Consider the following 72,089-nt stretch of genomic DNA (forward strand, 5'->3'; position numbering starts at 1 on the left):
ACATCCATTACTGTGAGAGGGTTGTTTGGTGTTTTGGGAAGCAGTTAAGAAGGAACCAATTTCACATTGGTTGATGCTATGGTCAAGTAGCGGAATCCGGGAAGCTAGAAAAGAAATAGGTTCAACGCAACCTCGTTGGAGCAAGAAGCTTGGAGGGCTTAGGTACACTGGGTAGATTAGGCTTAGAGGGTCTATTACTGCTCATGTATCCCAACTACATTTTCTAGTGGATTACTTACCACTTGAAGGGCGGCGGAGAGGTTTTACGCCGAGGGCTTCGGTTTCCTCTTCGATAACACATTGTTGTGTTGTCATTGTGTTTGCATCTCTCTTCCCTTAATCTTTGCCTTTTATTTTCTGCTGTGGATGTGATTTTAATTGGCTTAGATTGTTTACCAATTCTGTTTATAGCTTGTGTTCATTTTCCGCACACTTATTGTTTGTCATAAAGCTTGAATTGGTAATTTTGTTATTGGGGGTCTAAACGTTCAAGGGTGTTTTATACACTATTTGAACTTTCAGTGTTTAATTTCACGTGGGTTTAGACTTTACAGACTTGGGTTCAGGTCTTAGTGGGCTGGTTTTCAAGAGTCTAATGTGTTGATTGGTGAAGGACCCAGATGGGTTGGGTTTAAATGCTTTGTGTTGTTTGATGTGGACTTGGGTTGAACTTTGCTTAATTTGAACTGGGCTTTAAATTTAAGTGCCATTTTTGGCTCAATATTTTTGGATGAGTTGTGTTTGTACATTGATAATTTTTGGGTGGCTAAGAATTAGGAACTTAAACTTATGATAAGAATCTCAACATTGTTATATAATTGAGCCTAATGCTCTGGCTCTCTTCAAGCCTTGGTACATGCTATACAAGATCATAAATTGAAGCCCGGTTGGGAAGTCAGTAAGCATGATTTTGTGTGTGATATTTAGTCTATCTTGAAGATCTTAAAGAGATAAAGCTATTTTGTTTAGAGTAAGTCCGGTACCACAATCATTTCCACAACTTTATCACAACTTGTTCACGTAGCGATTTGTGAGTGGTGGAATTGTGGACCCACATTGTCTTATTAAAGTTGTGAAAATTGTTATGGTAGTAGACTTACTCATTTGTTTAAGTTCTTAATAGATGTTATAATAAGACAACCCAACATTGCTGTAAATGGGCTCTTGTTTAATGTTTCTAATTCTTAAGGTCTCTTGCAGTTTTATTACTCCCTACCAACTTTCCTTGGGTATTTTCTCATTCTCTAATGTATGATATTAATTTTGCTGAATAATGAAAGTTCCATTTAAATAATTAAAAAAGAATAGGAACTTTTTTTTTTTTTTGCTATAAAAGACATAGGAACTTAAACTTAGATTGGGAACACTATCTAGATATTTGTAATTTCTGTAGGGTGTAGGTAGTATTTGAGGTGAAAAGGAAATTAAAAATATGCAGTGAGCCCAGAAATTTCAAGAGGACAAAAAGGCTCTCAATACAGGCAGGGTCCATATGTGAAATAAGAGGAAGGGCCAAAAATTAATTTGAATGGTATGTTATTCTTTATTTTAAAAATAGGTCCAATACCAATTCAACAAGCCCAATCTAAAGTCGAAAATGGGTTTACTTGAAAATCAGTAGGCCTAACATAGAAAAGCCCAACTTCAACTTCACGTGAATGAAGTGTATAAAGACAAATTCAACATAGTTGGCCTATCATATGGATAGTGTAAATTACTAATTCGATATTGAGTATTTATTGACAGATCAAATGTAGCCTAAACCACTTGTAAATGAATTCAGCAAAAAAAGAAAAGGAAAAAACCACTTGTAAATGAAGTGTATGTGTATGTGTATACACACACACATATTGTTGATGGGAATGAAGAATAATATTTTGGGTTTGGTTACTAACAAATTCTGATGACCTATGATTATCTATTTGTTTTTACGTCTAAGCTTGATATTTTCACTCTAACTAAAAACTATTTTTATAATTAAAACAGATTTCCCAGTTCTCCAAAACACTAACAGATACTATCAGCATCCTCTTGTTTTGTGCTTTGCAGGTTGGTAAAATTTTTAACAAAAAGTTTACAAATTGAAGTGGTAATTAATGTAATTAGTGTTATTTCAACAAATAATAAATTAGTATTTATATTAATTTTTGTAATTGATGATACATCAATTTATAAGACTTATGTAGTAAAATCTATATTATACCTAATATCACTCATTCAATTAGGAGAATGAATGAGAGTTGAGAGAGGGTAGAGACCTCTCGACTAAGATTAAAAACAAAAACTAAGTCAATTTCATACGATGATCATTTCAGTTTGGTTAAGGGAATAATGTGTTTGGGTATTAATCAAATACCATTTCGGGTTTATTTATAACAATAGTTTGGTATAAAGTTTTTTTTTTTTTTTTTTTTGGAACTATTATATAATTTGTAAGACTTTTAAGAATCTTTAAAAATGATATACCTTTATTATCAAAAAAAAAAAAAAAAAAGATATAACCAATAATAACAATTTTTTTAAAACCAATTTTTATATTATAATAACATGTTCATTTTAAACGTGAAAAAATTAGATGCAAAAAGATAAAGGTTAAAAGCAATGTTATTGATTCCGTTCCGTTCCGGCCGAAACGGCCGGAATTTCTCGTTTTAGGCCGGAATTTCTCGTACCGGATTGCAAACTGGAATGAAAACACCTTCTATTCCACCTCGGATGAAATTTCGGCCAATTCCGGTCTGTTTCGGGTGTTCCAGTCTGTTTTGAGTAATTTCGGCCGGTATGAATTTTGGTTTTCTTTTCCTTACTGAAGTAACTGAACCTACCTATTTTGTCTTCTTGCTGGGTCTAAACTCAAAGCCACACTGTTTCTCCTTCAGCTGGGTCTAAACTCTAAACTCAAAGCCACTATCTCTTCTTTAGCTTTATCCTTGTCTCGGAAAGTTCCTAGAAAAGAGATTAGCTCAAGCATTTTTTGAAGAGAATTCTGCACAAGTAGAGGCACTCTTTGGAGTTGACTATAACAGGAGAGAAGAGGCAGATAGAGACCAGTAGCAGATTACCATAAGGAAGAGGAGAGAAGTCTAGACTGTTTAGAGAACTATAGTCCTAAAAGCTAAAAAGAAGAAGAGAACTTCATAGAAACTTTTGAATACACGGCTGGGATGGGATTTGGGAATTGGGATGTGGGAATGTTGAGATTTGGTAGAGATAGGACTTTTTTTTTTTTTTTTTGAGAAGCGGTAGAGATAGGACTTAAGAGAAAAAGGAAGATAAGGGAATACGTAAGAAAGAGAAGATAGAGAAATACATAAGAGAGTTGGTAGGTGGGGCCGGTTTTAGAGTGGAATGACTAAAGGGAGAATAATATATATATATATATATATATATATATATATTTATATGATGAGGAGGAGGAGGGGTAATACTCTGTTAAGTCTGATGGACATTGTTATGAATAATGATTTGTTATAAATCTTTTTATGTAATGACTAAATACTTTGTATTATTTGATATTATTTATTTGAATTGATAATTTTATGTTGTATAAGAATATATATATATATATATATATTATTAATTTTTTTAGGAATTCTGAAACACCTTGAAATGGTACGCCGAAATAAGTCGGTATCGAAATATTCCGTTCCACTAAATAAACCGAAACGGTATTCATAACACTGGTTAAAAGCTTAGAACGTGTCCTGAAGGTGGTGGAATCAAAATTGTAAAAGACAATGTGTGACGGGTTACAAAAATTGCTTTCATCATTTATTACTCTCACGTGAGCTAAGTGGATAAAACAAGAAATGAAAATTAAGGGAACCAAACCAGAACTGTTGAACAAACAAAAAAAAGGACAGAGAAGAAGAAAGAAGACGATGATACAATGATAAAATAAAAAAATAACTAGACCAATCAGTCATAAAGCTTCCTGTTTTTATTAGCATAATGAAACGATGATAAAATATAAATAAATAACTAGAGCAATCAGGTAGCTGAGCCTCAGGAATAGTTTTTGCTACTTTGCGGAATCCTAGTCTAATTATATATACAAATAAATAAAGACACTTTAATAAAAAGAAATTGTAGAAGCTTTTGGTAGAAGAATTACAGGTTCTTTTTTTATGAAAAAATTGAATTTTCGTTAGAGTAGCATAATATGTTAGAAAAATAAAGTTTCATTTAGAGTTACTATAATGTTTGTTTAGAGTGTACCATATAACTTAAGGAGGAAAAAAACAGGGTAAATAATATTAAAAGTAGAGGACATCCACTTGGAGCAAATAGAGCATGCAACACAACTTAATATAGGATATGATTTGGACAGCATGCATGTATGAACTCAACCAACCAGTAGGACAACACACATGTACTCAATCAACAAATCCAATACCATGCGTAGCACCATCAAGTCAAGGAATTCACCACTCAACAACTCCTTGTGGCCAAACTTTAACATTGCTGGACTAGAAGAAGTGCTGTCAGCAGCATCATTCAAATCCTTAAGCATACCAAAGCACCATTGTTGAACCTCATTCACTGGTTTAATTAAGATCTCTTTTAAGAGTATCGTTGTCATTTTTAAGGAGTTTTGAGCTTTGTGAAAGCCACACCTTCTCATGTGACTCCCTTGAATACATATATTTAGACATGCTAAATATCACCTTCATCTGGACCTGAGCATATGATTGCTGCAGTTGATGATGCACGTTGAAATTGAATCACCTCTTTTAAGATCTTGAATCCTGAGGTGGAGTCCCCTCTCTTTAGCCGAATATGCATTGTCTTAAGCAAGGGTGATTTGACTAACAGAAGCTTGACAAACTCCATTTCAGGCTTTGAGTCATCGAAAGTTAGCATCTCCACTTCTCGAAGTTTCTTCAAAGAGATATCTGAGAAGTCTTGGGCTTCCAAAAACTCAACAACAGCATCATCAACAGTAGTACTGCAATACAGCTAAAAGGAAGACAATGAAAATTAGAAATCAAATCTCAACATCTTAAAATGTATATTTAAAGAGCACAAAAGATGATACTAATCTTCATACCGACCTCAACTTTAAGTTTTTGCAAGTTGGGGGAACTTCTAATCAATAAGCAAAGTGCACAGGAGACCTCTCTTAGGTTCCCAAAACATATTTCAGACAGTACAAGACTATTTAGGAATTCAAGAGTTGTTGGAAGCCTATCTGGTATATTGCCTGCAGCCAAAATCTAAAAGGAAACACCCCCCCCCCCAGAAAATCACTTATTAAAGAAGTATATTTTACTAACTAATGTGCTGTATGGCAACGAGGTGCCCAAATCCAATTGGGCCTTGGATTCAGGCCCAATAACACAGCTCGATTTTTCAATCCCTTTTTATTCTACCCTCATAAACTACAAGTCCAAATCTCGTCACCTAACCACTGCTCCGCGTAAAATGCCCGAATAATAAAAAAAGACTGAAATCCGAACATACCATAAAATGCACGGTAGTTTCCAAGAAACATCACTACCGGGGCATATTCGCTTGAGTTGGAACCAAGTTTTAAAGCCACAATCGCTGCATTCCACTCTTACCTAAACATCCACTTACAACAGATAATATTGAACCTTCAATTGTACTAACTATGGCAGTAATCATGATCTCCCCACTAACTTAGAGCTATAAATAGGAGAAGTTGGAGAAGAAAAGAGGGTTCACAAAAAGGAGAGAGAAAAGAGAGAAAAACAGCAATTCAGAAAGAGAGAGAATAAACTACGTTAAGTCTCTGTGTCGAGAACGACCCAAAGTAGGAAATCTTAAGCCCATCTTATAAGTAAGTTGTGAGCCCAAGTGAGGTTAAGCCCAGCAGCCTCATTTCCGGCGCGCACATGTACAAAACGAAGCCACAAAGTTATCTTACCATCAAAAGATTATATTCTGCAAAGAAATCCTCTATAACAGGTAGGCAACAAAAAAACTCGATCATATATATCAGCAATCTGAAGCTCTTCATAGTCTATATTTACACCCTCAGTAGCCTAAATCGTAACCGATACAAGAACTGGGGTATTTTTGAAATGTATAGACCTTCAAAGTATAAGAACTTAAGATTCATTGTCAAGCCTTTCAGTATTGGTGCAGTTTTCTAATGTCAATTGGGCATAAAATTTTCGAATATGTTAATGGCAATGTCAACTACCCGAAACTCAAGGATGACAAGCCTATTAAATCCGTCAAAAGTAGTTGGAGGACTAAAAGTCAGGTGCAATTGGCTAAAGTTGCAAACATGAAAAAAGAAGTGACGACAATTTGTGGTCTTCACCCCTTGAAACCCGGAAAGGAAAGATATTATTAAATGATTAATCCCAGGACAGCTTTGCAATACAGGAATAGTGAATTTAAGAATTGGTCCACTGCATGTGATAAATAGGTCTGTCCTCCTTGCTTGGTTTGCAGGATAACTGGGGCAGAAAGACAAGTTGTGGAAGAGTTACCCAGTTGCACCTCCATCTCGTACTCGTAGTGGCAATATGTTCTCTATTATGTTGCTCGGAAGATTACTACTGATAATGTCAGAAGTCGAAGGACTATTACGCGTCATGTTTTCTTTTGGACGCATATATGCGCGCAGATGATAATGATATCAATGCCTAAACATCAATATCACCAAAGGTAACAATATCATCAGAGCATTGGATCCACCTCATGATACTTTACTGGTAACTATTAAAGATTTCTCAATAATGCACTGTGATATAATCAACAAAATTCAGCAAGCAAGAAAAGAATCCCCGGCCCATAAATAGTGCTAGTAATTACATTTCAACTTCAACGTCTCTATACTCTATAGTGCAAAACCATGTCCATCATTATAACAAACATTTTATTGGTACAATCTGCATGCACAGTACAAATCAACGTTCTGTGAATTATCAAAAGTGTCTGATAAACTGGCCGGACATAAATTTTAATTAAGAAAAAAAAAAAAACCAGTAACACAATTGCCGAACACGTAACAGTGACTACTAGAAAGCCAATCGATGAGAAAACTAAAAACTTCATTGTATAAAAACAATGGAGGATTGCATTTTGATTGATTTGCAAAACCCTAATTCATATAGTCAATGATCACACAACAGAACCAATGGAAGGAAACGCAAAACATGAAGAAAAGAGAAGAGTCATCTTCTTTTTAGCTTAGCTTACCTGATTTCACAAAGCGGAAAAAGGCATTAGCCATAATGATGCCGAAAAATCAATAGTAAGTCACACGGCCTCACGTGTTCAAAACAATACCTGCACAACAAAAAGAGAAGACCTAATAAAGAGCACCGGTGTGGTGCCGGCCAAATACCCTCCGAAGGTCAAGTTAAAACTTCTCACAACTTTAAATTGCCAAAGCTGGGGTGAATTATGTGTACCTTGTTCTATGAGAGTCTTGGGTTTTTATAGTAGTAGAGGGTTAACATCTTTTCCTTAAACTAGTAGTTTTTTCCTTATAGGAGTCTCTATAAGCGTATTTTGCGAAGCCTTTCCTTGTAGAAGGCCTCTCGATTTGCACTAAACGTAAAGTGCAAGATATTTCCTTATATATGCAAACATGAAGACCAAGCTGATGTGAACCCCGTTAAGAATAATGAGACCCAACAACGAAAGGGAACCCAAGATCGTTCTATGGACAGATTCAAATGGGAGACTTTGACCCGTTGTTTATGACAAACAAGAACCTCAATATAAGGAAAACACCACAAACGGTGGTGGAAACTCCGTTTGAGAAGTCGAGATGAACGCCACGGGAATTCCCGATAAGTTCGAGTAGTTTTTCAAAGAACCAAAAAGAATAAACCTCACAAGTTTTATCAATAATAATCTGAAAAACGTTTACAGACTTAGATGACTATTTAAGAGTTCCTTAAAACTTGACAGACAAGAAAATATATTCTAAAATAACTCCTAATTGATACCTAACAATATTAGGAATAAAGTTGGACCTAAAAAGCATTAAATGCACCTAAAAACAAGGAAATAAATCACCTAAACCTAGAATAACGTTTTTTACATAGATCCAAAATATTTCATGTCAATTCTTAGCCTTGACCGGATCCTTCTAGAACTTGAATCAAGGTGATGATTTTTTGTTACCCACGTGGATCATGCTCAATGGGCCTCCACGAATTTGCTTGAGCCCATAACTCTTGAATGAGTCCGTTGAGTACATTCTTGAACTTCTTTGCTTGTGCTCTTGTAACTGGCCCAATTGGTACTTGAACAAGATCCTTCGAAGCGGTGCCTTGATCTCCATCATTCCCCTCCTCTTGAAAAAGATTTTCCCTCAAATCTTCACCTACATCAAAAGGACTCAAATCAGTAACATCAAAAGTGGCACTTACATCGTACTTACCAGGTAAATCTAGCTTGTAAGCATTGTCATTGATACGCTTGAGGACTTGGAAGGGACCATCTCCTCTTGGGAGCAATTTGGAACATCTTTTCGCCGAGAATTTTTCTTTTCTCATATGCAGCCAAACCCAATCTCCTGGTTCAAAAACCAGTTTGCGACATCCCTTGTTGGCTTGTGTGGCATATTGCTCCGTTCTTCGCTCAATGTTGAGTCTTGCTTTCTCATGAATCTGCTTCACAAAGTCAGTTTTCTTTTTGCCATCTAAATTAACGTACTCCGTCAAAGGTAAAGGAGATAAATCCAATGGAGTTAAAGAATTAAACCCATACACAATTTCAAACGGCGAAAATTTGGTAGCAAAATGAACAGCTCTATTATATGCAAACTCAACATGTGGTAAACATTCTTCCCATGTTTTGATGTTCTTTCTAATGATTGTCCTTAATAGAGTAGATGAAGTCCTATTTACTATTTCAGTTTGACCATCAGTTTATGGATGACAAGTAGTGGAAAACAATAGCTTAGTACCTAGCTTACACCACAAAGTCTTCCAAAAATAGCTCAAGAACTTAGCATCTCTATCCGAAACAATTGTCCTAGGCATGCCATGTAATCTCACAATCTCTCTAAAGAACAAATCAGCAACATGTGAAGCGTCATCCGTTTTGTGACATGAAATATAAAATGTGTCCTTTTAGAAAATCTATCCACAACCACAAAAATTGAATCTCTTCCACATTTAGTCCTAGGCAATCCTAACACAAAATCCATTGAAATATCAATCCAAGGCTCACTAGGAATTGGTAAAGGAGTATACAAACCGTTGGGCTGCACTTTGGATTTAGCATGCCTACATGTGACACATCTACCACAAATCCGTTCAACATATCGTTTCATCTGAGGCCAATAGAAGTGTTCCTGCAAAATAACTAAAGTCTTTGCAACTCCAAAATGTCCCATTAATCCCCCACCATGTGATTCCTGCACTAATAACTCCCTCATAGAACAATTAGGCACGCATAGCTTATTTTCTAGAAATAGGAATCCATCAAGCTTAAAGAACTTACCAGAGGCGATTTTCTCACAAGCTCGATATTCCTCACAAAATTCGTGGTCTTTAGCATATAATTCTTTAATGTGTTCAAAACCAAGTAATTTTGCATCAAGTGTGGAGAGTAAGGCATATCTGCGAGAAAGTGCATCGGCGACTACATTCTCCTTACCTTGCTTGTACCGAATGATGTATGGAAACGTCTCTATGAACTCCACCCATCGCGCATGCCTTTTGTTTAGCTTGTGTTGGCCCTTCAAGTGTTTCAAGGACTCATGATCGATGTGAATCACAAACTCCTTAGGCCATAGGTAGTGTTGCCACGTCTCTAAAACCCGAACCAATGCATACAACTCCTTGTCATAAGTTGGGTAGTTTAAGGTTGCCCCGTTGAGTTTCTCGCTAAAGTAAGCAATTGGTTGTCCTTCTTGCATAAGAACGGCTCCTATACCAATACCTAAAACATCACATTCAATTTCAAACGTTTTAGAAAAGTTGGGCAAAGACAACAAATGTGCGTTAGTCAGCTTCTCTTTGATTAATTGAAATGTCTTCTCTTGTTTTTCTCTCCACCGAAATCCAACGTTCTTCTTGATCACTTCGGTAAGCAGTGCAACTAAGCTACTGAAATCCTTCACGAACCGCCGGTAGAAACTAGCAAGTCCATGAAAACTACGAACATTACCTACACTTGTGGGACTTGGCCAATCTTGGATTACACGTACCTTCTCTTCATCAACCTGTATACCTTGTGCACTAACAACAAATTCCAAAAATACAAGCTTATAGGTGAAAAAAGTGCACTTCTTTAAATTAGCAAACAACTTTTATTTCCTTAACACATCTAAAACGGATTTCAAATGTACTACATGATCGTCTATGTTTTTTCTATAAATGAGTATATCATCAAAATAGACAACAACAAATTTGCCTATAAATGCACGCAAAACATGGTTTATGAGCCTCATAAAGGTGCTCGGAGCATTAGTCAAACCAAAAGGCATAACTAACCATTCATACAAACCATATTCTGTTTTAAAGGCGGTTTTCCATTCATCTCCTTCTTTTATCCTAATTTGATGATAACCACTTTTTAAATCAATCTTAGAAAATATGTAAGAACCATGCAGCTCATCTAACATATCATCTAAGTGTGGGATAGGATGACGATACTTTACCGTTATGTTGTTGATGGCTCGACAATCAACGCACATTCTCCACGTCCCATTCTTCTTAGGTACAAGTAAGACCGGAACAGCACATGGGCTCATGCTCTCCCTCACGTGCCCTTTATCCAACAATTCACTTACCTGCCATTGAAGCTCCTTTGTCTTCTCAGGATTGCTCCTATAAGCTGGTCGGTTTGGAATGGTTACACCGGGAACAAAATCAATTTGACGTTCAATCCCTCGGTTTAAAGGTAACCCATGTGGTGTTTCCTCGGGGAAGACATCCTCATACTCCTGCAAAAGAGAAACAATAGAACTAGGCAAAGTAAGGTCAAGTTCGTTAGTGTTTAAAAGTGCCTCTTTGTACAAAAGTACAATCATCGGCTTATTTGAAAATATTACTCGCTTGATCTCACTCATTTTTGCATAGAAATTCTTTTGTTTTCTCTCTGATTTTCTCTCAAGGGCCGAACTTTGATTTTCTTTTTCTCCCTCATTTTTCTTGGCCTCTCTCTGATTTTCACTCTTTTTCTTTTGCTCACTCTCTTTCTTTTGATCACTCTCCTTTTTTAATCTTACTTGATCCTCGTATACTTGCTGCGGTGTCAATAGTACAAGAGTGATTGATCGTTGATTAAGTACAAAAGAGTACTTGTTCGTAAAGCCATCATACTTCACTTGCGTATCGAACTGCCATGGACGCCCTAGCAATAAGTCTCCCGCTTGCATCGGTACTACATCACACAACACTTCATCTTCGTATTTACCGATTCGAAATGCAACTAACACTTGCTTGTTCACCCTGATCTCACCACTATCATTTAGCCATTGCAACTTGTACGGTCTAGGGTGCTTTACCATGGGCAATCCCAATTTCTCCACCATAATTGTGCTTGCAACATTAGTACAACTACCACCATCAATAATCACACTACATACCTTGTCTTTAACGTAGCACCTAGTGTGAAAGATGTTATCCCGCTGTTTTTCATCAACTCCTTTTACTTGCAAACTCAATGCTCTCCTCGCCACCAATGTTAATGCGCCAGGGGCTAAATACTCCTCCTCGGAAACATCCTCTAATGGCGGCATGTCGTCGGTGTCGGAATCTTCATCATCAGTCACAATTTCACCATTGGCTTGCAACACCATGACTTGCTTGTTTGGACATTGACTTGCTATGTGGCCCCTGCCTTGACATCTAAAACATTTAATATCATGATTCCTAGAGGTAGAGGCTTCGATTTTACCTTGAGGAACGTGGCTAGTGGTCGTGGACTTGGGCTCGAGTTTGGGCGTTTGTGACTTAGTTTGGGCGTTTGTGACTTGTCCAGCGGCTTAGCATGACTCGATTTCCAAGAGATAGAACTAGAGCTATGGCCTGCACGTGTCCCATTCCCTCTCTTGAGTTGTTGTTCCACTTTGATAGCCATATGCACCATATCTTTCAATTCCACATAATGTTGCATCTCTACCTTATCATGGATCTCCCGGTTTAAGCCAAGCAAAAATCTAGCCATTGTAGCCTCCTGATCCTCCTCTACATTAGCACGGATCATAGCAATCTCCATCTCCTGTAGTAGTCTTCTATGCTTCGACTCCCTTGTCTAAGACCTTGTAGCTTTTTGTACAACTCTCGGTAGTAGTAACTTGGAACGAATCGCTTTCTCATCACTACTTTCATCTCCTCCCATGTGTCTATTGGGTGTTCTCTATTCCGCCTCCTGTTTATCACAAGCTGATCCCACCAAGTAATAGCATATTCAGAAAATTCAATCACGGCTAATTTTACCTTCTTTGTCTCGGAGTAATTGTGGCAATCAAACACGAACTCCATCTTCTTCTCCTACTTAAGATATGCCTCAGGATCAGACCTACCTTGAAAGGACGGAATCTTCATCTTAATACCACCCAAGTTGTTATCTTTGCGATTCCTAGCTTCTCTAAATCTTCCTCCAGGTCTCCTATTACTAACAATGGAATCCCGATCTTCTTCTTCATCAAAACCAGACCCATAACGCTCTTTATCCTCCTCCCTCGGTGAAACTCTTTCCCTTCTACGCAAATTACGACCGTTTTGTGGTTGCTCCTCACATCTATTCTCCATTTGATTTATCCGTTCGTGAACCTGCGTCATCTCCATCTTCATCACACGCCTCATCTCACTCATCATGGCCTCCAAAAACGCTTTCGGATCAACCAAATTTGTATCATCTTCGGCAATGCTCTTACCACTATCGTGAGACATGATTGCTGCAAAACAAAGGTTAGAAAAAAAAAAAAAAAAAAAAAAAAAAAAAAAAAAAAAAAAAAAAAAAAAAAAAAAAAAAGAAAAGGAACCTCACAAATCACTCCCTTACGTGTTTACACTCAAGAATGTGGATCACTCTCCACTCATGTTTCACTAAAAATAATATGGCTTTTACCCTCTGATGTTCTCACCACTCTTGCCTTTCTCCACTCGATAATTCTCTTTCAATTCTTTTGAAACTAAACAAACAAACAACTCAAAATTTCCAGCAACAATTCACCAGAAACTAATCAAGGAATCTCAAATTTGAACGTAAGGAATATGGAAATTTTCAGATTAGAATTAGAAGGAATATGGTAGTTTTGGAATTTTGGAAGCACAGAATAGTGAAAATAATTTTTTTTTTTTTTTTAAATGATCAGCAACTAGCTTTTGAGAATAATAAAATAAGATTTTGAAATAACTAAGAAATGTGAGACCAGACCAATAGTTTAGACATCAACAAGACAAACAAAGATTGAACAAATAGGGTAAAGGAAATTCGGCTAAGAAGAGATAAATATGTTAAAGGATAGGCAAACCTGAACTAGAAACCTTGCTCTAATACCAAATGATGTGAACCCCATCAAAAATAACGAGACCCAACAACGAAAGGGAACCCAAGATCGTTCTATGGACAGATTCAAATGGGAGACCTCGACTCGTTGTTTATGACAAACAAGAACCTCGGTGTAAGGAAAACACCACAAACGGTGGTGGAAACTCCGTTTGATAAGTTGAGATGAACGCCACAGGAATTCCCGATAAGTTCGAGTAGTTCTTCAAAGAACCAAAGAGAATAAATCTCACAAATTTTATCAATAATAATCTGAAAAACGTTTACAGACTTAGATGACTATTTAAAGGCTCCTTAAAACTTGACAGACAAGAAAATATATTCTAAAATAACTCCTAATTGATACCTAATCATATTAGGAATAAAGTTTGACCTAAAAAGTATTAAATGCACCTAAAAAAAAGGAAATAAATCACCTAAACCTAGAATAACGTTTTTTGCATAGTCCCAAAATATTTCATGCCAATTCTTAGCCTTGACCAGATCCTTCTAGAACTTGAATCAAGGTGATGAATTTTTGTTGCCCACGTGGATCATGCTCAATAGGCCTCCACGAATTTGCTTGAGCCCATAACTCTTGGATGAGTCCGTTGAGTACATCCTTGAACTTCTTTGCTTGTGCTCTTGTAACCGGCCCAATTGGTACTTGAACAAGATCCTTCGAAGCGGTGCCTTGATCTCCATCACAAGCAATGCTCAAGGTCGTCAGCTTCACCTACTCCCTTCAACTTTATTGGTGTCAGCTACCCATCTTTGTGGCCTAAGGTCCTCCTGTTGGCTATGAGGTGCGTTTCATAGACTTCTTAACATCGTCACTTGCCAATGGATCCGACAGGTTTATTTGGAGCGTCACTTTGTACTTTCACAAGGGTAAGCATTACTGTTACAGTTTTACCCTCATCAGCTGCCCCCTACTCCATATCCTCGTCAGCTTATACTAACGGGTTATGGAGTTAAACTTTCATTGCTAATTTCCTTTTTGGCCAAGAAAGAGGGAAAATCACTTACAGGCAACTCCTCGAGCAGCCTTTATTAAATGCTCGAACGCGTGGGTATTTTGATTGGCTCTACTTCTGAATGGGGGCGTCCTTTCGTCTTCCGTGCATATTCCCCTTTATATATACTTCACCCCACCTCCCTCAGTTCTCTTATTTCATCCTTGCTAATTCTTAAGAGAGAGCTCGTCGCCTTTCTTCCGTCAACTTATTGATTCCGTTGCTTTCAAAGCCGTCACTTGTTCAAGAAGACATACTCGTAAGTTCTCTTTCCTCCTTGCTCTATATATATATATATATATAGCTGATTAACTCCATAGTGAGGCCGTCAACTTAGGTTCTTAGAATGAATCTGTCGCTTGTAGGTAGTCAGATGTCTAGTGAAGCGACGTGTGATCAATCGTCAGTCCGCGATGAAGCAGGCTACGATGAAGTCTATGGTTCAGGTCATGAGCCTGAGGATTTCTCCTGGTTGTCAAAGAGGGAAACGTCAGCCTAGTCTTCTAACGATGACGTCAAAAGTTATAAAGAGGAGAATAAGGAGGAGGTGGTAAATGAGGATGAAGAGGAGGTGGAAGAGGGGGAAGGAGAGAGAGAAAGTGACGAGGATGACAATGACGGTGACGAGGAATCCTATGAAGGGACTTCAGGAAGTCCTGGAGGCAACCATCCCTTCATTCTTCCTGAGAATTGGACCATTCATAAATTTCTACCAAAGATGAGTGACAGGGTCTTTAAGGAGTTACGTACCCGTTACCAAATCTCAGACCATATACCAATCCGTCTTCCTAGAAAGAACGAAAGATGCTACTCGGAGATGACTGCTGACATCGGCATTTACGACGCTATGTTTGCTACGGGACTGAGACTACCACTAACGGCCTTTCACCGTTAGCTAGTTGATTTCATGGGACTGTCCATTAGCCAGATTGCTCTGAATGCCTGGAGGATCTTTATAAGTGTTGAGATCCTTTGGGGTCGTCTGAGTGGTAGGAACCATCAGCTTTTGTTGGACAAGTTCTTCTACTGCTATAGAAGGACTTGAGACTTGTGTTTGACATGCCAGACTCTAATCGGAGTTGGAAAAGTAGATACTTTTTTATTCAAGGGACGGATTGGGTATGCCGTCCCGAAGAATGGGTTACAATGCCCTGTGGTTTTGATACTACCTAGGGAATAGTTAAAGACTCAGGTTTAGCTTCGACAGCTTTTATTTGTTTTTAACCTGTTAGGCTTTGCTTCTATTATTCCTTTTCGAAGTGTTTTAACGTTGTCATTTTTGTTTTTCTTTTCAGCCAGCGCTCGTCCTTACATAACTGACGAGCAGAAGGAATTTATCTGTCGGGTTCTCGACATCCCATTTGAGCAACGAAAGTGTAGGAACTTAATCACCCTTGACACTCTTCATTCGTACTGCGGGGGCCCGGAACCGATGTCTGAAGCTCGCAGACTGAACGAGTATTCTCACTGTCGTAAGTAGATTTTCTACCAGCCCCGTCAGTTTTATTCTTACCGTCTGCTTTTCTAATACACACCTGTTGTCTCATGCAAAAATGGAGGCAGCTAGGCAAAGGGTGAGGGCAGCTGCTGCCCATAAGAAAGAGGAGGAAAGGAAGGCTAAGGGAAAGGAGGGGACTTCCTCGTCAGCCCCCAAGGCCGCCGCTAAAGGCTCGGTAAAAAGGAAAGGTGACGGGAAGGACGAACGTCCTACGGAAAAGAAAATTGTCACTCCTGGGGATGTACACCCCAAAAAGAAGTCACCCCCCAAGTTAAGTCGTGGCGCGGGGAAGGGGATGATGACTTCTTCTAGTCCCGTCATTGAGGGACCCCATTGCTTGCTCACTCACAAGGACTATGCCATCGTGGAAGTAGAGTCCCTTATAAAGCCAACAGACATAGATCCCTGTGCTCAACTAGGGACGGAGGAATTGGGGGCGTTAGCTCTCTTTGACCTCACCCAAGTAAGCTTACCTTTTTGGCTAACTTTATCTCATCTTTTCCTTGTTTGTTGGCTGACGACCATATCCTTTCCAGGCCTTGGTACATGTTAAGGCACTCCAGGACCGATGTGTTGCCAAGGAGGACATCATCACCCGGGTCAGAAAGCACAACACCAATTTAATGGATCAGTAGGAGCAGTACAAGGCAGCCCTTCATACTCTGAACCTTGAGTTAAAGGAAACGAGGGAGAAGTTGGAAGTGGCAAACTGCCAAAAGGAGACGTTGCAGGGAGAGCTGACGACCTTGCACAAGCAAGTGAGAAGGCTGGGGCCGACGCCGTCCAAGAGTTCAAGGCATCACAGTCATTTATTGACTCCTGTGTTGAATACTATGGCACTGGATTTGAAGACTGTCTCAAACAGGTTGAATCTGCTGTTCTAGACTTGGACCTGTCCAGGGTTGCTATGGATGCTTCCATACCGATAACACCTGCTGGCGACACCATCGTTGGTGATAGTGACGACTCCACTGAGTTGGACCTTCCACCCAAAGATGATGGCATCGTCTTAGCTCAACCTGCTGCCAATCCTCCCATCTCCACTTCTAACCCGTCCATCGAGCTCTTAGACATAGAAAAGCCTCCTGCTCAAGATAAAGATGACGGGATCTCCAATGATGCTCCTACTACTTAGTCCTATCCTTATTTTTGTAGTTTGCATATTTCATTTAATTTGCAAACAACGTTTAAATGCCCCTTTGTTTTTGGGCTTTTGCTTGTAAACACTTTACTCATGTTTATGATATTTTGTATCCATCGTCTTTAACATCGTCTAGTTTTCTACTAGTTGATACTTATATCTTTATTTTTCATGCTTATGTGATATGCTTGTTTATGGTAAACTAGGACGAACTTGTCCTGTACTAAACTTGTCACCCTTTGAGATGTTTATCTCGTGGGTACGTTGATCTTTTTTACTTGGAATCTACTTATTTGAATAATCCACTTATATTGGAACCGTCGTCTTGTGGACCTTTTAATAAATCGTATCCTTTGGTGGATAATTCATTGACTTTATAGACTCGTTCACTTTGGGGACAGCACAGTTGCCCATTTTGTGGTTATTACTTAACACACTTGTCCATTCTATGGGCTCTATAATTCTTTATTCTTTCGAGATGAGGTCGCCCACCTTGTGGACTTAATAAAGTCGTCCACTTTAAGGACTTGATAAGATTGTCTACGTTGTGGACACACTCGTCCATTTTGTGGACTTTACAAACACGTCCACTTTATGGACATTAATAACGAACTCATCCACTTAGTGATCTTATCAGTAAACTTGTTTAATTTGTGGACCTTATAAACTTGTCTACTTTATATTCAATCTTTTGGAGATAAGGTCGTCCATTTTATGAACAATAAAGTCGTCTGCTTTATGAGCCCGTCCACTTTGTGGACTTCATACTTGTCCATTCTATGGACTTCAAAAATGTTTAATCCTCTTGGGATGAGGTTGCTCATTTTATGGGCTGAATAATAAAGTCGTCTACTTGATGGACATTAATAATGAATTCGCCCACTTAATAAGGTCGTCCGCTTTATGGACTTAATGGTTTTTGTAGATAGACACCTTATCCATACTCTGAATAAGCTCCTCTTATTATGATAAATCATGCATTCATAGAAAAAGTAGTTCTTTTGAAGAAAAGGACTTGCCCTTTTGGACTTAAAGAAAGTATTGTAGCAAAAACTTAAGTAAATGGAAAAACTGAGTATAACTGAAATTAACTAAGGTAAACTAGAAATAAAAGGGTGTTGTTCTTCATGCCTTCATCTCTACTGGTAGTACTTCCGTAGGTGCTCGGCGTTCCATGGATGCTGCAGTTTCCATCCGTCTAGTGTCTCCAGGTGGTAGGTGCCCTTCCTCTATCATGATGTGATTTGGCAGGATCCTTCCCAATTAGGGCCGAGCTTCCCTTGGGTAGAGTATTTAGCAGCACCCATGACCTTCCGTAAAATGAGATCTCCGACCAGAAAGTCTCTGTGTCAAACCCGGGAGTTGTAGTGCTTAGCCATGCTGTCCTAGTACTGTGCGAGTCTCTGTTCAGCTGTCACCCTGACTTCGTCAACTAGATCAAGCTATAGACGTATAGCCTTGTCATTTTTTCTTTCATCATGATTGTCCACCCTGTAGCTTGTGAGTTCGACTTCGGCTGGAATGACTACTTCGCTCCCATATGTTAACCGAAATTGAGTCTCTCATGTAGGCGTCCTTGCTGTTGTTCTGTACGCCCATAATATGCTTGGCATCTCTTCAAGCCATATACCCTTTACCCCCTCAAGCTGAGTCTTGATAATTTTGAACAAGAATTGGTTGGTGATTTCGACCTGCCCATTAGCTTGAGGGTGGGCAGGGGAGGAGTAGTGATTCTAGATCCCCAACTGCGAACAAAAATCTCGGAAGGCATCATTGTTGAATTGTTTCTCGTTGTCTGAGACTAAGACTCTAGGGATCCCAAACCTGCATACGATGTTTTTCCAGATGAAACTTCACACGTTCTTCTCCGTAATAATGGCCAACGGCCATGGGGCTGTCATTGGGGTCAACTCTTCGGACAGCTGTCTGATGATATTGCTGAACTTTTGACGTTTGTCGCAAGTTTTAACATAAGTCTGGGTGTCCTTCTGCATGGTGGGCCAGTAGTATCCTGCTCGCACTAGTTTGTGCACCAACAACCTCGACCCCGAATGGTTTCTGCAAATCCCTTCGTGTACCTCTCTCATGACGTAGTCCGCTTCTTCAGGATCCAAGCACCTTAAGTATGGGCGGGAGAAGCCTCTCTTGTACAAGACATCCTTTATTAAGACGAATCACGCTACTTGTACCTTCAGCTTCCTCGCAACCTCCTTTTCGTCTGGTAAGGCACCATTATTTAAGTATGAGGCTAACGGTGTGGTCCAGTTGCTTTCAGAACCTATCTCCTGCACATCGTTCGAATCTATTAGTGGAGAAAGCTGAATAAAAGAGAGTACATTATCAAGGGCAATCATATATTCTACTGAAGCGGCTTTGGCAAGGTGGTCGGCTTGTTCATTCTCTCCTCTGGGAATTTGGATGATTTTGTCCTTTAGGTCATCTACCCTTCTTCTTACTTGCTCCAAGTATTTCTTCATTTTTTCGACCTTGCATTCATAATCCCTGTTTACTTGGTTGGTGACAACCTGAAAGTCGCAATAAAGAACTACAATTGCAGCTCCTGCCGCTTTGGCAAGGTCAAGTCCTACCACTAAAGTTTCGTACTCCGCTTCATTGTTGGTGGTAGAGAAATCGAGGCGGATCATACATTCAATCTTGTCTCCTTTAGGAGAAAGGAGCACAACACCTACACCCCCAGTCTGCTTGTTGGACAACCCGTCTGTATGTATACTCCACTAAGGATACTTATCTGCCCCTTTGTCTTCGCCGTTGGTGAACTCCGTTATGAAGTTAGCAATGACCTGTACCTTGATAGTGGTACGCAGGTGGTATTGGATGTCAAACTCACTCAACTCTATTACCCATAGCGGCAATCGACTAGCAGCTTCAGGATTACTCATTACCCGTCGTAAGGGCTTGTCGGTCAAGACAATCACTGTATGGACTTGAAAGTATGGTTTGAATTTGCAGGCTGTCGTAACTAAAGTGAAGGCGAGTTTCTCCATGAGTGGGTACCTTTCTTCTACACCGCGAAGCGCCCGGCTGGCGTAGTACACGGGCTTCTGAACCTTGTCTTCTTCTCTGACCAAGGTCGTGCTGACTGCCGTAAGGGAGACAGCTAGGTAGAGAAAAGCTCTTCCTCGAGTTGTAAAGGACTTAGCAGTGGTGGGAAGAGAGGTAAACCTTTAAGTCTTCGAATGACTGTTGGCACTCCTCAGTCCACTCGAAGGACTTCTTCAACGTGCGGAAAAAGGGTAGACATTTGTCTGTTGCCACAACACGAACCTGTTTAGCGCTGCTATTTTGCGGTTGAGGCTTTGCACTTCTTTCACATTTCTTGGGGGTGTCATCTCCATTATGGCCTGGATTTTGTCTGGGTTGGTCTCAATACCTCTCTGAGACACCATGAATCCTAAGAACTTTCCTGTCATTACTCCGAAGGCGCACTTGCCTAGATTGTGCTTCATTTTGTAGGAGCGAAGGGTGTCAAACGTTTCCCTAAGGTCTTCCAAGTGATCTTCTTCCCTTCGGCTTTTCACCAACATGTCATCAACATAGACTTGGACATTTCTCCTAATCTACTGTGCGAACATCTTGTTCATGAGCCTCTGATACGTCGCGCCTGCATTCTTGAGGCCAAATGGCATTACTTTATAATAGAAGAGGCCTTGGCTAGTCACAAAAAAAAAAAAAAAAAATTTCTTTTGGTCTGCTTCATGCATTCGGATTTTATTGTAACCCGAGAAGGCGTCCATGAAACTTAACAACTGGTGCTGAGCTGTAGAGTCAACTAGAACATCAACCCACGAGAGGGGGTAGCTATCTTTGGAGCATGCTTTTTTTAGGTCGGTGAAATCTACGCATATCCTCCACTTTCCGCTAGCTTTCTTAACCATTACTACCTTTGCCAGCCAGTCGGGGTAATAAACCTCCCTAATGAAGTTCGCTTCTTGTAGCTTGCGAACCTCTTCCACTATGGCTTGATCTTGCTCTGGGGTGAACACTCGCTTCTTCTAACGGATGGGTGAAAAGGAGGGCGACACATTCAGCCTATGTACCATAACCGAATGGTCTATTCCTAGCATGTCTTCATGGCTCCAGGCAAATACATCCCGATTATCTCTAAGAAAAGTCATAAGCGCTTGGCGAACCGTTAGGCTAGCGAGGGTTCCAATTTTGGTCGTTTGGCCAGGCTTGGAGTTATTAAGAAGTATCTCCTTAAGCCTCTTAAAGGGCTCTATCATTGTCCAGTGTTCTTCTATATTCATTGCCTGGAGGTGATCATCCATTTCCATCATGGCTACATAACATTCACGTGCAGCCACTTGATTTCTACGTAGCTCTCCTATTCCGTAGTCGGTAGGGAATTTGATCATTAGGTGGTAGGTTGAGGTTATAGCCTTCCATGAATTGAGGGTGGGTCGTCTAAGAATGGCATTGTATGTAGACAAGCAGTCGACCATGAGGAATGTTACGTTCTTAGTGATCTGCTGAGGGTAGTCGCCTACCGTTACTGACAATGTGACCGTGCCCAGAAGGAATAACCTTGTTCCTCTGAAACCAATGAGCAAAGCATTCGTCGAAATCAATTGCTCTCTGTTAATCCTCATCTGCTGGAATGCTGGATAGTATAGGATGTCTGCCAAGCTACCATTGTCGACCAACACCCAATACATGTTATAATCCCCTACTCGTATGTTAACGACAAGTGCATCGTCATACAGGTGGTGAAGACGTCAGGCATCTTCTTTTGAGAACCCGATGATGGAGTTGTCTATCCGCGCCATCTTAGGCATGGAACCCATTAGCTGGACATTCTGAACCATCCTGAGGTAAGTCTTACGAGCTTTTTTGGATGACCTCGTAGTTGTAGTGCCCCCTATGATCATTCTTATATCTCCTATGGGTGGTTTGGGATGCTCATTATCCCATCGAGGGGCCTACTCTTGGGGAGGTGGATCCGTTCTCTCCCTACTGACGAACTTCTATAATTTCGCTTATCTGATGAGGGCTTCGATCTGTTGTTTCAAGTCGTAACAATTGGCTGTGTCATGACCGTGGTCATAGTGGAAGCGGCAATATTTGTCTCTAAATTGCTTATTGGGATCTCCCTTCAGCTTTCTGAGAAAGGATAGAGCCCCTTCATCCTTATTTTGCATTAGGACCTAATCGATCGGGGTAGTCAATGGAGTGAAGCTCGTGAACCTACTCCTCGGGGGCTTAGAGCGCCTGTCATCCCTTCGTTCTCCCATTCTTGCCATCTTCCGTCCTTTATCCTACCGCATGTCTTTCTGTCTCTCCCTCTTCTTCCGCATTTCCTCGCGAGCCAACAGCGCATCTTCAACATTCAAGTACTTTGTGGCCCTGTAAAGTACATCTAACATGGTTTTCAGGTCGTTCTTGTATAAAGAGAACAGAAACTTACCCTTCCGCAACTCGTTTGTAAAGGCTACTACAAATATCTTGTCGTCGGCCTCATCAATCAAGAGAGCTTCTTTGTTAAAACAGGCTATGTAGGATCTCAGTGTCTCGTCCTCTCGCTGCCTGATGCTCATTAAGCATGCAATAGACTTCTTATACCTATGCCCCCCAATGAAGTGCAAAGTGAACTAGACACTTAGCTCCTTGAAAGTACTGATGGAGTTAGGTGTTAATCGACCAAACCAAATTCTCACAGGACCCTTTACCATTGTAGGGAAGGCCCTACACATATTCTCGTCTACTTCTTGAAAGTGCATCAAGGTCTTGAAAGTCTCTAGGTGATCTAAAGGGTCCTTGGCTCCATCGTAGCTTTTTATCTACGACATGCGAAACTTCTGCGGTAGGGGGAAGGAATTGACAGACGTGGTGAACGGCGAATCGGTTCAATGCACCAGATCATCAAGGTCGTTGGACACCCGTCCTTTGAGGACGTTCATCATAAAATTCATCTGTTCTTTCATCATCTGCATCTCTGCGACGATGTGGGGTGGAGGCGTACCAATGACGGATAAACGGCTCATGTCTTGTCACTCCGGCCTGCTTGAGGGGTTACTACCTTCCGACCCCTCTCAGTCTCTTCTCTCAGCATTGATACCTTCTTGTTCTTCCTCTTGGGTACCCATCGCTGCGTTCTTCTGCCGTAGCTGTTCTTCTAGGTCCTGATTCTGTTTGGTGAGACGTCCCACTGCTGCTATGAGGGTTTGGACCTGCCTCTCCAAGGCAGTAGGTCACGGCTCGTCTCCCTGAACGTTGTTGGTGGTCGCCATCAAGCGAGTAAGTACTATGCAACTCTTTGTCCGGGAAGCGATAGTATGGCTTACAAGTTTCTAAAGTTTCCCACAAACGGCGCCAACTAATGATGCCAAAAAATCAACAATAAGTCACACGGCCTCATGTGCTCAAAACAATACCTGCACAACAAAAGAGAAGACCTAATAGAGAGCATCGATGTAGTGCTGGCCAAATACCCTCCGAAGGTCAAGTTAGAACTTCTCACAACTCTAGAGTGCCAGAGCTAGGATGAATTATGCGTACCTTGTTTTGCGAGGGTCTTGGGTTTTTATAGTAGTAGAGGATTGACATCTTTTCCTTGAGCTAGAAGTCTTTTCCTTATAGGAGTCTCTACAAGCGTATTTTGTGAAACCCTTTCCTTGTAGGAGTCCTCTTGATTTGCACTAAATGTAAAGTGCAAAATATTTCCTTATATATGCTAACATGGAGACCAAGCAAGGCTCAGGGTCGTTAGCTTCGCCTACTCCCTTCAGCTTTACTGGTGTCAGCTACCCATCTTTGTGGCCTAAAGTCCTCCCGTCGGCTATGAGGTGTGCTTCGTAGACCTCTTAACGTCATCACTTGCCAATGGATCCCGACAGGTTTATTTGGAGCGTCACTTTGTACTTTCACAAGGGTAAGCATTACTGCTACAGTTTCACCCTCATCAAGCCACAACAACAAAGATGGTATTTGTAGGTGTCTAGTCTTTGCGTCTCAGAGTCTCTCACCTCAATACTGAAAGAAAGTGTAACTGGGTAAAGCTTATTGTGACCAAAGATACGGTCTTTCCGTAGTGAAACACAATCAACTTTTTGGACAAGTTTATTATGTTGTAATATGATATACTCTTCTTTTTTTCTTTTTCTTTTATGGAATGTAATATGATATATCTATTCCTTTTCCTTTAATTCGTTTTATTTTTATGTGATAAAACAGTTATTTCTCAGTAAAAACTAAACTATTTTTTAAATTGAAGAATGGTTATTAATTTCTAGGGAAATTCTAACCCTCCTAATTAGTTAAATTGCAGGTCACGAAAATATCATATTGGCTTGTTTTAACGTCACACTTTCTATAGTCCCTTAAACATCACACATGATTTGTACTACTGACATATTCGATGGTTCTCCTTTTTTTTTTTTTTTTTTTTTTGGTCACACTGGATGGTTTCAAGCTCCAACATCACATTGGGCAGTTCCAACATCATATTTCCATTTAACTATTACATTCAATGGTTCCAGTGGCGGTGCCACGTAGGCAAGGGGTTCAAATGAACCCCCTAACCTAAAGAAAATGAGAAAACTAAATATAATATTTTTAAAATATATATTCTTTTGAACCCTCTAAAATAAAATTTTGACCACCCTAACACTAAAAACTAATAAAAAAAAGGATGGGAAAATCGAACAATAAATTAAAAGATGCATAGCTACACGATAAGAGGAGAAAAACAAGAAGAGGAAGTAGAAGATAACAGAAATTCACAAGCGAGGTAGAGGAACTTAAGTTTGAAATTTTATTCTTCATTGTCTACACATGAATCTTTGAGAGGGAAAACTGAAAAGTGAGATAGCTTATGAGATTTGGAAATAAAAAATAGTAGTAATAAATGTGATATTCCTGGGTAAGTGGTGGGAGTGGAGTTTAAGGCTTAAAGAAAGCTTCCTTGAAGTTTCATAACTTACAAATATCCCTACATATTTTTTTATTTACAGAAAATACCAAATTTGACATTTTTTTGAATAACCAATTTAATCATTTTATATTATTATGAATTTTATATAAAAAATTACGTTAAGTTCATTAATTTAATTTGCAAATTATTAATAATAAAGATATAAGCAGTAATATTTTTCTTTTGAGAAAGGTAAACAAATCTTCTTCTTCTTCTTTTTATACAAGGTAAATGACAATGGGGTATGATACAGTAAGGAGTAAAGACATATTATTTTTTATTAAATTTTTGAGTTGAATCCTTAATAGTCTAATGCTATAGACCCTCCAAAGAATTCTTTTTGATGGTTAATGCTATATATAAAAAAAATAAATATTAAAAAAAAAAACTTCATTAATTATAAAAATTACAAAGACCAATAGTTGTTAAAATTGACCCCCCTAAAATAATTTTTTGGAGCCGTCACTGAGTAGTTCCCTTATTTTTTTAGTTACATTGGATGGTTCCAACATCATATTAGATAGTACAAACATCACATGTGACTATACCATTGTCACATTTGATGGTTCCTTTATTTTTTTAGTCACATTAGATGGCTTTAATGTCACATTGGATAGTACAAACATCACATATACCACGTACCATTGTCACATTTGGTAGTTCCCTTAACTTTTAGTCACATTCAATGATTCCAAAGTCACATTGGGCAGTATCTACATCACATATGACCATATCATTGTTGCATTCAGTGGTTCCATTTTTTTTTTTTTTTTTTTTTGAGAAAGAAAGCTGACTTATTTTATTAACTTGAAACAATTACATCCACATCTAAAATCGAAACAATATGCGATGGGACATCTTCCATCCATACTTGAAAATCTGGTATGCGTAATGCATTTTTCACCAGACTAAGAGCAACCCTATTGCCGTTTCTCTTAACATGAGAATACAACAATCGTTCAAAACTATTAGCAACCCTTTTCACATCGTCTAGCAACAAACCTGTTGGAGATAGGCTACACTCTGTTGACTTCAAAGCTTTAATCAAACCGAGAGAATCTCCTTCAAGAATAGCTCTTCAAAAACCTAATTCACGGGCAAAGGTCAGTACCTTCAGAGCAACCAACGCCTCAACCTCGTCAGGCTTGTAAGCTTGATGAATTTTTTCTGAACAAGAAGCCAACACAGCTCCATTATTATCTTGAATTACCACTCCAATTCCGGACTAGTTTGATTCACTAAAAACAGCTTTGTCAAAGTTTATTTTCACCAAACCATCCTGCGGACTTGTCCATCTTAAGCCTCCAATATTGCTATATGTAACCTGCACTTCAATATTCTGCCAATCAGCTCTAAATTGTACCAGTTTTTGCTTCGCTTGTTCAGCCACTTGATGGAGCGGAATAGCTTGTTGGTTCACATGAACTTTGTTTCTTTGATTCCACACCATCCAAGCCGTATAAGCAAATAGCTCAAGTGACTTTCCTTCTACAATCAGCCATGACAGAAGCTCCTTCACATCTATAAACTCCACCTCAGACCTGAAACACCATTCTTTGCCCACACCCTAAACCTCTCCCAACTCCAGACAAGACCAGATAGCATGCATGGACTCCTCCACAGCAGAAAGACACCTCTCACAGATCAGGTCAACTGTAACTTTCCTCTTCATCAGCGCCTGTTTTGTCGGAAGAACATTACGACACGATCGCTGATGACTTGCATAATTGAGTGTAATTTATCACTCCTCAACTTTAAACTTTAGTCTAATTTTATTTTTTTTTTTTGTTGATTTTAGACTTCATTATTGTTATTTAAATTTTATTTCAGATTTGAAGAAAATGAAGATTTACTCAAATAAAGAGACATGAAGCAGCTGAAAAAGGTTTTGAGCTGAACACTTGGGCTGAAAAAGGGCAATATGATGTGGCTAAAGGCAGAAAAGAAAGGCAAGAAGAAAAGAAACAAAAAGAAGGAGGCGTTGAAGTTGAACAGAGATTTTTGGGCTGAACTGAAAAAGTATTTTGGGTTGAAGAAAAATTAAAAACGTTTTGGGCTGAATGTAATATTTTTGGGCTGCAACAGAAAAGAAGAAGAAGAAAGAGTGGCTGAACTGAAGCTGAAAAACGTTTGGGCTGAAAAACTGAAAAACGTTTGGGCTTTTTGGGCTGTGTTAGGCTGCAACAAGTAAAGGGCTGGACTTTAAAAACATAGGGCAAAAAAAAAGAAAAATCAAGGAGGAACGCTGGAAAAAAAAAGGGACAGCCGCTGAAGCAAAAAGAGGTCAGCTGCTGAAGCAAGAAGAGAAAAAAAGGTGCTGAAGCAGAAAGAAAGAGGGGGCTGGAACAGAGAATTTTTCAGCATTTATTTTCTTTCCAATCTTCTCAGAAAAAATTATGGTGAACTCGTTTGTGTTGGATTTAATTTTTAGCATTAACTAAACTTTCTTTATTCTAGGAAAGCGATGTAATCTAGTTTCGAACTATGCTTGCTTTTCTATGTTAATTTGAACAAATTCTCTTCATGTTTGTCTGATTTATTCTAAGCTTATTGCTTCTAATTAACTGGCCATTAATTAGATGATTTTAATCTTGTGATTTGCTGTCGAAAGAGGGGATTATAAGATAGATCTTGAATATTTCAGCATAGGTAAATATAGAGATCGAAAGACTTGTATGAACCTATGTAGTATTAAAATCGTTGGTCTTAATGCTTTCTTGCTTTATTAAATTGCATACTCTTGGGTAAAATAATGAACAAGAATGTTTCCAATTGACTATCGAAAGAGGCTGTTGGATGAGTTTGGAGATTGCTAACAAACAGAGAAAATTAAATTAAATTAGCTAGATAAGTAAAGCATAGTGAGAGATTAGGTGAAATCGATTTCCTAGAAGTTTCTTTCTCATTAAGTTGATTTTCAAGCAACATCTTTTTTTTTCCTCTGCGTATCTTTTATTTAAATTGATTTTATTTTGAATTCCAATTACTAAAACCTTAGTGACTTCTCTAGATAAAATCAAGATTAGAATAATTTTGGTATTTGTCAAAAGTAAGTTACCAATCCCTGAGGACGATACTCTTTTCATCACTTTACTATAAAACTACGATACTGCGCACTTGCAGTTTTGCACCGTACAATCGCCAAAGGAAATTTTTAATTTTTGGAGGAACTTGCAGCTGCCATATCTTTTTCCATACCTGTTTATCATGAATTTGGTGGGGCTTGTTGGCTTGCTTCCATCTCTGATTATTGTTTAAGGAACATATAACCGGACTTGCATGTGTAGTGACCCGATGTGGAGTATGGCCAATACAAGGTGTCCTCAGTTGTAGCTCGGCTAAGAGGAATCTTCTTGATCAATTCAGCATCCTCTTCCACAAATAAACCATCAATCAGCTCCTCATTCCATGTTCTTGTGTTTGGGTCTATGAGCGAATCCACTGTATAATTTTCAAAACTCTCCAATGGATAAGTTGGCTGCCTTGGAGGGTGTTTTCTTGGCAACCAACGCTGCTGCCATATATTAATTTTTTTCCCCACTTCCAATCCTCCAAATTGCCCCCCTTTTAATAATATCTCTTCCCCTAAGGATGCTCTTCCGAGCATAGGAACCCAACCTTGAATCAGCAGCCTCCATTATTGAAGAATTAGGGAAGAAGCGAGCTTTAAATACCTTGTAGAAGAGTGAGGACTTATTATGCAGGAGCCGCCAAGCCTGCTTTGCCAAAAGAGAGTCATTGAACATGGCAAGATCACGAAAACCCATACCACCAATGGTTTTTGATTTTGTCATCTCCTCCCATTTAACCCAATGAATCTTTCTTTAGTCACCCCATTGTCCCCACAAAAAATTCTTAATAAGGGGCTCAATCTAATTGCACAAACTTACCGGCAATTTAAAGCATCCCATTGTGTAAGTAGGGATAGCTTGGATAACTCCCTTTAAGAGCACTTCCCTTCCAACTTGGTAGAGTAATTTTGCTTCCCACCCTTGAAGTTTCCTCCTCACCGTTTCCTTAATAAAATTGAAACTCTCTTTTTTCCTTTTACCAACTAGAGAGGGCAACCCAAGGTATTTCTCATAGTGCATAATTTCCAACACCCCCAATTTCACCTTTATTCCGTGCTTGACTTTTTCCGGTACCGAGTTGCTAAAGAACAACAAGGTCTTGCTTCTATTTACTTTTTTCCCCGAGGCTTCCTCATACTTGTTTAGTAGGTCCAACACTTGTCACACTCCTCCATAGTAGACCTGCAAAAAATAAGACTATGGATATCTCCTTGTAATTCAACATTTTTAATCAAACCATTCAGCCCTTCCCTACAAAGAAGGAATAGGAAAGGGGAAAGTGGGTTTCCTTGCCTAATCCCCCAGTAGGAAAAATCATCCCACATGGTTCTCTATTCACCAAAACAGAATATGAAACTGTTTTCACACAACCCATCACAAGATTTATCCACCTCTCCCTAAAACCCATCTTCCTCATTATACCCTCTAAATAATACCACTCCACCCGGTCATAAGTCTTACATATATCTAGTTTTAGTGTCATATACCCATATGAGCCCCCCTTATACTTATTCATACGATGCAAGGTTTCAAAAGCCACCAAAATGTTATCCGCAATTAATCTTTCTTTAGTGAAGGCTAATCGGTGTTCTGTGATAATGGATGAAAGTTTTTTTTTTTTTTTAGGCGATTTGCGGGGACTTTGGAGTATATTTTGTAAAGTACATTACAAAGGCTGATGGGGCGAAATTGATGAGCATATTCAGGAGAATTTATTTTCGGCACAAGAGTAATATACGTATGATTTAAGGGAGATGGTATGGTACCTGAATTCAACCAAGACAATATGGATGAAGTTACATCATGATTAATCGTGCTCCAAAAATGTTGATAAAAGAGCAACAGCATACCATCAGGTCCAGGAACTTTAAGGGGAGCCATTTGTTGGAGGGCACTAATGACTTCACACGCCTCAAACTCCTGACATAGGGCTGCATTCATCTCTTAATCAATCACTGTAGGCACACAATCAAGCATGCTAATGGAAACACTACCCTCTGTTGAAGTAAATAGTGACTTGTAGTAATTTACCATGACTTTACCAACATCTTCTTGAGTAGTTTTCCATACCCCTTCCTCATCTCTAATTCCTTCGAAAGTGTTTTTCCGGAATCTCTTTGTTGCACAACAATGAAAATACTTTGAATTTTTATCCCCTTAGTTAGCCCATAGTACTCTAGAACGTTGAGCCCACATAGTTGCTTCTCTCTCTTGTAAAACCTCAATGTCTTTCTTGATTTGTCTAACCTGGAAATTGTTCCCACTAATCATTGCAGTCCTTTCCTCTTTGGCTAAAACCTTCTTTAACCTATTTAACTCCATTCTTACATTACCGAAAACATTTTTCTCCCAATGCCTCAAATCTTTCCCACACCTCTCCACTTTCCTCAAAATATCTCCATCACCGAGCCTACTCCCACTACCCCAAGCCGAGAACACCACTTCCTCACAACTTGAATTTGAAAGTCTTGTTCGAAACGAAATAATTTTTTCCGAACCGATGGAATCAAACCTGAGAGTGAGATGAGAATTGGTACGTGATCCGATGACATACAAGTTAAGTGGAAAACTCTTGAACTTGCAAACCTCATGAACCAGCTATTTGTGACCAAACACCTATCTAACCTCTCCCAAATTGATCTTCCATCCTCAAAGTGCTTGCTCCAAGTAAACTTCGAGCCCTCAAACCCCAAGTCCATGAATCCACACTTATCGATCACCTCCCTAAATTGTTGCATTTGACAATGGGGTCTTCTTACACCCCCAAGTTTCTCATCTTGTCTAACAATTTCGTTAAAGTCCCTAAAGCAAAGCCAAGGCTTCTCCGGTTGAGAGTTTAAATTCCTTAGCTAACTCCAAGCTTCATGTCTTCTAGTTGTATCGGGTTCACCATAAAACTCGGTTAATCTCCATTCATTCTTTGAATTTTTATCAATCACGGCATTAATATAGTATCTATCAGAACCCTCCACCTTTAAATTTACAGAATCTTTCCAATAAAGAACCAATCCTCCACTCCTTCCCACCCTTGGTACCACCCATCTATGATCAAAACCAATACTACTTTGAACAAATTCTAGCCTTGCATCGTCTGTAAGTGTCTCGGCTAAAAACACTACAGCGGGATCTTTTGCCCGTACGATTTCAACAAGCTCCTTCCTGGTATGTAGGTTCCCAAGCCCACGACAGTTCCAAGCTAAACAACTCATTGCTCTTAGCAAGGCTGAACATTAGCTCCCGCCATTACTGAAGGTGTGATTTCATCCCTGAAGGTCGCCTGAAATCTTTTTGCTTTCAAATTGGATTGCTCTGCCTCTGTATTTGCTGCTCTTTTTTTCCTAGGGACTTGGAGGTTTCAACTTTGTCACTTGTATTGTTTCTTTCTCTATGTTTTTAGGTAGGGGCTACACAAGTTGAAACCGTGTGGAGAGCCCTAGCTACTTAAGTGTCATGTGATTTTTTAAGTTTGGGAGAATAACTTAAAGTGGCATATGAGCTAGGGCTTTTAGCTGATTTCTCTCCCAGCCCTTGAAGTGTAGTTGCCCCAAATTCCTTTGCCAAACTTAACTCCTCATTATTTGTTCCCATGTCAGATTTAGTTACATTAGGAGTCTTCAATTCCATTGTAATTCCCTCATTCATTCTGACTTTTATAGCCGTATCTTCCTTTTTATTTTCGTCCCCCTTATTGCAAATTAATGAGGAAATAATTTCATCATCAATGCTATCATCTCTGTCTGCCATTTACACCTTATGACTGCTTCGGCATCCTCTCTCGGCCTAAACCTAAAAATTGACCAGGATCACGATCAGCCGACGAACTTGAACTCACCTTCTTCTTCGCTGCATGGTAACTGGGGACAAGAATTGCATTTTTCCTTGTTGCAATGAAGGGGGGTGCCCTCAATTGTGGTCCTAACCCACTTTACTATACTTTAAATGTGCCCTCGCTATCAATCCACAACTCACAATCTCTATCATCATGAGTAAGTCGCCCACACTAGTAACATAAATTTGGCAACCTTGCATACTTGAATGAAATCCACACCTGCTTTCCTCCTTCACCAACAGATATTAATCTCCCACTGCACAACAGTAAAGATAAATCGATGGAGACCTGCAAACGAATAAAATGGCCCCCATCATATAGTTTTGGATCCTTTGGCGCTAAAACCTCTCCCAACATACTACAAATTTTCTTTGCTGCCTCAATATTCATATATTTGAATGGAATTTCGTGCACCTAAACCCAAAGCTTAGTTTTCACAAATTGAATATCTTCAAGTAGCACTTCATTTTCATATCGACTCATCACCACCAGATGTTTTTCAAAATTCCATGGTTCGCCCTCTAAAATTCTATCCACATCCTCCTTATTGTCAAAAGAGAAAAGAATTTTATGGTCACCAAAACTCTGAATCTTGAAACCATTTCTAGCTCTCCATAGTAGGGTGGAAGTCTTAGCTATAATCTCCATATTGATGGCTCGTCTAGTTAAGAATTTTGCAGCAATGGAGAACTTCTTAACTTTTTCGTCATCCAATAAACAGCAACCTAGCCCCTCTCTATCAGAGAGAGTAAGCCTATTCTAGGATTGAGCCAACTCATCCATCCTCACTCACACTCAAATCTGTTTCCCAAAACCCCGAAAAAGAACCCAACAGACCTAGGAATAATAATATTACTCCCAGGATACTAAAGCACCTTCTAAGAAAGGACACTCAAATTCTACTGTGTAAAGGAAGCGGAGAGAAAAAAACCCCCATGTCTAATCTGTTTCCCAAAGCTTAGTTTTAATCACATTAGATGGTTCCAATGTCACATTGAACACTACCAACATTACATATGACTATACCATTGTCACATTAGTCAGTTGCCTTATTTTTTTAATCACATTGGATTGTTCCAACCTCACTTTGAGATGTCACGTGTACTATCAGGTGGCCTAAATAAAATTTATAAAAAAGTTAATTTGAATTTTTTTCACTGATGTGCTTCTTTCATCTCTCTCTCTCTCTCTCTCTCTCTCAAGAATTATAATAATCTCTTATTAGTGAAAGACAAATTTAGATATAGAATAATGTACATTATAATTACAATACAAGTAGATATTGAACAAATCTTAATAAATGGTGTGATTAATCAAGTTTATTTATCTCTAAAAAAAATTATGTTTATGTTTTCACATGCATTGCATGCCATGTAAATTTGCATTCTAGTAAAAATAATGAGAGCAAAGTAAACTTTTAGCCCATAAAGTTTGGGATTGTTTTCATTTCGATGCTTTATATTTTTAAATAAATTTCATTTTAACCATTTATGATTGATTCTGTTTGTATATTGACCTTTTTACGATTCAAAGTTTTCATTTCGGTCCTTCATATTTGATTCAGTTTTAATATTAGACATTCATGTTTAATTTATTTTTTTGTTTGGCCCTTCATGAAAATGAAAATTGTGAAATGTAAAGGGCCAAATAGAAAAAAAGATGAAGGACTAAAATAAACATTTTAAAACTCAAAGGCCAATATGAAAACAACCCAAAACTTTGTGGGCCACAGGTATAATTTAATCAAATAATGAATTAACTTGGAGATTTTATTTTCTAAAACATGTGAAACAAAAGGTACTCACATACATGGTTATCAATATACCGATCTGAATTAAGATCCTAAGATCCTACATTCCTAGAACTTTTTGAATCGCACTAGGATCTCTACTAATGTGAAATTTGTGTGGGATCCCGATCTCATAGCAATACTAAAGATCATGTGCTATAAAGGAAAATTCAAAAAAAAAAAAGTTTTGCTTATTTCGGGCCTCCAAATGTAGCCCAAAGGCCCCAAACTAATAAAAAATTTTAATAAAACAAATGGGCACAATTGCTTCAACCCAAATTTATTAAAACAAAAAATAAAACACTAAGGCTCACGTCAGTTGTCACCTTAACCTATTAAATAAAATCATTGAAGATAGAAGAGAAAAGAAGAGACTATACTACTAGAAAGCAAGGTTTTGAAACCCAGCCCGAACCGGACGATCCGATCGAGAAAACCAAAAACCAGACTGAAATCCAATTTTTTAAGCATTGAGAACCGGGTATACATGAGTTCTAAGAGAACCAGACAAACCGGGGTTCAACTGGGAAAACCGGACGAACCGTAGGCCAATTCAACCGGTCGTTTCAGCCATACCGAAGTCTATATCGGATTTCAGCCGAAATATTAGTACCGGACCGAAACAGAAAAAACTCAAGTTTCAGATCTGAAACTATCGGTGACTTACCTGCTTGTTGTGCTCATGTCACTGCCTCTATCATTAGAACGTTTCTGCCATGTTTCCCAGACCAGATGCCCTTTCTTCTTCTTTTTCTTCAGCCCATTTCGCGGATCTGCTCCTCCACTTTTTCTTCTTTCTTCGTTCACCCAGTGCCCCTTATTTCATATTATTTCTTATATGTTTCTTTTTCAATTTGCCTCTTCAGTTTCTTTTTGTCATTAAGCTTTTTCGTTTTATGTGCTTCAACCACAACCACACACGTGAAGGTCATTCCAATTTCAAACCTTCTTTATATTTTTTTTCATTTTACTTTTTTACTTTTTCATCTACACTTTTTTTTTTTTAATGATGCCACATTTAAAAAAGAAAACAACTGACCATCATCTAAATATATATGTCTATTATATATTTTATTAATGAACTTATACTTTAGTTAGAGATTAGGATATTAAAAGACATGGGCTTATAATCTTAAATATTTTTTTAACAAATATTATCAAAAAAGAAAAAAAAATACGTTAACAAAGTTTATGGGCTTTGTTTAATGAACATATAAATAAATAACTACATATATTTAATCTAATATCTCCGAACCTAAGCTCTCACACCTTGTAAGCAAGATTGAAGCCATGACTAACGAACCAAGTGCTCTTCTTGGGAGCTAATATGCAATATTATTAAATTTATATTAAATTTACATGATTTATAGGTTCTAAACTTCTATGTCATCTTTCTCAACATATTAAATATTACTAAATTAACTTTTTATTTAAGAATAATATCTATGCAATTTATGAATTTATTTTAAAAGTCGTTTTTAGTTAATTGAAATGATTTCTCTTAAAGGATTATTATAAAATTTTCTTTTTATGCTTATATATGTTGTACTATTTTTTATTAACCTTATAATGTACTATTTTATGTATTTTGTTTCAATTTTTAAGATATTTTTAGTAAATTTTATTAATATTTACAAATTTAATATATTTATTTATATTTAAATAATTATTAAATTAATTATGACATCATCATAGTTCGACCTTAAAAACCTTGAACCTCCCCCTTTTACGGTTCAATGAACGGTTCGGGTTTTAAAACCTTGCTAGAGAGTAGAAGGTGAGGGCCAAAAAACTAAAAAATCTGACAATGACGCCACTGTGAGAGAAACCATCGACAACAAAGGTGTTTTTCTTCTTGTAATTCCGCTAACAATGACAAGAATGTTATTTATAATAATCGATCATACTTTGAATAACTCATTCAAGATAACCAAAACTTTGGTCTTGATGATTGAGTGTGCTTGTGGTGTTGTTTGAAATATTGTTATTTGTTTTTTGTTATTTATGTGAGACATTAGGTATTGACATTGTTATTTGCTTTTGAGATGTTTATGTGAAATATTATATATGTTTGGAGTTGTTTAAATTAAAATTTGGTATTTGTAAGTTGTAATTTTTTGAACTTTGAACTTTCTTTATGTATTTGTAATTTGGTACTTTGCCTTTTACTAATAATTTCATTAATTTGTGTCAAAATTTACTTCTTTTTCAATGTTTTTTTTTTAATATTTATTATGAATTATAATTATATGTATTTTTTAATATACTTTTTTAATCGAAAAATAATATCTAACGATCCTCATGCCACTCCTATGAACCAATCCCTGAACCTTCTTACCGATCTCGTAAAAGATCTCAATCCTGATAACCTAGATCTGATCCAAAAATAAAAAAGCTAAGCCACTAAAAAATTGCATTGTGACATTCACAATGATAAATAAAAATTAAAAAATAAAAATAAAAAAACAACCCTAAGCCACTTTCAACAACTGACCCACCCCATTACAACTCCAAAAGTCAAAGCTGAAAGCCCTTTAAATATGAAAAATGTTAACGAATGCCTAAGAGCATTTGTTAGTAAACTATTATGCATAATTTTAAATTACAAAAACTTGCAATTTAAACAATTTATTGATGACATAACTATTGATCTTTAATTTTCTAGAAATTTTGCAAGTATGAATAATATAAAAGAAGATGTAATCCAATTAAGGATTTATCAAAATTCACCTCCAATAAAAAGATATTGAATATGTTTGTAACCTAAAACTACAACTAATTTTGTATCTAAATTTTGTCTAAAGAAAAAAAAAATTAAAGTTTTGACAACTTTTTTAATTTTCTATAAAAGTGATAAAAACTTTCCTAAAATAGTTTATTAACAACTGCCTTAAAAACATCCGTTAACATGACCCTTTACAAATGAACATGAACTACAATGGCCACTCCGCCCCCAATCATGGAGTAGCTCTTCAAGGCCAATCTCATTGAAATTCTTCCCTTTATAAATTGGGGTGAGACTTATGTCCAGTAACAAGAGCATAGAAGCACTGGATGGGGGCATTCAAACAAACACGACCATTTTAGAGGTGTCATGTCCATGTCACCTCCAATGCATATAAGCATAAAAGAGAAGCCAAACCCTATAAATTGTCTTGAGACCTTTCCTTTGATAGAGGAAAACTCCACTTGACTAGAGAACATGATAATCACAAAACCAAGAATCAAGCATGCACGTGACCTCGAACTCTCAAGTATCAACTCCAACTATTTAACAACCTTTTAAATCAACTTCAAAATTGTCACAAATACTCTCAAGGTCATACGCAACTCATTTGCCACCTTTCACTAACTAAAACCTGCCTATTCCAACCAAATGCTGTCTAATTAGATCCCAACAGTTGGACTACAACGGAATACGAAGATAATTGCTTCATGGCAAGTTGAGAACATAGTCCATTGATGTAGGACTATAACTGAGACAAGCTGAATTAAGCAATGGATAGGTCTGTTCCATTAAGTTAATCCTCAACCTATCAGCAAAAATATAGTGCTAATAATAACAATAATATAAATGAAAATATATCTATATATGGCAACGTCTGGCTGACTCAACTAGACTGGGTCGCCCTTTGTCATCAAATAAGACAGGGATTCCAGTCTGAAACCCGCACCATCCAAAGGCAGAAATGTACTGTAATCAGCTCCAGACAAAAATAGGTAAACCTGTATAAATCCCATCAAATTCAGGTAGGAATCAGTACATGGACCCCTCAGGAGAGAGAAAAAGAAGGGGGGAAGGAAAACATCAACAATAACTCAATAAGGGAGCACTATTTTCAGGCTTAGCATGTGCACATAATCACGAAATCTAAAGTTCTCAGAAATATCCTAAAAAATAAAAGTTCAACTGTTAAATAAGCATCAAGGAGTGAAAAAGAGACGAGAAGCTTTCTTGAGGAGACTGGAATCCAAAGCCACCCTTCTACTCCTGCAAGGACAGGAAAATGGTATTAATACTAGAAGTGCTTAACAACAACAAAAATACTAGCTAAATCAATGATCATTCGGGTGAAATAGTAACAACCATTTCCACCAATATACCATCTGATCCCCCAAAACTCCTGAATTGTGCACTCAGTGAGGAATAAAAAGCAGACCACTCTTGTTCGTCCTACTAGAAAACTCCAATATGTTATACTGCTCATGAAACCGTTTGAAAAAGTGTTTCTTGCTAAAGTCCCACCGGCACAGCTCTACCAAACAAGCAATTGTCCAATCCAACCCCGATCTACCAACCCGGATAGAGCCATGATGCCGACCCCTTTTTTCAGTAATGGCATAAGCATCCATACGTCCCCCATCAAAAGCCAAGAGAAATAACTTTGAATCAATACGAAAAGAAAAAGAGTGCTTCACCTCTGGTACCCCTGGTTTGGCTGGAAAAGGCTTGGGAGTGGGTTTTGGTGGGTGCTGTGTAGGCTTGCGATTTAAGGGTAAGGAGGTCTGAGTTTGGGTATAACAAGGAATGTACTGACCAAACTGAATTGGCCAAAAGAAGGGTTGTGTGAGAGGGTAAGGATATGGAGGAAGGACATGTTGTGGAGTAGGGAAAAAATTTTGGGAGGCAAGAGATAGAATTGGATATGTCACTAGTGGAGGCTGGGTTGGCAGGGAAGAAGAGAGAGATGGTAGTGGTTGTGATGGAGGGAGGGGGTAAGGTGGAGGGGGATAGTTGGCGGAGGAAGGGGGGAGGGGGTGAGTCATGACACTAGGGGAACGAATCCACAAAGCACAACTATGAATCCACAAAGAACTGACACAATACTGCTTGCACTCTGACCAGATCAATCCTTGAACTGAACTTTGAAGTCATCAATTGTATTTGAAGATTTAAATTATTTTGTTATGTTCTAGGGTTTAATGATTAAGCTAAAAATTTATTTTGAATTTCTATGAGATAGTTTTTTCAAGACTTTTGGACTATATAACTTCGTTATTGGATGATTTATGCGAATGATGTGTTTATTTTTTTTTATTCTCTAATTTTATGTCAAATGATGTAATTTTTTTATTGTTATAATTTATTAAGTTACCTAAATGAAGTAATTTTATTTTATTTTAGTTGCTTTTTATTATTATAAATATATTATTTGATTAACTAATAAACCTACAATTTAACCAATGAACCAGTTCAGCTGGGTCAACCTCCGGTATGGTTATGATAACTATGGAATCTAGATCAAAATGTGGTAAGCTATGATGATTGCAAGGGCAAATGATATCAGAATTATCCTCCTACTAAGACACATGTAATTCTTCATCCAATTTATGAGACAGTTGCTTATTTTCTCATACCTATGTTCTCCGGTCCTACAGTTTTAGAAGTTCTTACAGAACACTATAGTAAAATGCTAAGTGGCCAACTGTTAATTTGACATCCTTAGCCTAGATTAATCACAATAGACATCTGACATTATCCTGTCATTGACGCATTATGATCTCAAACCAGTGGGGAACAAAATAATACACGTTCTCAAGGTCATTGCACCTCTCAAGGTCTCACACACACTGACACACATTACACTCAGTGCTACATTAGAGATTAGAGTGGGATAATGCACACACACACCCCAAAAGCCACAAGACAAAGTCATACCTGTTCCATGGCTGTAGGTTCACTATCCCTCTGTTCCTCCACATCTTCTGGCCCACCATCATCCTCATTCTGACTATTGGAGACCATATTCTCATCCTTCTCTTTAACGCCATTTGCCCCAGTCTCAGCATCTAATTTCAAATCAGAAGGAAGCTGACCTGACTTCAATGCCTGCTCATCAAAACCAAGTTAACTTGTGCCTTGCATTCTTTTATTCTTCATTACGCTCAATGTTATGTTACTAGCATAAAAAGAAGACAGTCTAAAAATAAAAATGTAATTTCAACTAATCAAAATGTAAGGACCTTTTCAAGTCTTGCAACCTCTTCAAGAGTCTGGGAGTTCACAATGGCAGCCTACATACAGGTGAAAAGACGTTAAACATTAGAGAACCTTGATTATAATCTTAAACATGAATCTAATGACAATATACAAAGGCATATACAAACATTATATGAAAATAACATTGTAACAAGAAGTCTCAGGGAAAAACTTGGCTCACTAATTCAAACTAAAGTTGAAAGATGTCTACCTTTACTAATTATAGATTTGAACAGTTTTGGCCAATGAAAAGTCCTATGTGCATGACTGTGTGATTGTGAAGGAATAATATTGCTAAGAGTTCAAATTACCAAAATCCACAACCACTCAAAATTTCAAGTACTGGGAATTGGAATAAAATAATGTCAAAAGATTTTTTTACGATTAAAAATAATTTATTAAAACAAAAGACTAGGAGATTACATAGGATGTGAAACTTACTACTCCTAAGCAATTACAACCAGAATTCAACAAATCTAAGAATCTTAAAAACGATACAACAGGGATGTTGCCAAATACATTCATCCAATCATACAAAAGATCATAACAGGGACTGTTTAATAATGTGAATTGGGCATTCAACACCATCAAAAGCCCTGCCATTCCTTTCTTGCCCTATAGTCCAGAAGATGCATAGAGGCGCAGCCCTCCAGGCTCTTAACAAGCCAGGATTTTAACTATTGTATTTGGCATATCCCAAGAAACTCCAAATAAAGCCAACACAAGAGATCATGACTTTCTAGAAACCTAACAATGATCCACCGTCCATCTGTCCACCATTCTTACACATACAACACCAGTCCAAAATTATAATGTGCTGCTTACGCAAATAATCAACAGTCAAGGAAGAAGAACTAGACACTAAAAGAATGCTGTAAATATGTTATATAAGGATAAATTTACTAAAAGCTTTTATTTCCAAGAATTGCAACCACTTGAAATATTTTATTTCCAAGAGACACCAATAGATACTAGACCTCACAGTACCTATTAAAAAATAAAGAGATACTAGACCTCACAATCCTTTAGTGGACTCTGAAACAACGGATGCACTACCTTTAAAACTAACATGCACAATAGAAAGAAAATATATCAGCCATAGATATTATCCAATCAACAACTATCTTGAAAACATAGACTCCAACATTTTCTGAGCAACCTCAATGCATCGAAAGTTTGAATATTCAACTCCTGCCAAACATCCACATATGGCAATGCAAAGAAGATATTAAATCTTGTATCTCTATCTTTATAAGCAATTTAATTTATTGAAGAAAAGGCAAAGGGCCTTGAAGCTCAATTGGCACTTTCTAGTATTTCCAACATAAGTGTCCAGGTTCAAATCCTCACCACCCCCCCCCCCACAAAAAAAATATATGTATTATCACCAAAAAAGAAAATTAATAATAATAATAATAATAATAGTATAATTATTATTATTATTGAAGAAAAGGACTACCTCATGTACAAAAGTAATACACAAGTTAGCCTACAGAATTACATTCAAAAAATTACAAGCAAATGAAAGAGATTCTATAAAGTCTACAATGGAACGATTATCATTGAGACCCAATACAATAAACTATTCCCTCCCTTTTGAGGATTTGGATAGTTTTTTTTTTTTTGATAAGTAAAAGTTTATTGATCTCAAAAAAATGGAACACCCTAGTACACAGGGAGTGTACAAGGGTTCAAACAATCAAGAACAAAAATTACAAGAATATAAGAAATCAAGAAAGGATGGAAAGGATTGGTTCCGCAAAGCAGCCAACCAATCCATTAATGTTCTAAAGAAAAATAGCTTCAAATCTGATATGGATCTCTCCTTATCTTCAAAGCACCGACTATTTCTCTCCCTCCAAAGGCACCACAATAAGCAATGGGGAACCATAAGCCATATATACTCATTTCGATGACGGCCAAAACTGCCTTGCCAACATGCTAGAAGCCCCACTACATATTGTGGCATAACCCAACTCACTCCAAACAACCCGAACACCATAGCCCACATATCCATTGCTATCGAGCAATGAAGAAAAAGATGATCAACCGATTCCCCATTACACTTGCACATGTAGCACCAGTCTAATATCCAAACCTTCCTTCTTCGTAAATTGTCAATCGTTAAGCATTTCCCTAAAGCAACAGTCCAAACAAAGAAAGCTACTCGAGAAGGAACCTTCTGCTTCCAAATGCTTTTCCAAGGAAAACAATAGTCAATAGGGCCCACTAAGAGATTGTATAATCCCTAACTGTGAATCCCTTCTCTCTAACAGATTTCCAGCACATTTTATCCTCACCAAGCCCTCTAACCGAGACACCATATATGGTATCCATGAAACTGGCCAGTGCCTCTAGTTCCCGAGCATGCACACCCCTAAAGAAACTTACATCCCAAAACAGGATTCCGTTATCAAACTTCATAACCTCAGCCACACTAACCTCTTGATCGCGGCAGAATCTAAACAATTCAGGATAGCTGACTGTAAGAGAAGTTTCACCACACCAATGGTCTTGCCAAAATTTCACCCTAGACCCATCCCCAATCTCATATAGAATGTGTCGAGAGAAAGTAGGCCATCCCCCGACTAATATTTTTCCACAAGCCAACACCATATAGACCGTTAGTAGGCCTAGTACACCAACTACCCCATTCACAACCATATTTCACAGCTATCACTTGCCTCCAAAGAGCAGCCCTCTCCATCCCAAATCTCCATAGCCACTTCCCAAGTAGAGCTTCATTAAAAAGTCTTACCTTTCTTATCCCCAAACCACCCGAAGCAATGGGAGTGCAAACAGTAGCCCATTTGACCAAATGGAATTTTGGTTCATCACCAATGCCACCCCATAAAAAATCCCTCTGAAGTTTCTTAATTCTGTTAGCCACAGAAGCAGGAATAGGAAATAAAGATAGAAAATATGTGGGTAAGTTAGATAGAGTGCTTTTAATTAAAGTGACTCTACCTCCCTTGGATAAGTACAAACGTTTCCATCCTGCTAATCTCCGTTCTATCTTCTCCAGAATTGGGTTCCAAATTGATTTATCCTTACATTTAGCTCCCAAAGGAAGGCCTAAATATTTCATTGGAAGGGTACCTTGTTTACAACCAAGGACATTCAACAAGAAGTCAAGATTATGCACCATACCAATAGGAACCAGCTCTAACTTGCCCAAATTTATCTTCAGACCAGAAACCGCCTCAAACCAAATGAGAATCATACGGAGAAACAAAAACTGATCCAAATCAGCATCACAAAAAATTAAAGTGTCGTCTGCAAAGAGCAAATGGGACACCTCCAAAGATCTTCCCTCTAAACGACCCACAGCAAAACCTAACATGTGACCATCATGGACAGCCTTATCCAACATTCTCCCAAGGGTTTCCATCACCAAGACAAACAACAAAGGGGACAATGGGTCACCTTGTCTCAACCCCCTGGAGCTCTCAAAAAACCCACAAGGAGTGCCATTTATCAATATAGAGAATCGAACAGTAGATATACAAAAGAAAATCCACTGCCTCCATTTAGCAGAGAACCCACTCCGTTCTAGTAACTGCATAAGAAAACCCCAGTTGACATGATCAAAAGCCTTCTCAACATCTAATTTGCAAAGTATCCCTGGCAAACCAGTTTTCACTCTACTATCGAGGCATTCGTTAGCAATAAGCACAGGGTCAAGAATCTGCCTGTTCCTCACAAATGCATTTTGAGAAGGAGAAATTATATCTTCCATGACCGTGCGAAGTCTGGTGGCTAAGACCTTGGCAATGATTTTATAAACCCCCCCAACAAGACTAATGGGGCGAAAATCCTTAACTTCAATTGCTGGATTTTTTTTAGGGATGAGAGTGATGAATGTTGCATTTAAGCTTTTCTCAAACTGACCTTTAGCAAAAAAATGGTGAAATACAGCCATAAGATCAGTTTTGAGAATACCCCAACATGCTTGGAAGAAGGCCATTGGAAACCCATCAAGTCCAGGAGCTTTGTCACCATTAAAATTCTGAATGACATCAAAAATTTCTGCCTCCTCAAAGGGTCTATCTAACCAATCAGCATTATCACCGGATATCCTAGGAAATACCAAGACTTCTGGAAAAGGTCGAACAACTTGCTGCTCCGAGTACAAATTCATAAAGAATTGAGTAATACAATCAGCAATCATACCTTGATCAGAAGACAAGGTTCCATCAACCATAAGTCTCTCAATACCATTATTTCTTCGATTAGAATTAGCCATTCTATGAAAAAATTTTGTACTTGCGTCCCCCTCCCTCAAGTGTAGCATTCTAGACTTCTGCCTCCAACTAATTTCTTCTAAAAGAGTAAGCTTTTCAATCTCGATATGGAGATTAACTTGTTCTAACTTCTCCTCAGCTATTAAAGGTTGAGTCTCCTCTCTAACATCCAAGTCATTCAATTTGTTCCATAACAACTGTTTCTTTAAAGTGACATTGCCAAACTCCGTTTCATTCCATTTTTTTAGGTCCAACTTCAAGACTGCCAACTTCTTAGCTAGTGTAAAACTCGGGTTGCCTTGAAACAAATAGGATGCCCACCAAGTTTTCACTTTATCCACAAAATTTTCCGCCTTCAACCACATATTTTCAAAACGAAAAGAAGTTCTACCTCTCCGATGACTCCCCCCTTCCAACAGAATTGGGTAGTGGTCTGAAAGTATCTTAGACAACCTTCTCCGTGCCAATAGAGTGAAATGATCCGCCAAAAGTGGAGAGAAAAGAAACCGGTCAATTCTAGAGGCAGAGGTATTGTTGGACCAAGTATAAAGGCCTCCTTCCATAGGTATATCCATCAGCCCATGAAGAAAGAGGTAAAATCTGAAAATTCATACATAGCCTGAGTACTAGTTGTAGCCCCTAATCTCTCCGATGGAAAACGAATTATATTAAAGTCACCTCCTAGGCACCATGGCACATCCCACCAACTAATCAGCCCTGTCAATTCCTCCCACATCTTCCTACACCTCTTGTTCGAATTTGGCCCATATAAACCTGTAAAAGCCCACTCAAATTGATCACCTATGTTTTTAAATCTGCATGAAACAGAAAAGCGCCCTACTGCTTCTTCCACCTTTTCCACTGCCCTCCGATCCCACATCAATACAATACCTCCAGAAGCACCTTCTGAACCCAAGTATAACCAATCTACATATGGACAACTCCATATACTTCTGACTACTCCTCTAGTAATCCATTCAAGTTTAGTCTCCTGCAAACAGACAATATCAGGTCTCCATGCACACAATAAATTACGAATCTGAAGTCTCTTCCTAGCCTCATTCAATCCTCTGACATTCCAGGAAATCATCTTCAGATTCATTTAGGAACAGAGAGAGCCCGCTCCCTATTAATACCACTGCGCCTCGTTGAAGTAGAATCATAACTAATCGAGCTGAATAGACCCTTCAGTTCTCTAATACCTTTCACTCCAGAACTCTTCAAATCACGTGAGCCCTACGGTGTAATTCAGCCTCAACAGCCAATAAAAAGGTGGTTGCTTGATTTTCCAAACCTTTTAGGGACGTGCCCAGGAAGTTATCAAACCCTTCAAATCTGCTTTGGACCCACTCAGAGTAAACTTCTCCCCTCACTGGATTCTCCACACCCAACACTTCCTGCCCTTCCATTGCCAAAGGTAGAGAAAAGGCCAGTGGTTCCACACTTAGAGGCGACAAGCCCTCTACATTAGGTAGCTCAGAAGACTCTGAAGTGTCTGAGACCCAATCCTCCACAAGTACTTCATTCTCATCAACTTGGGTTGAGGACACCTCCACAACATCTGAACACTTCAAGGGGACCAAGGCCAATTGGGTTTGCTCTTCCAATACCTCTGTGACTTCACCTGGAGGCAGAGAAATTTGAATCAGAACCGCCACTCTTCTTCCATCTCGAAGTTCAAGCACCCACTGATCTGAATTCCCCCATTTCTTGCTAACATTGCCGGAATTCTCCTGAAGTATCAAACGGATGTCTTGGTGCAATTTCTCTTCACCGTCGGAGGTGTTTGCTAACTCATCGGACTCATCGAAGCTGAGAGAAGCTGTATCGGACCCATCGGAGCCGAGAATCTCATTATCGGGCTCATCGGCATCGATAAAGTCAATACCGGCACCGTCGGAGGCTGTCCTCGACTGGGCTAGCCTCAACAAGCTTTGGGAGTCAGCTTGAGGAAGTTCCGAGGTAGAGTCCTCAACGCCTCTGCGAGGATCGCTGACTGAGCTCTTCGAAGCAGAAATCAAGTTACGTGGGTGAGTCTCGCTGTTTTGAAGTGTTTGTTTTGGCTTGGGCCTCCAGACTTTGATGGGCTTGGGATTAAGTTTGGGCTTTGCATTGAAGGGAGCTGTGGGTTTAAAATGGCTAACGGGCTTAAAGTTTTTGTCTTTGGGTTTTTCTATGCGGCCCACTTCCTTGACTTTGGACCACATTACCTCCCACTCACCATCTGGCCCACGCTCCAATCTCAGGCCAACATCCAATGTTAAAGGTGAGTCATTGATACAGCTGTTGCTCTCTGTAATCTCAACCGACAATTCAGCCTTAGATATAGCTTGTTTCTTCCCAGCATTCAAATCACATATATCGTGGCTCTTATTGCTCAAGATTGATTCGGTTGAAATTTGAAACTCCGGCATTAATTGCTTTCCTTTTCTGCTACCACTACCCTCTCTCCGATCACCCTCCGCCGCTGCCAGCAGAAAAGTTTTGTGATTCTCCACTCTCGGTTTCAGGATAGAGATAAAAGGCTGTTTGGTTGCAAGTGTCCCAGGTGCAATTGCTTTCCTTAGATGAAATCCAAAACCTCGCCACCCACTACTAGCTTTCCCTTCTGGGACCACGAGAAGTCCTTTCCGACGGCCATGGATGAGTTCCGAGATCATTAAAAAACTGCCGTGTGAATTGGAGCCCAATTGCAAAATAAAAACTTTCTCATTATCCCTAAAGGTTCGTGCAAAGTTACCGGGTGTTTTAGTAGACATTAGATCCTCCACAATAGCTAGCAAACGCTTAGCGCTTTCTCTACCCATGAAAACTGATCGGAGAGAATCCCGACTTCGCTCAAAAATGCGTAACATGAAATACGTACCTCCCTCCTCGACTGAGAATTCGAAAGTCTTAGATTCAACGAAAAAGAAAATTGAACCCCCCATAACAACAGAGGACAAAACACAAGTATCGTGACTAATTCGAGGTAGCCAGGCCTCTCAGATAAAGATAAAGATCATCTTATTACTATGCATATGGGGTGGGGGTGGGGGGGAAGGAGAGAGGAGCATAGAGCACAGAGGGCATTGAGGATTTGGATAGTTCCAGTGATCAAATGCTTGCTTCTTTTAATAGAACTCTTTTTGATTGGTCTCGGGCATGGGGACTCACGCCTAGTGATTCCCTCCCTTCTTTTCTTTACTCCCTTTCTCTTTTGTAATTTTTCTATTGTTTGGTTTTCTTTTTTGTTTTTCTCTGTTTTCCTTTTCTTGTATTTTCTAGGTTTGCTCTATGTTCTTCATGCATAGAGTAGCCTTTCGTATATATATCATTCTTACTTACCAAAAAAAAATACAATAAACTATTCAAATAGAAATCTAAGGAAAGATGTCTTCAGCTGCATTTCCAAAGCTTCAACATCTTCAAAAGGGCACTAATTCCACTCCCTATACAATATCCACATCAAGCATGAGGGGTTTAAATCTTTTTCTCTCTCCTTCAAACCTATGAAAATACTGTTAATAACCTCCAATCATCCACTAAAGCCAATAAGAATACCTTAAAAAAACAGAGCTTCTAAGACCATTAAGTAGAGGTAAACAACACCTTCACTCAGATAAACCCAAAATGCCTAGGACATGCTAAATATCCCATAGGATAATTTTACAGACTAATCATTTTCTTCACTTCACTGAGATAAAATAAAAAGGGCATATTAATAATAAGAAACTACGTGTAAACACTAAAAGAGTTGCTACATGCATGTGACTTTATTTATACATGTATGTCATTCATAGAAAAGTACATGCACACATGCAATATATGATATACCCCAACCACAGAATAATAAGTCTTTTCATTAAATTTAGAGAGAGAGAGAGAGAGAAGTGACAAGCCTAAATAAGAAAATTCACAACCTTCAATCCCTAAATGAGGCATATGCTTTATAATTAACTAGATCTATCGCGCATTGCTATGGATACTAAATGTTTAGATCAATAAAAAATACCTTGATAGCTATGATTTGCTCAGGTGTTGGGGCAGTCACTTTCTGAGTTTGTTGTTCCTCTGTGACTTCTGATACATTGGGTACCTCACCTGGTGTAAAAGTTGTCGTGGACTCCTTTTTAGCCTCTTCTTCAACTTCTTTAGATGCAAACAAATTTCTTGCTTCAAGTCTCTCCTATATTATTATGGAATATGATCATCAAAATGAATGCACAAGAGGAGTAAGAGATTTGAAAATAATAATAATAATAATAAGGAAGCATTGTATTGAAGTTGTGGAAATTCCATCAAATGTATGAATGAATATTCAACCTATATGACAGTAACCACTTGTTTTAGGTTTGTGCGTGTGTGTTTTGACAACATTCTACTCAAGGATATGACACAACTAAATATTTAAACAGAAATAGTGAAATACAAAGTCTGGAATCAACAGAGAAACACAATTTAGAAGAAAATGTAGAAGGATAATGCCTGAATTTCTGCTTTCTATGCAGTGAAGCTTGGGGTCCAGGCTGTTGCCCAACATAGAGTCATAGATGCCTAATAAATATGCCAAATGATAAGTGTATAGTAACATAGCTAAATACACCATTTCTATTTCACTGTTTACTCTGTTGGTGGTTTTTTAGATTCTTATCCGATTTAGTACCCCAAAAAAAAAAAAAAAAATACATAGTTGTTTAGAATTTCCAGAATGGTTCAAGTTTAACTTTAATAGTGCTCTTATTTTCTATTTTTAAAGTGGAGGTCCAAATTAATTTCAGTTAAATTGGGAAGAAAAGGTTTTTTGGATAAATGAGTCCTCAGAATTGTTCAACTTCCCAAGAATAATGTAAAAGCACTTTGCAGCTTCATGGTTCTAAGATTTCATCAGCGGTAAGCTTCGTTGAAACTTCAGATGGTGATACCATAACCCTAAAACTTTAACCATAAAAGAAAACAACAACTTGCACAGAAAACAGCAAACACTTGGTGCAATTAAAGAGCCTCACCTTGTTTTTCACCTTTTTGAAATCTAGAACCCGAAGCTGCTTTAGCTTGTGAATCACATATAGCCTATAGTTCGGTTTCTTTGTAATGTTATTATCCAACAGACTAAGAAACTGTAGCTTCGGAAGGGATGCAAGAGGGTCAATCTCTACCAAGTTAACAAGCCTATTGTTCGTAAGAACTAATGTGTGTAACTTTGGCAAGAACTCTGCAATACATTAAAAAAAAAACATATATATTCAATTATAGTACTTCTAATGTTAAATGATGGTACGTACGAAAAAATAAGGAACGGAAGTGCTGTGTTTACCTCCAATGTTGGGATTGATACGCGTAATTCTATTATTATTAATAATCAAAGTACCCAAACGATTAAGGAGCGGAAAGTTTTCAAGCTTAACAATCTCATTGTCAGACAAATCAATTGTGTCGAATTGGTCCTGCCACATGAAAAAAAATAGTGAAAATTAGGCTCATTGTTCAACCAAAACCAAGCTGCATACAAAAAACTTGAACTTGAAGTTATAAATAAAATCAAAATTTTCATCAAATTAAACAAAAAGTAAAAGGTTAAAATATATATATAAGGGAAAATAGCTGACCTCAGTGGCACCCAAGTTTTCTATCACAGGAATCTTGTTACCTGAAAACCCAAATTAGATATTTTGGGTAGGAGTTAATTTCTAGGGCACAAAAGAAGACATGAAACAAAGAAGAAGGAAAAATTTTATTTTAGGGTTTGGGGAAAGAAAGAAAGAAAGAATACCTCGAAGATCTAACTCACGCTCCTTGATGGCATTGAAAAAATGAGGGCTTTTCCAAATCAAGTCGGCGGTGAGCCTCACCATTTTTCTTTTGAACTCTACTGATTACTTTGAAGCAGGTTAGTCTACTGCAAAGTCGGCTACACATACAGAAAACAACGGTGAGGCGATGCGCTCTCGCCCTTTTATATTTTATTTATCGCTCTGTTTGTTACTTAACTCTCTTTTCTTTTCTTTTCTTTTCTTCTTTTTTTCCTTTTTTCCCCTTGGCTTCTTTTGTATTGATTTGCCAATTGCGATGAAACTACTGCTACTATTTTCTAACTAATCACTTTTCTTTTCTTTTCTTTTTCCTAGCTACAAAATCAAATATACATAGCCAAAATGAAAAGTTGGAAACATAAATAACCAAAATGTAAATAACTTCAAACTTTAAAAGCCCAAAATGTACTTGAAGTAGTGAATGGTAGTGCCGATATGAAAACAAAATCAAATATACATGACCAAAAATGAAAAGCTAGAAACATAAAGAACCAAAATGTAAATAACCTCATATATATATATAGAGAGAGAGAGAGAGAGAGAGAGAGAGAAGTTATGATCAAGTTACACCACATGTGTAATTTTAAATATTGTTACACTACTTGATAACTTTTAATTGAATTAATATTTTGAAAATCTCACAAATAATCTCCTCATCAATTGCATGGGGTAGGGTCGCAGTCATTCCAAGAGAGGTTGTTTGACGATGAGATGTAGACCTAACAAAATTAGAGTCGAGCCAGTTAACTTAATCTAAACCAAAAGAAAAATACACAACCCGAACCCGATAATTTTTTAACCGAATGAGTTTAACCCATATTCGACCTTTTTCTTAGTCGGGTTGAGTCAACTCGTCTCACTCGCAACCCTTTAAACATGTATATAAATATAATTTTTTTTGATGACCTAATTGCCTAGCTAATATTTAGACCCCCAAACTTTAATTACAACTTAGTCAATTTAAATTAATTAACAATTAATGCAGAATTTGCATAACTGTCCAAATTACCTAAGCATATATTTAGCAATAACATGGACAACCATATCGAAGCAATTCAAGCAACACAATAAATGAAAAAGGTAAAAGGTAAAAAAGTAAGCAAGTCCAAGTAAACACCCATTGACCATTGTGTTTACTAAGAGGAAAATCGAAGAACCCAGCAAAAAAAAGCTCTCCACAACTAGACTGCCGAATGATCCACTAGTATGAATAGTTTTAGTACATGGATAAAAACAAAGACCCTCCAAACCTATACTACTCAATGTACTTGAACCCTTCAAACTCTTGCTAGCAATGGACTTCTCAAAGTCTTTTTGTTAGTAATTTGACAGCTAAGTACTAGATAAGTGGCATTTATTAAACTATGTGTCACCAGACTATTAAAGTGAAATGAATAGTAGGGTCAATATGAAAACAAAATCAAACATAAATGGCCAAAATGAAAAGTTGGAAACATAAAAGACCAAATGTAAATAACCTCAAAATATAATTGCTAGAAGTGTACTTTAGTTCAAATTATATATATATATATATATAGAGAGAGAGAGAGAGAGAGAGAGAGAGGTTATAATTAAGTTACGCCATATATAATTCTAAATATTATTACATGACCTAATAACCTTTTATATTGAATTAATATTTTGAAAATCTCACTCATAAACACCCCTTCCATTGCATAGGGTGGAGTTGTGATTTCATTGCAAGGGGCCTGCTTGACGACTAGATGTAAACTTGGCAAAACTGGAGCTAGACCCGTTAACTTAACCTAAACCAAAAGGAAAATACAAGATCCAAACCTGAAGATTTTTTAACTGAGTGGGTTAACCCATATCTGACCCCTTTTTCTTGGGTCAAAATCAAGTCCACCTCTCTTACTTTCAATCTAACCTGATTTTTAAATAGCTTTATTTTTTTAATAAAATTGATCAAACCAGATAAGCTAGCAAATCACTCCAAATACTATATCGTGTAAAGGTAACATGATGTCAGTCATCCATAAATAATGACTACATTGAATCAAATAGCAAACACCAACAAGATTCACTATAGCTGTGTTTGGTTGCTGTAAAACGTTTTCCGAAAAATACATATTTTCCGGAAATGCTAATTTCCGGAAAAGGAAAATATTTCTATGTATTTGGTTGCATTTCAAAAAATTTTCCGGAAAATATTTTCTGGTATTTGGAAAAGAAGAAGGAAAACACAAATCTAGAAAAACACAAACCACAACCTAGAAAAAAATCATGCGATCTCGATCCGGCGCGATCTTTCTCTCTCTCGCGCGCGTGCGCTCTCTCTCTCTCTCTCTTTTTCCGGAAATCCTTTGAAGTGAAAATGGAAGTGGTAATTGATTTCCGTGGTCAAAGGCCTTTTTTTTGGGTCAACGGATTTCAATTTCCGGAAAATAGAATTTTCCAGACCAGCCAAACAGCCTCATTTCCGGAAAAGCATTTCCGGAAATGATTTTCACCCAAAACAAACACAGCCTATGTCCATGGTGTATATATGTAGTACATGATCATTTGTTAGTCACCAGTGTCATCTAGCCTGCCAATAGGGATTTAAATATGTTGACCATGTCTACACTATTCGTAGGGTTATAATATATGGCCATCTGTGTGACACATGCCTATTAATGATTTGTTTGATTAACTATTTGCATATGTATACTTATAATTGCTCAAATTTTGTTATATGTATTTGAAAGTAGATTGTTTTGTTAGATTATATTCCAAATTGGTCATTTGAAAGAAATTAAGTTATTGTTTATTATTGTCGGGAGCGAAAAAGTTTTTCCTTCCAACATATGAGATTTGTGTTGGATTGGGGGCTTAAACCAAAACTCGACGATGGACTTGAGGCACGGCCCAAAGGCTATCAGTGAAGATCCAAAGAATTCACTTTATTTTATGCCTTGGGCTTAGGTTGAGACTGACAAGAATGACCCATAAAAAATTCCTACAGTAGACACATCAGCATGATTAAAAAGCATACTGTAAGAAATAGCCCAACAGTAAAATGTTTCTGCAGAAAAATAGCCCAGTGATAAAATGTTTCTGCAAAAAAATAACCCAGTGGTAAAGTAAGACAGAATAGAATAAATCTCCAACTATTAGCTATTTCACAGATTAAGGAAAATATCTACATTTTCAAATTCATCATCCATTGGCTCTGGAGAAGAGTCTTCTAACACAATAATATAAGGAAAAAATTCTATAGTGACAGTTACATCATAACCTTTAATAGTAAATGAGTAAATGAATATTATGGGCTCTGTTATAACAAATAATAAGGAAAACTTAGTGTGAGATGAAGGGAGAGAGAGATTCCAAGTAGCACAACAAGATCATTATGGTGCCAAAGCATGCTCGTGGACATAATATTTGTAGTGAGTAGAGAAAGTCATTTTTTAGTAGTATGAGTAATGAGTGAGAGTGTATAGTAAAACTACTAGGACTTTCTGCTAGGGACAGATAAGTGTTTATGAGTAGAGGTATGAGGAGTGTTTGTGAGCTCGGAGCTGGAGAACTTAGTTTCTAAGCTTGAAACTAAGGACTTAGAACTTTGCCAGAGCTTAGAGAAGGTTTAGACAAAGAAGTTAAGGAAGAACTCTTTCTATTAATGTATCTTCTAGTGTGTATGTGCCCCCCCCCCCCTGAAGGATTAGTGGAGAGTTCCATTTATAGTTAAATTTTAGGGGGTAATTAGCAAATAATCTCTACTAAATCTTCCTCAATCTTCAGAAAATCCTTAGAGAATCGCTCTTAGGATTTTGGCCTAGTACGGTAAGCTCAGCTTTTTGAATGTTCTTGCTATTTTGGGTAATAACAGCTGGGATTCTAGCCTAGCATTAAATGCTAATTGACCTTAACTGATGGGATTAAAGCATGTATTAGGCTAATGATCTTGGTTTTGCTGCTGCTAGAATCAGAGCTCCCTAAGGCAAATTGTATCACCCCAAGCTAGGTGTCAATCTTGGAACCCTATGCTGAGAACTCTGCTGGGATTCCTTTGGTGCCCTCCAAACCACATTTCCCTAAATTTCCCCATTTGGGTTCATGTGCTTGGTCCATGAACCAAAAAGTACATGTTTTTGGCATGATAATGAACTGATTTCAAGTTGTTCCAAAAGCTTTCATGGCTTGGTTATGGCTACCCTTGGTCCTTGATTGAATGAGTTGGAGAAGGAAGGAGATACAGCTGGTTGAAACTTCCCAGCTTTTTGTCATGTCACCTCAACTTTATGTCACATGAGAAATGATGAAAATGAACTTGGTAAGGAAGGGTTTAACCCCTGCTGGACACGTGTCCCTCTTCTAATCTGATTGGACAAGCTGGAGCTGATGGTAATGGGCTCCAACTGTCAGGTTGTGTTGAGACTTGACTAGTCAGCTCACGTGAGCTTCAGTTGCCGGGATTTATATATGAGCTGGGCCGGCTCAGCTGGGCTTTGTAGTTGAGTTTCTTTGGGCTTGGTCATCCCTACAAAAATGAATGAATAATATACATGAGCTTTTGTAGTTAGTTGATTATGGAAAAATGAGCATAGTTCCCATAAATTTTGTAAAAGAAATATTTGTAAGAGATAAGTAATTTATATTCCCCGTGAGTTAGGGACTTTAGTATATATTTTGCCAAGAAATAGTTTTGGGCTTTGAGCATAATGTAATTGTTTTTGCCAAAATAGTATTTTGGGCTTTTATAAATAATTGTCAAAATAGATTTGGGCTTTGTAAAGTAGTGCCAAAATAATATTTGGGTTTTGTAAAATAGGTGCCAAAATAGCTTTTGAGCTTTGTAAGATTTTGTAAAAATATTGTCGTGTAGCAACGGCCTTTAAGAGGTACTGTGTAGCAACAGGCTTTTAGAGGTACCGTATAGCAACAGGCTTTAGAGATGCCGTGTAGCAACGGGCTTTTAAGAAGTGCCATGTAGCAACGTGCTTTTAGAGGTGCCGTGTAGCAACGAGCTTTAGGTGCCGTGTAACAACGGGTTTTAAAGGTGCCGTGCGGTAACGGGCTTTTAAGAGAGAGTTTTGTTGGGCCTTTTGGATTTTTCGCACAAAGTAAATGATTTTGGGTTTTTTTGTGGAGATATTATAATTTTGTGGCCCAATTTTGGTAACAACATGATAGGTATTTTTGTGAAAACCCAAGTTGGATAGTATATGGGTAATATGTGTGAGAGGGCCCAAGATAATTTATGGGGCTTATATTGGGAATATTTATGGGAGCCCAAGAACATGGAGAATATTTGAGTAATATGTGGGAAATATTTATGTGGGCTCAAAGTAGTTTATGGGCTTATGTGGGTATTTTTGTGAGTGGGCTAATGAAATTAAGGTCCGGAAATTTGTACCTCAACAATTACTAATGATGTACTAAATTGTCAGTGAGTTAATCATCCGCATGTTCAGTAATTGGGGTACCTAAAGGACAAAATAGGATGAAGAACCTACAGAGAGCACTAGTGAAGTGTTGGCCAAAGAACATTCGAAGGTTAAGTCAGTGATAAAAGAATCTCAAATAACTCAAAAGTAAAAGAGTTAGAAAATTTCACGTACCTTGGAGAAGAAGAAACTTGGTGCTTATATGGTGGTGTAGGGCTAACTGAAATCCTATCAACGTAGGATCTTTTCATGTAGGGAGATATGAAGTTAATGCTCCAAGATCTTAGTGCTTTACTTCCCATACTTGGGAGAATACGAATATGTAGAAGGATCTTTGGATGCGGTGTGCAAGTTCTTTCTATGTAGGGATGCATGAGTGGAGAACATGCAAATGGTGTTGGACTAAGTGTGATCCATCATCGGTATTTGGAAACCTGACAGGTACTTTCCTACCTAATGTGAATGTAAGTGGAGAGCATGACCGATGTTGCGTCGTAATCAACCTAAATGGGAACTAGTACTCAAAGGATAAAAGGAGACCAAAAGGCATTTCTAACCCAAAGGGTAAAAGAAGTTAGAAAAATTCTCAGCCAAAATATTCCTTATCAATTACTTTGTATGATTTATCTTATTTGGTATTTGTCCAGAACTCTTTTTACGAAATATACCTATGCTCTTACCCATGAGCCCTTTCGTTTTTGTACATTTGTTACTTGCTTTACTGTCAAGCTCACCCCATTCCCCTTAATAGATTGATACTTAGGGTGTGTTTGTTTGGATGTGAAATAGGGTGGATGGAAAATTTTGAAAAGAAAATGGGAAGGAAAACTTTTTTGGAGTGTGTTTGGTTAGGTGGGGAGGAAGGAAAATAAATGATGGGACCTAAGTGTTTTCTCCCCAGGCTCAGCAAAAAGTTTTCTCTCCAAAATGGAGAGAAAACTGAAGAGAGAAATTGGGCATTATTTTTAGACGAAAATACCCATGTACAATTGCACATGGACTTCACCCATGTAGCTTTTCTTCACACTTTTTTTTCCCCTTAGACGTTGCCTGCCTCCTTTTCTTCCTTTTTTTTTTTTTCCCTCCTAGACATTGTCTGCCTCTTCTTCTTTCTTTCTTTTTTCTTTTTTTTTTCTTTTGATTTACTGGGCAGGTTTGTCCATTTTTTTTTTGCTTTCTTTTGTGTTTTTTTTTTTTTTGGTTTAGATGTGATTTTTTTCATGGACATGATTTTTATTTTTTAATAAATTTAGGTGATTGATTTTTTTTTTTTGGTTGCTCTTCACTTTTTTTGTTTTAATTGGACATCATTTTTTAACAAAGGTATATACGTAAATTTATAAAAACTCACTTTTTTCATCCCTCAATTTTTCCACTCCCAACCAAACAAAAATGAGAGAAATTAAAATATTTTCTATCCTCCTACTTTTCCATCTTCTCACTATTTTGTATCCTCCCACTTTTCCACTCCTCCAACCAAATGAACCTTTAGAGTTTTGAGGGAGATTTGACGTGATCAATTATCCATGGAGTTGCAAAGAATGGTTCTCATTAGCTATTATCAAGATTTTGGAATTTTTCATTGTACTTTGGAGGCTTTTTGTGATCGCAGAATCGTAAGATCCAATTTCTTATAACTGGAATATTTCAAAATTGGATTTATATATTTATGTTTTTATTTGTGGAGATAGATTGACCTTTAATATGGTTTAGCTTTGCTCTATATATTCATGTTGGAATAGTTTTGTACCTATGTTTTGTTATGTTAATTCAGGTCATACACTTAAGCTTGAGTCAAGAGTTCGTAAAAACTGACAATCATGATTTTCATTTGTCAATTTTAAGAAAGTAAAACATTAACATTATAAGAATAAGATTGACAATTGATTTTATTTTATTTTATTTTTTTAAATATAAGCAAAACTCGTTCCTTTCAAATTCTTCCAATTTGAAGGCATTAAAAAAGAGCAGTTAGGATATGTCGTGGGCGAAAAAGTTTTCCTTCCGACAAATGAGATTTATGTTGGGTTGGGGGCCTAAACTGAAATTCGACAATGGGCTTGAAGCATGGTCCAAAGGTTATCAGTGAAGTTTTTGAAGAGTTTGCCCTCTTTTTATACCTTGGGCCTAGGATGTGGCTGACAAGGGTTATGAGGTGGCCCAAAAACGCTTCCTACCACAGACACGTCAGCTTAATAAAAAGCACACCACAATAAAGAAATAACCCAGTAGTTAGGGGTGTGCACAGTTCGGTCGGTACGGTTTTTTCCCAAATTTATCACAGAACCGATAGGAATCGATTTTCCCATAACCGAAACCAATGCACACGACAAGGATCGGTTTTTTGACCTACAACAGTGCAGTTTTTTGCGGATGGTTTCATTGGTTTTATCAGTTTGAAATATATTTAAAAAAAAATTGTTAATCATTATTCAATCACAATTAGGTCCAACCACAACAATAACATAATAATTTTTTTGACCAAATAAATGTTTTACAATGAATGAATCTTATCAGAAATATTATTTGTATTTTATATTATCAATATCTTAAGTTAAGTTAGAATTAGTGCTTTAGTGATGAAAAAAAAGTCCAGTACTAGTGCAAGCCAACTGTAAAGCGTAAATCATGTAAACTACAAAATTTTAGAGTATCCGCATCAATTTGATCACAAATTAATTAGAAAATACCAAATTACCTATACATGAGAATAGAGCAATAATTCATACTTTAAAGTTATAATAACATAAATAAATAAAAATCATATATACACCAACTTTAACTATTAGTTAAAAAGATTTTTTTTTTAAACTTATAATAAGAAAGAAAAATTTTATACCATGTGTTTTATTGTATATAATTCATATTCATTTAGGTAAACTTAAGGGAGGAGTATTCTTAATATCTTTTTTTTTTTTTTTTTGTCAACTATGGAATTATTATCAAAAAAACGTGTAGTGATTTTTTGTTTTTATATTTTTAGATCAACGTGGCACTCTAATTTTTATAAAACTAAATAAAAGAAAAATAAAAAAATGTTGGATAACTTAGAAATCAAAATGTGGCATTGTCATTTAATACCCCACCTCCCTCCACTTTCTTTTCATCTTATCTGTTTACCTCATTGTTCTCTACTTTTCAGTCTTTTCTTTTCTCTTCATTAGTTTTTAAGTTTAACTCTACTCTCTCTTCTGTAGATACGGAAGACTAAAGCATCAATGGCGACGCTAAGGTGTAATCTACCAAAAAAATATTACCTTTTATGTTGGGGGGCATAAGTAGGATTTCTTTCTAGTAATTTAATAAGAATGTTTTTCTCTTTTTTCCCTTAATTTTATTTCTATATATGAATCGGTCGATACGGTTTAGGGGTTGGTTTTGAAAATCAGCTCCGACTATGTCACCGCATCGACGTCGAAAAGGTCATCAAGTTCCGTTCGCTGGCATCGGCTCATTTGGTCGGCCTAAAGCTCGGTACGGTTTGGTCGGTAAGGATCGGTTTTGTCAGTGAGGTTCAGTCGCTGCTCACCCCTACCGGTAGTAAAATATTTCAGTAGTAAAGTATCCCAACGATAAAGTATTCCAGAAGTAAAATGAAACAGAGCAGAATAAACATCCAGCCGTTAGATATTCATAGATTAAGAAAAGTATCTACATCTTCAAACTCATCATCCGTGGACTTTAGAGAAGAGTCTCTTAGTACAATAATATGAGAGAAAAACTCAATAGTAACGGTCACGTCATAACCTTCAATAGTAAATGAATAAACAAATGTCATAGGTTCCATTATAACAAATAATGAAGAAACTTAGTGTGAGATGAAGGGAGGAGAGAGATTCCCGCTAGTGCAGCAAGATCATTATGATGCCAAGGCATACTTGTGGGTATAGTATATGTAGTGAGGGTCATTTTGAGTAGTATGAGTAGTGAGAGTGTTTAGTAAAACTGTTGGAGTTTTCTGCTGGGTACAGATAAGTGTTTATGAGTAGAGTTATGAGGGATGTTCGTGAGCTAGGAGCTAAAGAACTTAGTTTCTAAGCTTAAAGCTAAGAACTCAGTGACTCAGAACTTTGCTAGAGCTTGGAGAAGGCTAGACCTAAGTAAAGGAAGAACTCTTTTCTATTAGTGTATCTCTTAGTCTGTATTGGTCTCCCTGTTGAAGTGTTAATGGAGAGTTCCATTTATTGTTGAGTTTGAGGGGGTAATTAGCAAATAATTTCTGCTAAATCTTCCTCAATCTTCAGAAAATACTTAGAGAATCGTTCCTAGGATTTTGGCCAAGAGTGGTAAGCTCAGCTTTTAGAATGTTCTTGCTGTTTTGGGTAAAAACATCTAGGATTTTGACTTGGTATTAAATGCTGATTGGCCTCAGCTAATGGGATTAAAACATGTATTATGCTAATAATCTTGGTTTTGTTGCTGCTAGAATCAGAGCTTCCTAGGGCAGGTTGCATCACCCCAAGCCAGGTGTCAACCTTGGAGCCCTTTGTTGGGAACTCTGCTGGAGATCCATTTGGTGCCCTTCAAACCACATTTCCCTAAGTTTCCCCATTTAGATTCATGTGCTTGGTGCATGAACCAAAAAGTACACATATTTGGCAAGATAATGAGCTAATTTCAAATTGTTCCAAAAGCTTTCATGGCCTGGTTATGGCTGCCTTTAGTCCTTGACCGAATAGGTTGGAGAAAAAAGGGAAGACAGCTGGTAGAAGCTTTTCCAGCTTTATATTATGTCATCCCAACTTTATGTCACATGAGAAATGATGGAAATGAACTTAGCAAGGAAGAGTTTAACCCCTACTGGACATGTGTCCTTTTTTATTTGACTAGTCAAGCTGGAACTGATAGTGATGGGCTCCAGCTATCAGGTTGTATTGAAACTTGACTGGATAACTCACGTGAGCTTTAGCTACTGAGATTTGTATGTGAGCTAGGCTGGCTCAGTTGGGTTTTGTTGTTGAGCTTCTTTGGACTTGGTCATCCCTACAAGAATGAATAGTTTTGTCATGGGTGATATACATGAGCTTCTATAGTTAGTTGATTATGGAAAAAATAAGCATAGTTCCCATAATTTTTATAAAAGAAATATTTTTAAGAGATGAGTAATTTATATTTCCCATGAGTTAGGGACTTTAATATATGAAGATCTGTTTTTGTCAAGAAATAGTTTTGGGCTTTTGAGCATAATGTAATTGTTTTTGCCAAAGTAATTTTTGGGCTTTGTAAGATAAGTGCCAAAATAGCATTTGGGTTTTGTAAAATAAGTGCCAAAATAATATTTGGGTTTTGTAAAATAGGTGCCAAAATAATATTTGAGCTTTGTAAAATAGGTGTCAAAATAATATTTGGGTTTTGTAAAATAAGTGTCAAAATAACATTTGGGCTTTGTAAAATAGGTGTTAAAATAGCATTTGGGCTTTATAAAATAGGTGCCAAAATAATATTTAGGCTTTGTAAGATTTTGTAAAAATATTGTCGTGTAGCAACGGGCTTTTAAGAGGTGCCGTGTAACAACAAGCTTTGGAGATGCTGTGTAGCAACAGGCTTTATAAGAAAGTTTTGTTGAGCTTTTTGGGTTTTGCCACACAAGTTAAATAATTTTGGGCTTTTTTGTGGACATAGTATAATTTTGTGGCCTAATTTGGTAGTAATGTGATAAGTATTTTTGTGGAAAGCCCAAGTTGGATAATATGTAGGATATAATGGGTAGTATTTGTGAGAGGGCCCAAGGTAATTTATGAGGCTTATATAGGGAATATTTGTGGGAGCCTAATAACATGGAGAATATTTGAGCAGTGTTGAGGACTCTTTTTTTGGCCCACATGGCATTACTACATTGGCAACCCATGCCACATAATATATTATTGATTTTCTGGGTAAATCTCTTTAAAGCCCAAAATAAGCTCATATCTCATTCAACTACATGGATTGGGCTCACATGGCCCGTGAGATCCTTACTTCAAGAGGCGGATTCATGGTCTAATTTCCTTTTCATTAATTGGGATCATAACCCATGATATCATCAATATCAACATATGGATCGGGCTTAAGCAATGAATCAAAACTCACAGCCCATATTACCTCTCTTACGCTCATGGCAAGCAGCTTCTTCAACAAGAGCCTATATTTACACAAAATGACAATAAAACCTGAGGTACGTCATCTCATCTTCGACTTATGATCCAAGCTCATAAGTCTCTTTGGGAAAATTTTAGAAGTCGTGGTTTGGAGAACCAAGAGGTATGTTCAGTAAAGTTTCAGCGGTTTAAAGTTGATAAAAGAAACATGTTATTTGGCGTGTCTTCTCCAACTCCCTAAACTCTGACGAGTCCGTGTGTAGCGGGTAACATATGGTAAGCATCTTTTATCACATAGCACTTTAGATGATAAAATTCTCCATTACTCTTTTCCTAAAACTTAATATTCATCATGCGACAAATACTCAATATCTCCAGCTATCTGACTGCTAAGAAAATAACTGGTTCATTCAATCCTTAACTGTTGCTATACAAATTTAGAAACTTCATTATATTATTCTACATAAATCTTATTACTACTTTCAGCTAAAATCCAACTCAAACACATGACCTAATCTGATTGGCTATTTTTAATCTCCAGCTATATACAAAATATTCTTGATATCTCTAATACCCAATTGCTGTCTACCACAATCAGACCATATATTTCTCTGTCAGCTACCAGAACAGAGTATTAAATGCTTTTTTTGCTCACCAAGATTATGTCACAACACAATGAGACCTTAACTAGATCTCTAACTTTCAACCAATCCTTCTATTACTTGCTAAAAATGTGCTGTAATGGAACCTTGGACCAAAAACACAAACACCCAAAAGGAAACATTTCTAGCTAAACCCCAGCAGTGCATTCAACATTTGACACCTGGCTGGAAGTGATATCATCAGCCATTTAATGCTGAAATCCCAGCAACCAGCTGCTATACCCAAAATAACAAGATACCCTTGAAAGAGATCTTACCATTTTTCAGCCAAATCCATGAAATGACCTCCCTAGCAATCTGAAATCACCTAGCTGACCTCATCTACTTCTGCCCAAAGCAACAGCTGTCTTATGACAACTGCCTCATGATAGTTGTCACAGCTTTTCCTAACAGTTGGGACAACTTTTTCAAAACAGATGTAACAGCTGACCCAGCAGCTTGAGCATTACTGATTTTTTCCACATTTAGCTAAAACCAAAACCAACTAAAGTAATTATTTTTTTTCTGGCCATAATACTTTCATTTTCTGCTACTTTTTCCCCAACAGCTCTTACCCAAAACAGCAAGAATTCCTTAAAGCTAAACACACCATCTTTGGCCAAATCTTAAAATGAATTTTCCGAAAATTCATTTCTAGTTGGGATAGATTTTGTCTGATATTCTTTGCTAAAATACCCCCTTAAACTCAGCTCTAAAGGGGACCCTTCATCAACACCTCAAAGGGGGACACCAATGGAGGAGAACTCTCTCATAAACTTCCCTATTCTTTCTTTCTTTAATTATCTTCCTAAGCTCTTAATGAAGTGCTGAACTTCTGAGTTTGTTTAGTTTTCAAATAAGGAACTAAACTCTTCAGCCCTTAACTCATAAATGTCCTTCATAAGCCCTTATACATTCCAGTAGTAAATCCCAACAACATTGCTAAACATACTACAACACTATTACTCTCTTATACTCATTATCTCACTGTCCATATTCTGAAAATACATATATCTTGCTGCCCATATCTCTAAACATCTCTTTCTCCACTTCTCTTACACAATCTCATACACACTTACTACACCATTACATATAACACACTACAACTCTTCTAAGCTCCACTCTCATACTTTTTCACTCTGAAATTCTACTATTTTGTTGCCCATAAACATGTCTCAATACTCTTCTCTACCTCTCTTATAAAAACCCTTCTCATGAAAGCCATAAACTTTTAATACTAAAGCCCACTAAAGCCCTTCTCCTAGAAGGCACCAAGATCTCATATTGAAACTCTTCTCTTAGAAGGCACAACTACATCTTACAAAAGCCCTTCTCTTAGAAGGCGCAACTACTTCTTACAAAAACCCTTTTCTTAGAATGCACAACTACTTTTTACAAAAGCCCTTCTTATAGAAAACACAAATACTTTATACAAAAGTCCTTCTCATGGAAGTTAACACTATTCATAACTTCACAACAACTAAAAGAGCATTGTCAAAAGGGAAAACTCATTTAAGTGCATGATAAGAGGAGCAAGCTTAACCAGCCCCTACACACAGCTGGGCATACTCTTTCTCCCTCCAATTGCACCCATTTTTCCCCTTCAATCTTGAAGTTATCATGGCAAACTGCCTCTCTACTGCTGGAGTCATTCTGCTGGAATCCTATCAGCTCACTGACACTATACAGCTAGGGCTACAAACCATACAAAGATAAGTAAGTGACTTTGCTTCCTTATCTTTAAATTTACATCATCGAGTATATGATTCCTTCACCTTTAAATACATATTATTTTATTCCAACCACTATTACAACTATTAATCAAAACTTAAACTCATTTAAATGCATGATAAGAGGGGCAAGCTTAACTAGTCTCTACTACTGGCATTCTACTGGAATCCTATTAGCTCACTGATGCTACACAGCTGGGCTATGAACCATACAAAGATAAGTGACTTTGCTTCTATATCTTTAAATTTACATCATTGAGTATATGATTATTTTACCTTTAAATACATATTACTTTATTTCAACTACTATTACAATTACTAATCAAAGCTATTACATCAAACGCATATTATATATTTATTCGACCATTATCGTGATTCTTAGACTTTGGCTTTAATGGTTTTGTAGACTTAAAAATACGCCGGTAGCCATTGGACCACGTGGCCTAATGTTGAGTTCCGAAGGCAACTCCCCAAAAAGAACCCAGGCCTAGTAAGGTCATCACTCTAACGGACCACACATGTCTGGGCAACCGAAAAAGGTCCCCGAACAAATAGTATGTGGGAAATATTTATGTGGGTTCAAAATAGTTTATGGGCTTGTATGGGTATTTTTTAGTAAGTGGGCTAATGAAATTAGGTCCCAAAAATTTGTACTTCAATAGGATACCCTTCAAACCACTTCTCCTCAGACATGGCAAATGAAGGACAAGTTCAGGTAGGGTTAATTAGGTTATGGATCAAAAATGGGTAGTCTTAATTGGGTTGCTAGCGAGTCAGGTCAACTTATACGTTTCACATGCAAAAAAAGAAAAAGAAAAAAGAGCATATTGTTATTATATTCCTTTCAATACAAATAAGGGAATAAATAACAAAATACTTAAAAATTACAGTTAAATAAATTCTTAAGCTTACACTAGCCAAATTTTACTAATAATATCATCATTATAAAAGAACAAAAAAGGAATAAAAAAATACTAAGGGCATGTTTGGTAAACTGTAATAAAAACTGTAATGTAGTAGTTATTCTTATGGTTTAGCTATTCTTTAGTTTGGTTGTATTTTTATTACAAGGAATATTCATTCCTAATGAATAGCTATTTTTCAAAATGAGGAATAACTATTCATCTTTAAAAATGTTGTATTAGTTATTCCTTAGTAAGTGTAATTATTTCAAAACTTAATATATTTCCAATTAAACAAACTTTCTATATACATCTAACAATTATAAAAATAAAAAATAACATTTATCTCTCTTAAATTTTAAAAATAACAATTTTTAAGGAGATATAAAATATCTGAATAAGATATTTCCTAAAATAAATCTTAAGTTTTATTCTAATATATATATATATATATATATATATATAACCGAAGCTTTTGAAGCTCCTACAATTTTCCACATCAACACAATATTTTAAAAAAATAATAATAAAACTTTTCTAAAACCCAAACCCGATGCTTTGCCTTCTCTTTCACGATGCTGTACCTTTTCTTTCACCAAAACTCTTTCACAATGCTTTGCCTTTTCTTTCACCAAAACTCTTTCATGATGTTCTGCTTGCCATCATCTATATATATATATAAACACAGACCCACGGCCAATCATGACCGTACACAACTTTTAGATTTGTTGCTCTCAACAGCTATTTTTGTCGCAAATGGAGCCCCATCACCGCTGCATGTCGTTTTCGTCACCAATGAAGCCCCATCACCATTGCATGTCGTGGGTACTACCGAAGTGAACTGGGTCTTGATTCTTGATGAGAATAATGGAGTCACCAATCAACACAACAGTCAAAAAGTTGTTTCAAAGAGGGGTGCTAAAGTGGGTCTTGATTCTTGACGAACTATGACTCACCGAAGTCACTTTGTTGAAGTGTGGGTACTAGGTTAAGGCAAGCAATATTTGAAATAGAGTTAGAGAGAGGTATTGAAAGAAGTTTGTGGAGGAAAATTGAGAAAATGGAGAAATAAAGAAGACAAGAGGTGAAGGAAATGTGGCTGAGAAAAAACGGAAGAAAAAAGAAAAAAAAAAAAAAGCGTGTTGTGTTGGTTATGACTCACCGAAGTCACTTTGTTGAAGTGTGGGTACTAGGTTAAGGCAAGTAATATTTGAAATAGAGTTAGAGAGAGGTATTGAAAGAAGTTTGTGGAGGAAAATTGAGAAAATGGAGAAATAAAGAAGACAAAAGGTGAAGGAAATGTGGTTGAGAAAAAATGGAAGAAAAAAGAAATGAAAAAAAAAAAAGAAAAAAAAAAAGGTGTTGTGTTGGTTAGAAGACAAAAGATAAGCTTACTTCACATGTATACATTAACCCAATCAAAAAATTAAAAAGGGTGTTGTGTTGGTGGTTTTAACCATTGAGTATAAATAAATTAATAAGAAAGCTATCAAAACATGTCCAAAATCCGTATGATGAATTCATTGCAAAATATTTGGTATTTCTCGATTATACAAGGTTGCTTATTTTATTATGAGGTTGCTTATTCTATTATGAGGTGTGCATACATGGATTATGAAGCAATGTTACGAGGAGATGTAAAAGATTATAACATATTGAATGAATTCTACTATAACTACCATCTATAGCAACTTTTATTAATAATTGTTAATTTCTCTTAATTTGTTAATAATTGTTAAATTTGAATTTTTTACTTCAATATAGTGATTTTAATATTTCGAGTAGGCGATGACCACCAAAATTATCAAAAAATTAGTTGTATCATCTCTTTGATACCTTATGTTATAAAAGTGCATGGCATCATTTTTTGAATCTTACATTTAATAGTTTTCCCGTGCATCACACAGGTTAATGACTAGTGTTATATAACTCATAATCAAACTTATGAATAGGTTTAGTTATTACATTATAACACAATTTATTCCTAATAATAAAGATTACAATTTATGTCGTAATTCTCATTTAGTGTACCAAACATATCCTAAATGTTGTGGATCATGTAAAGTAATCAACATTTTTAAGTGCCCTTGTTTGTATTGTTGTATGTAAAATAAAAATAAAGTTAAATTATCTAAAAAAATAAAAAATAAAACGTAACATATTATATATATATATATATATATATATTTGAATTGCTCCTCAAACTAATAAACTTTAATAGTAAATCTAGTCTATATATATATATATAAAATCGAAGCTTTTGAAACTTTCACAATTTTCCACGTCAGCATTTAATTTAATTTTTTTTATTTTTTAAATTTGATTTAAAAATAAACCTAATTTTTCCCCATTACAAAACCCGAATAACTCTTTAAAACCAAAAAGTAAAACTCACCCTTTCCTTCCCTAAACCAGCGGCGTCTCTCTTCTTTGCTCACAGCCTCACACACTAAAACATCTCCTTCCCTAAACCTAAAACTCACCCTTTCCTTCCTCCAAAATCAAAACCCAAAACTCAGATTATTCCCCCATCGTCGCTGCCGCCACTACGGATCGCCGCTACAGATGGCCACCACTCAGATTCTCACACAACCACTGTCACTTCTCTAGAAACATTACCAATAAGTTTTTAATTTTGTTCTATTGTTTTTGGCTGTTAAGTATGATTTAGGGTTACGTTTAGGATTGTTTCTTTTGAATGATTAGCATAGATTGATGGGTACTCACCCTTTCCTTCCTCCAAAATCAAAACCCAGAACTCAGATTCTTCCCCCATCGCCGCCATCACCACTACGGATCGCCACTACAGATGGCCACCACTCAGATTCTCACACAACCACTGTCACTTCTCTGGAAACATTACCAATAAGTTTTTAATTTTGTTCTATTGTTTTTGGTTGTTAAGTATGATTTAGGGTTACGTTTGAGAGTGTTTCTTTTGAACGATTAGCATAGATTGATGGGTTTGGAGGTGGTAGTGGAGCTAAATTGCCTTTGAAAACATGTATAAGTAGATATTCTCTGATTTCAATCAAAACTGCGTCTTGGATTTATACATGGCTGTATTTTGATTGAAATCAGAGAAGCCCCAACACCCCGAGGCTGAACAACCCCACTTGAGAGTGTGGCTGAAGAGAATAGAATCCCAACCCTTCACCCTTAAAGTGTTTGACGAAATTCCTGAGCCAGACTGAAAAAGGGACCCGACTTTAAAAAGTTTATGTCAAATAATTGAAAATTGCTTCCTATGTATTGAATGGGGAAAAAAAGAGTCACAAGGTTGATTTAGTTTAGGAATAGAGTCAGATAGTACTTCAATGGAAAAAATAGAATAAAGATAATCGGATGGGGAAATTTGTGAAAGTCTAAATAGAATGAGCTTTGTTGACAATTGGTTTTGGTGTCATTAAAATGTGGATGTGTTTTGAAGTGATGACGTGGGTGTTTTTTTATCAATTTATGAGTGTGAGAAATTTTAAATTACTATCTGGGTTTTCATTTTTGGGAAAGCCTATATTTGATCATGGGAATCAAATGTGTAGATTGTGGACCTGGAATTAGTCATTGGGTTGTGATCAATGGGGAGGTCACCTACTTCTGTGTTTTAGTTACTTTGGTCCTGCACATCTACTTCTCTATTTGATAACCAAATTTGGTTCTATTTTTGGAGCTAAATTTCAGTTTCAATTTCTGTAGGTTCAATACCCTTTCTCTAACATGACAGTTTTGATTGAATCCGTAGCTTAGACCTTGAGTTTAACTCAAACTAGGCTTTATGAAATTTGTAATTTTAAATGGAAGACTGAGAATATAGTGACATACTCTCTGTGTTTATTTCTGAATTTCTTTTCCAAATGCTTGATTGAGGCCAAAATAGGACTTGTCCAAATGCTCAATTTTGTGCCTGAATCTGTACAGGTTTTTTTAAAAAAAAAATCAAGTTCCTTTATAACATATATGTATGTACATGTGCATAATCTGTCCGATTGACCCAAGTTTTTCCAAACTTTTCTATTTTGGTATGTATAAGTGTTATGGTATTCTTATTCTTATTCAAAATTTATGTTCGTTGAGGATTCATAGCTGAACTCAAAATTTTGGGAGTAAGGCTTGCTTTTTGTTGTAGTTATATTGTTCATTGCCTTCAAATGTTATAGTTACTGCCAAATTTGCATCCAATTGTATACAAAAATTTCCTTGGCATCTAATCTTGGAAGATCTTTTACTTACTGAATTTGTTGAAGACTAAATAGGGCAAGTGGCCCATATCTCATTAAATTTTCTTCTAGATAAGGTTTAAATAACACACAACCAAGTTAGCACTTCACAGAATAGTTCTTTGAAAGTAGTGTAACTTCATCTACCTATGAATTATGTTGAGTTTGAAACCTAAGGATTAACATATTGCACTTTAACCACATGAGGTTTATTTTTATTTGCATTTGATATATAAATATATTGTATTCAGATTATAATAAAGTTGCTATTTTGTTTCATGGCATTCTTTTATTTAAACAATTTGGGCTGCAAAATTTTTGAGGTGGGTAAAGTGTAACCTTTCAAACCACAATTTGGCAAATCAAACTCATCCCAAACCATATGTGATGTTGTTTAGTCATTTTATCTTCAATCATAATTGCAAATTGTTCATGAAATCCTTGATTTGAAAGGAATTGTCTTAGAGTGGTTTGTAAGTAGATTTTAATACAGTAGAAATATAAAGTCAAATTTCCATTTTAAATGTTGGGTATGATTAGGCGAACATCGAAGCTTACCCATCACATGATTAGGCGAACATCAATCAATCATTAGAACGTTAAAGGAAGTTAGAGGATCTGTAATATAAATGCACAGACCTAGAAGATAGTTGGAGATGGTGGTGGCAACAATGTTCCCTCATCAAGTAGTTTTTTCATCTTATTATTGGAATTTTTTATTGAAAGCATCGTTTGTTTGTTTGTTTGATTTTTTTTTTTTTTTTTTTTTTTTTGCTTTAGTTTCAAAATTTCAATTGATGGTTTCAATGTTTTATATACTTCTATGGTTTGAAGAATACTTCTTTAATGATTATAAAAAGAAAAAAGAAAAAAGAAAGATTAGTGGTGCTGGCATTGTAGAATTCAACAAGTTATGGATAATAGAGCGCCTCTATGCACAACTTTACTAATCCATTGTTTGGTTTGTTATCTGCTCATCCAATAACACCCTTGATATCCCTGCTTCAGAAGGTACAAAACAATGCAAAAAAGCTTGACTCTATTGCAACATGGATTATTTATTACACCTTCTTGACTCTTCAAATACCCAATTGGATCTCATGTTGTTGGAGCTTTCATCATGCCTTGTGGTAATTGTTTCTTCTGTTCCATGGTAATATCACGTTGAGATGCTACACTTTACCTTGTCCAATTCTTTACTATTATCTTTAATGCTGTCAGGACTACTTTGATAAATGCTGTAATAATTAGCTTCATCTTCTAAGAAAAATTATGTAACACAAAATTGATTTTTTTTGTAATTGGGTGAAGGGTGAAGACGAATTATGCGATGATTTCTCTGCTTATAACCAGGCAAAAGGAACTTTTTTTGATGGAGAAACTAGGTTGTTCCTCCGCAGTAGTGGTAATTATGCTTTCAATGTCTTACTTTTACTGTTTATGGAGAATAATATTCTAAATTAAAGTCGCTCATTCTTATTTGGTATGTTTGATTCTTAATTTTTTTGTTTGAGATATATGCAATGTTTACTACATATCAGCTTTATAAATGTACTATTTCTAGATATCATAATGAAGTGAACCCCATGTTCAGTTTTATAGGAACATTAATGTGAATTGTTTTGTTTCACTATGGTGACTCTAAATCAAAATCATATATACTTTTCCAGGATAAGATTCAGTCTTTCATTTGGGATTACTAGAGAATCTTTCTCCCTCATAGTGTATATATATGCACATACATAATTGATCTATTGGCTTGGATCTTCAACTATGCAACATTTGGCTTCTTTCTATATGTAGATAGTACATAGAACTCTAGGGAACTTGGTTAGTTAAAGACAGTTTGGGTAAGCTTCTACAATGTTTTGTGCTTTCAGAGATGTTGATCAAGTGTGTTGTGATGGGGTTGTAATGTTTGGGTGCATGCCGAGTGTGAGAATATTTCCAGCAAGCTTTTCAAGGTGTGCTTAATACACTTGATTTATGAATTGTGATGTCAATTTCTATTCCTGTCATATATGTGTTTATTCACTAACTTGTGTATGGTTTAAAGGATCTAGAGAATGTAGATTACTATTGTGCAGATTGTAAAGCAAAGTCTAATTATGAGTCACAGCTTCAAAAAAATACCAACCAAATGTGAAGTATGTCTATCCTATTTTAGTGTGTGTGTACAATTATTTTCCCTCCAGTTGATTTTTGGGGCAATTGTATATTTGACTTTATAGACTAAGGAGTTTATCATCAGGTTTTAATCCTAATTTTGTGACAATTTTTTAAGTAGGTCTTTAGAAAATAGTGGACAAAATGGTCACCTGAGATCATTAAGGATTCATTAAGATGCTTCTTTATTATTTTATATTCCCCCCATCTTAGAGTTATGTGCAAGTGTAGTTCATGTGGGTCAAAGAAGTATAAACCTAGAAGATCAAATTCTACCTGAATTGTTATTTGAAATTTTCATTTTCTGGGTTTTGTTACTTTTTTATATTTCAATTAGGTGGCACTCTCCATATCTATGTAAAGAGGTCAGTATTTTCTTTTAAACTTTTGTATTTTTGTCAATCTTTACACACACCTGGACAATTCCATTAAGACAAAGAAACCAATGATGTTTCATAGTTATCAGATGGACAAGATCAAGGACTCATTTTGAAGGTCGAGCAAGTTTGGATTGTAGCTGTTGACTCAGGGTAGAGTATCAGAACAAAGCAATGGAAGAATTGTAGCTGTGACTATATAAACGACAGTGTTTATATTTAAAACAGCTATACTACTTGTACTTTAGGATTAGTTTAATTCATAGCTATTATTTATATACACGATTATTAATTTGATTGGTTGTAGAGGCTAGATTCGTATATTATGGAGTTAGTAAGAAGTTAGTTACTCTCAGACTTTGTATAAATACTTGATGTACATTCATTTTCTTTCAATGCAATATAGAATTCTCTTATCAAATTCTCATAATAGTTACTTTGTTGGCTCAAATGACATGGTGCCTCAATGAAAGAGCTAGCAAGATGCTCTAAAATATTGGCACCTGAAAAGTTCAAAATTCCAATTTTGACAATTTTTAGTCCAACCTTAGGAATAAATTCTAGCAGCCATGGTACGACTCCACTGTGCAGGTTAACCCTATAAGAACTTACCCGTGCATCGTACGTGTTAGCGACTAGTTATGTAAATGTTCATACTTAACTAGCTTTTTTAGGGTCGGTTCAAGGACTGGTTAACCTAGTCCCCCACAACATTTCAGTAAGTTAGGTATGGGTTGCCTCGTTTTTCCTTAACAAGGTTTTTTTTTTTAGGAAGAAAACGATTGTATTAAAAACTAAGAATGGCCAGATAAATCAGTATGATAAATAAAAACAACTTGTGAAGGAATAGACTTCATCCACA

At 37.0% G+C, this 72,089-nt stretch overlaps 1 protein-coding gene and 1 pseudogene across 1 annotated transcript; both read right to left on the minus strand.

Annotated features, from left to right (window-relative positions):
* Positions 1-4,345: 4,345 nt before the first annotated feature.
* On the minus strand, positions 4,346-12,425 carry LOC115980971 (annotated as a pseudogene).
* Positions 12,426-37,285: 24,860 nt separating this feature from the next.
* Positions 37,286-49,918, minus strand: LOC115981961 (U2 small nuclear ribonucleoprotein A'). Its single transcript, XM_031104411.1, has 8 exons — positions 49,688-49,918; positions 49,524-49,564; positions 49,232-49,361; positions 48,924-49,129; positions 47,930-48,103; positions 39,676-39,726; positions 39,371-39,541; positions 37,286-37,702 (listed from the first exon to the last, which is right to left on the minus strand). The coding sequence occupies exons 1-8, from the start codon at positions 49,767-49,769 to the stop codon at positions 37,697-37,699; spliced, it is 861 nt and encodes a 286-aa protein (XP_030960271.1). The 5' UTR covers positions 49,770-49,918; the 3' UTR covers positions 37,286-37,696.
* Between the last annotated feature and the right edge of the window lie 22,171 nt (positions 49,919-72,089).

This window comes from Quercus lobata, chromosome 3, assembly GCF_001633185.2.
Source record: "Quercus lobata isolate SW786 chromosome 3, ValleyOak3.0 Primary Assembly, whole genome shotgun sequence".
NCBI lineage: Eukaryota > Viridiplantae > Streptophyta > Magnoliopsida > Fagales > Fagaceae > Quercus > Quercus lobata.

What these genes read in the sequence shown, in the direction of transcription:
- LOC115981961 (XM_031104411.1), bottom strand. Translation starts at nt 49,769, where the DNA reads ATGGTGAGGCTCACCGCCGACTTGATTTGGAAAAGCCCTCATTTTTTC. An exon ending in AAAACTTGGGTGCCACTGAG is followed by an intron (nt 49,362 to 49,523) that starts GTCAGCTATTTT and finishes TTCATGTGGCAG; the next exon opens with GACCAATTCGACACAATTGA. An exon ending in TATCAATCCCAACATTGGAG is followed by an intron (nt 49,130 to 49,231) that starts GTAAACACAGCA and finishes AATGTATTGCAG; the next exon opens with AGTTCTTGCCAAAGTTACAC.